Below are 72089 nucleotides of genomic sequence, written 5' to 3' on the forward strand. Positions count from 1 at the left end.
TCGTTTCCTTTAAGGTCCCGATGCTCAATTCATACTCCCTTATGACTTGTTGCAGGTGCTGCCTCCGAGCCATCGCACCGTTTGCCCACTTGGTTCGCAATTTTGCCGTGCTGGCCCTGGCTTTTTCCAACTCTTTCTGGCATTTCGCAACCTGATCCTTTAACCCTGCTATCAATCTTTTATCTGCCCGGCTTCTCAGCTGGCTATTAGCCTCTTTTTTCATTCTCCGGATCTGAGCTTTGAGGACCTCGCCTTCTCTGATTAACCTGTTCTTTTCTCCCTCGTGGGCGGCAGACTGTAATTGGCACTCAAACCTCATATCCTGAACTTGTTGCTTCAGTTTGCCTGCTTTGACAAGATATTCCTGCTCTTTGGCCAACCAGCCCCACTGTTCTTGTGAAGATTTGGCAAATTCTTGCAGGTGAGGTCTTTTGGTCGGTCTTCCAGATGATGTCTCCCCTTTGTACCAGGCCTGATACCCGGGCGAAACTTCCCCTTTTGCCCGATTCATTACACAAGTATTTGCTTCTAAGTATTGACATTGGCTCCAAATTTGACGAACCCTTGCTTCAGGAAACTGGCCGTCGGGACTGATCTCGATTACCTGGATGCTCAGATCCTCATCTTTCGGCACTATCTGATACCTCCCAAGTTGCCTTAAAACCCGATGCGGTGCGTATGGTTGAATGCTCTTAAGTCCCATTAAGAGAAAATGGGGCCTAGCTGCTGGCATGTATATGACTTCGTCGATCGATAACCATCCTAGCGCCCATTGTATTTGACTGGCGTTGAGGGTATGGAAATATGAGGTCCATGCTGTGACTCCTTCTGGTAGGTAGGTTTCATTAACTCTGGTATAGAACTCCTCTATGCAGGTCTTTCCTGCGGATCCATGGCTCAGAAACGGGGCTCGGTGACATAGGTGTTCGGTCATCCACATTTGCAACAACAAATTGCAACCCTCGAAAAAGCTTCCTCCGGCTTTGCAAGAAGTGAGTGCCCGGAATATATCAGATACTATCATGGGCGCCAACGTACTATCACTCTGTGTGAGCAACGTACTGACGACCCCTGCTATCTTTATGTCAATATTCCCATCTTTTCTTGGGAATACTAGTAGTCCTAAGAAAGTTATCATGAAAGCAATTCGTCTATGTTCTTCCCACTTCTGGCGATTACCTTTGCTGCACAACTGGTTTTCTGGCTTGTCGAATCCTCCTATGTGACCATATCTTTGATATATGAAACTCATGCTGCAAAAACCTTTTGCCAAGTCAGGGTTATGAATTGTTCTGACTATCTTTAAGGAGTCCAGGAACCGGTGTATTGCTACAGCTCTTGGAGCAATCAGATATTTGTGCCTCAAAGGAGTCTCAGCGCTGCCGATATACCCTGCTATTTCTTCTAAAGTTGGGGTAAGTTCAAAATCTGAGAAACGGAAGACATTGTGCGCAGGATCCCAGTGGGGGACTAGTGCCCTTATGATATCTCCTCGTGGCCTGATATCCAACAAACTCGTGAGGCCTTTCAGATACTTCTTGATTTCGTCATGCCCTTCTTTGCCCAAATCATTCCACCAGAGCCGCAATTGGAGGGGAATTTTATTCATGATTGAAAAGGGTTCATTCGGAATCGTGCTCATTCTGCACATTTATTAATAAGATTTTAACAACGACACTTATCCTGATAAAACAAAAATATATGCGATTTTTTGTGAATTTTCGTATATATATATAAAAACTTTCTAAAGAAGTCAATAACGGAAAATATTTTAGATTTTTGTTTCGAACACTGGGAGCCTGAAAGGACTTTTCTAGACCTTTAGCAAGACAAATACTTTTGCCACAAATAAAGATATATATACATTTTGAAGTAAAGCAAAACTTTTGAACTTTTCATATATATATATATATATATACATATATTTGCAACAAATAATAAAAGTAAAGACAACACAAGACTCTTTTTATTATTATTTTCATAAAATAACCATTTTAAAAATAAGATCTCTTTTTTTTTTTTTTAATTTTTATGACAAGACAAATTCTATATTTCTATTGATATTTTATTTTTTTGAAAAACAGAACAACGACTTTTTTTCAAAATTTTGGCAGAGTTTTGACAGTATTTGTTTTTTCTTTTTTTTCAACAATAAACAATCAATTCCTAACCGTTATTTCCTCTTTTTTTCACAATATTCCAAACACCGGTCAGCATGCGGGCATGAGACAAATAAATGTACGGAAAACAATAGGATGCATCAGAATGGTCTTTTCATATCAGGTTGCTAGTCCTAGACGGACCCAACCCCTGTGTTGAGTCCCCTAAGTCATATGCAACATGATGCAAATAAGCGTTCCTACTAGGGATCCGGCATGAAGTCACGTTATTCTATGTTCAAAACCTGGGTCGGTGTTCTAGACAGTGTACCCGAGCGGACAACTCGAGCTGAGGAAGGAGCTCCTTTCCGGGAACCAAAAGGCCAGCCGGCTTAGAAACTTTCCGAGCCTCTTTTTATTTAGGGTATGACACTAACAGAATAGGGAGTCTCAACCAGTGAGCACATCCCCGGAGGTAAGAAGAGAAAGGTTTCGGCACAGTTTATATACAGTTCAAATAATATCAAAGCGGTAAAAGCAGCATTTAGCACATTAGGCTCAGAACATGTAATAATCAGATAATAAATAAAGCCAAATAATAACAATTATTCTAAGCTCGAATTCTTAACCCTGAACCAGTGGTTCTGGGTATAAAATCCCCAGCAGAGTCGCCAGAGCTGTCACACCTCCTTTTTCCGCACCCGATGGGGTGCAAGGGAGTTTTTTCCAATTAAAGGACAATCGAAACGGGATTGGTTTAATTATTTCAGAGTCGCCACTTGGGAGATTTAGGGTGTCCCAAGTCACCAATTTTAATCCCGAATCGAGGAAAAGAATGACTCTATATTATGGTCTGCGTACCAGAAATCCGGATAAGGAATTCTGTTAACCCGGGAGAAGGTGTTAGGCATTCCCGAGTTCCGTGGTTCTAGCACGGTCGCTCAACTGTTATATTCGGCTTGATTATCTGATCTTATACAAGTGTGAACTTATGTGCAAAATTTAACTTTTAACCGCTTTTATCATTTACTGTTTTTATCAAGAATTGCAACGTTGTGAAAATGTATCTCGAACCGCGTTACAATCAATGTACCCGCGGTCGTCGACACACTTTGACTCCGTTGAGATTTGGATTTGGGTCACATCAATGTGCACCCGAGTTTAAGGAAATTAAATTGTTAAAGGCGCGCCTAAAGCGACTAGCGTATTTATTTTGGGTAAGACCGTGGAATTTTACTAAATGGTCCATCCCGAAGTCTAAATAATTTTTAAAGCAAATATTTACTGAGGGCCCCGCAATTTGTATTTTATTTGGCGAGGCTCATCTCATTCTTATTATTTTTTTTCAAAAAATGAATTTGCAACGTCATGGACACGCATCTCGAACCACGTCACAATCAATGTACCCGTGATTAGAAACACATTTCGAATCCGTCGAGATTTGGATTTGGGTCACATAAATGTGCACCCGAGTTTAGGAAGGTAAGGTTTATTAAAGCGTGTCCTAAAGAGACTAACGTGTTGTTATTTTAGGAGGGTTGTGAGATTTGCTAAACAACCCGTCCTGGAAACTAAATGCTTCAATAATTTACATTAAACAAGGGCCCCGCATCTGCGTGTTTTGTTTATTTTCATCGAGGCTCATCTCGTTCTTATTTTAAAAGGATATCCTATAGCAACTACGTTTCTTGTCGTGTTCGTCTCTATCAATTGAAAACGGTGGATAGTCCTAATTAATTACATGCTTGCAAGTTGTTTGTAATGGAATTCGGAAATGCTTAACAACAAGTCGGGACCGAAGCTGCGTGCACAGTCGGCCAAACAAATAATCCTGGGCCCAAATCCAGCCCACGCGCGGTTGGCCAGACCTGGGCCACTGCTCGCTCGATGCGGGCCTGCCTGATCTGTCCTCGACCTGGGCTCGACCCTTGTGAGGTTGAGGCCGTGAACTTGTGCCGTTTATTTTAAGGCAATGGTTTGCCAATTATAGGGGGACAATTTATCAAAAGGACACAAAATTAACTAACATGGATAGTTCTATGTATTTAAAGCCATGCTAACCTTATAAAACCTAAGATACAACCTACTGCATTGGGGACCCTTTTATCTATCAGCCTACATATACAAACTAACATTCAATCACCATATATTGATATCTACTGGGCACACAGGCTACCTTCAGTATCTAAACAAGAATGTAAACTATTATACATTAAATGAGGTTCAATATAACAGTCTATGTACGAAATAAACAACTTCAGCTCTTCTCTTTTATATTCATGCTTAAACTCTCAAGTTACATTGGCACTGTTAATCGCGTACCTGGTATAGCAAAGCAGAAGAAGAAGGAGAATTGTCAGCTGAGGGGTATGCGGCAAATACAACAACAGCAGATAAACAGCAATAACACAGCAACAATCCAACAACCACAAATGTTTTCCACAGCCCACAAACAACCAGCAATATTTCCCAGAACAAAGAAAACCAGCAAATAGTCGAGCACCAAATGAGCAATCCCAGGAAAGAGTGATGAAACAACAGCAATACCAGAGTATTCAATGCAGCAACACCAACAGTTCAACAATCACAAGCAGCTCAGTCAATGCAAACCACAGAACTTGGCCGAGACAGCTTGACCAATATGAACTCTTATACAACTTTTCAGACAGTGTTTGGTTACAGTGTTTACTGGAAATTAACTTATGTTTTCAGTCTTTTTCTTTAAACTCACAAGACCTCTCCTCAGACTAAAAATTTTCCAGCCTTTTGTTTTTCTCTTTCTGAAGACTAAAAGTCCAGCCTAAGACTCAAAACTCCAGCCCCGTTTAAGTTCTCAAATGGCTTATTTATAAGCCAAAAACCAGTGCAGTTAAGCTGCCTTTTTTGCTGCAACTTGCAGCCTGCCCATACTCTTTAAAGCCCATGCCTAAACATCTTTTGGTGTCAGCCCCCTTTATTCCCCACGCCTGGTTTTTGTTTAATCCAGAATTATGGGCTCATTTGTTTATTCATTTTAAGCCCCATACCCTTGTGTCTTGTTCCCCATTGGCATTAATTTAATCCCAAATTAGTACCCTACTTGTCAGCTCATTTAAACTAATCATTTTTGTTCTTTGCAAACCCCAGACTACCCCTGGTTACCACTGTCTTGACCCTTTGCCGCATCAGGGCATTTTTGAACTGATGAAAGTTTCAAATTCAGGACTGCCTAGACTGAACCTTTCAGTCATTTTTCAATGCAAACAAACTATTTCAAACAATGTTGGGGCCTTCAATCAGTGGCAAAGTATCAATTAGTCATGCGACATTATTAGCTCGTTTGATTCATTAGTTATAGAAACTAATCAACGACATTTATCGAGTCGACTATACTAATTATAGCAGGTAATAATCAGTCGCTCACACAAACAATATGTTCAGGGACCTAAAGGGCTTCGGACAACTTGGTCAGTCACTAGGAACCTATATAAGTTTATTCATGCGACGACTATACTAATCGGACATGCTTATCATAGGATACATTTAAATCATACACAGAAACCAATCGACCAAATAAAAGGTCTTTACAGAGATGAAGAAATCCGAATGAAAAAATAACAAACAAACACAACGAAACATGCTGACCACTTAATCAAAACTAACACAAAAGAAAGGAAAACTTACCGAAAATGCTTAAATCAAACAGACCCAAATCTGATTCAACTTCGAACTTTTGAGGCCGAACAAACTTTAATCAGGGTGTTCTCACATGAGAACACCTTGATTAAGGTCTATTAGACCTCAAACCCATGTCCAAACCGGCCGGGTTCCCCAGGTGCATGTGTTTCAAGTTCTGGATTTCCTAGATCTGGATTTTTAGGAGTTGTGGGTAGATTCGGACCAAACCAAGCTTGGTTTGGTCACGAGGAAGGTCAGGAGAGTGTCTAGTATGAAGATGGGGTGGTTTGGCATAGGTCCAGGTTCGACTCAAATCTTCAAATGAAGATTCGAGTCGAAGGAAAGTGATTCGAGTCTAGGGAGTAACAGATCCATGTTCAGGAGAGTGAGGGGGGCTTAGGGTGTTCAGGAGGTGGCCACCGGCGTCCATGCCGCCGGCTTTAATGGCGAGGGAGACGGGGGCGGCTAGGGTTTCTAATGGGAGGTCCGGCTTTGAGCTTGGGGACGAAGGGGTGGGGTGTTGGTATAGGGGGCGTGGGTGTAAGAGAAGGTTTATATATGGTCTATGGGATTGGATCTGAGCCGTTAGATCAGATGATCTCAACGGCTTGGATCTGATGCTGAGAAATGAGACGGGGTCGTTTGGCAGTTAAACGGGGTCGTTTGGTTTAAGTGAGGGGTTGGGTCAGGCTGGTTATTTGGGTCGGGTTTGAACATGGGTCGCTGAAAGAGGTCCTGAACCGTTGGATCGGCTGGGACGGACGGCTCAGATTGATTTGCCTGAAACGACGTCGTTTTAGGAGGTGCCTGGGCAGGCCTGGTCTGGACCGGGTCAGATCGTTGGTTTGGGCTTGTTTTTGTCTTATTTTTTGGCCCAAATTGATTTCAACTTTCTTTTGTTTTCCAATTTAAAGAAAAATAAAAAATAAAAATAACTAATAAAACAAAATGAAATTAAAACAAATAACAATATGGCATTTCAACATAATTATCATACCAAGTAAGTTAAATCACAACCTAAAACGGACGATGCACATATATTTATATTTTTGAATTTTCTTTTAACGCCACATATATTTTTTGTATTTTTGTTTGATAATGACTAGATGCAAAATGGACAGACTCACAAACGACTAACAAAACATGTCACGGAAAGACCGAAAAATTGTACAGCGAAGCCTTTTGCCACTATTTTTATTTTCTTTTGGAGCGATTGTCCGTGAAGCAAAAATCACGTGCTTACAGCTGCTACCATTCCAGTATTAAAATGGCCCCATACGAGGCACTATACGGGAGGAGATGTAGATCACCAGTTGGATGGTTCGAAGTCGGTGAAACAGAATTATATGGGCCAGATTTGATTCACCAAGCTATTGAGAAGGTGAAAGTGATACAGGAGCGATTGAGGACGGCACAAAGCAGGCAAAAATCTTATTCTGATGTCCGACGTCGTGATCTAGAGTTTGAGGTTGGTGATTGGGTTTTCCTGAGGATCTCACCAATGAAGGGTATTATGCATTTTGGGAAGAAAGGTAAGCTGAGTCCAAGGTATATCGGGCCGTATAAAATTCTTCGACGGATTGGACAGGTTGCTTATGAGTTAGAATTGCCATCCGAATTGGAATTTGTCCACCCGGTATTCCATGTATCTATGTTGAGAAAATGTATTGGAGACCCTTCTCGAGTCGTCCCTATCAAAGATGTACAAGTTACAGAGGACCTATCATATGAAGAAGTGCCAGTGGCGATATTAGATCGGCAAGTCCGCAAGCTGAGAACAAAAGATGTAGCTTCCGTCAAAGTATTGTGGAGGAACAAAAATATGGAAGAAATGACATGGGAAGCAGAAGAGGAGATGAAGTCTAAATACCCTTACTTATTCCAGAATGAAGATAACAAGGATGCTGGTGGAAGACAGGATACATTGGAAGGTGAAACGGCTCTATGAGGTAAGCAATAATTTGAGAATACTCCTCCTTAATACAAAATGGTGATATGTAGATAATGTAAATACGCATAATGCTTTGTGTAGCCTTGTGAAGCCATATGTTGGGCTTAATTACTTGCAAGTTTTGCTAGTGACCATTTTATAGGGGAAAATTGATCGGAAATTTCCATTGGAATCCACGATGATTTAAACTCCCCATAAACCCTTACATTCGAGGACGAATGTTCCTAAGGGGGGAGGGTGTTACAACCCATATCCACATGTGTTAGTTCATGCCATATATTAGTTAACATAAATCCAAGAAGGAATTATCTTTGAGATGATAAGAAGTCAATCCTATTGGTCTTAAGTGATACAAGAGTGTATAAGGGTGATTAACCAGTATTAGAAGTTAAACGAATCAAGGATGTTGTAACTCGTATTTTCAGGTAATCTAGCGGTTCTTAATACACTCAAAGAGGTCATTTATTAAGGTATTTTAATCATATAATATCCGTATCATAAGTCTTGAAGTCAAACGAGTTATGAAACAAAAGTCGACAAAAGTTGTCGCAACTTAGGTTCATAATTTTACTTAAACATTAGGTCAAATGTTTCTAATATTTTCTCATAATTTACAAGTAATTACGGGGTGATCTACCAACAAAATTAAATATCTATGATTCTAGTTTCCAACGCATTAAACCGTTCATCGATACGATCTCGGAGTAGAGAGATATTCACGTTTTCGCGAGACTGCGCCAAGCACCTCTCTATGGGGCCCACTAAGGCGGTTTAAGATATTTGGACCTATATAGGATGCCTCCAACCCGTTTTAAGTCATTTCTTCTCACTATTTTCAGACCTTAGAACCCTAGGAACATCCTCTCAAGGTTCTCTCAAGATTCAAGACCCAAAAAAGGGCAAACAACACAAATCAAGTGTCGGGAATTCCGTGGCGCTAGTAAGTCTCTTGTTCTTCTTGTTGTTGCTCATTTTTGTGTCGTTCCAGCTCGTGTGGGAGGTTGTTTTAAAGGGTTTATGTTCTGTAAATACTCCCTCATGTTCTTAATATCAATCCTAGGTGATTTCAAGCCTTCTAAAGTGATTCTAGTGCCGAAAAACACTAATTGATCGCTAGTTTCGCTCTTTTGTTGTTGTGGCAGCATTGGAGGGATATTTCATGGAAATTTAAGGTCAAATTGGAGTTGTTCTTTCTGTATAAAGGTAAGGAACCTCTTACTCTATATGTATTTAAGATTATCCAAGTTGCGGCTAAGCCATTGAAGCTAGAACTTGTGAGATATATATCGAAAGGCTTGGTAGTAATGTTATTGTTTTGTGGACTGTTTTGCGTTGTTGTTGGGCTGCGTATTTTACTACTATCTTGTGGAGTTTTGGAGGAGGAAGGGTGTGGAGAAACACCATATATATGTAGGGTTATGGGCTGATAGTTATTCGTAACATTTCCAGGTTGTTTGACACGACTACGGTGGTCGTCGTATGTATGGAGTGATTAGGCTGTGTGTGGACTATTTTGGGAGGCTCAATATGTTTATTATTGATGTTGTTTGGGCTGTTTGGTGACTGTTTTGAATGGTGTGAGGTCATATATATAGGGGAGGTGCTGTCCGTTTCATCGTAAAATAGGTTGTGGTCGATACATAATAGTTATGACGCTTAAATGATAACGATAGTATCGTTTCTCTTATTGTAGACTAAGGAGTTTTGACAATTGCATAGCTTGAGATTGGGGAAGTATATACAAGGTATGTGAGGCTATCCCTTTCCTTCTTTTGCACGACTCCGATTGTACATAATGTAATGAACGAGCTTCCAAGATACTCTACTCTTAGAAGCTAGCAGTACTTACATTGTTTTCCCTCTTATGGAACGATTGATGTTAATGTTGCTTCTCTTATTCTTATGTTATCAATGTTGTTGGTACTTCCTAATTCTTATAAGGTTCATAGTGAAGAGTTAGTCCTAATAACGTGTACAGAGGATACCGACCTTACATCACTCCGAAAGGTTTAGAATGTGATTCCATGAGTCGAGCATGCATTATATATATGTATCTATTTTACTCTACTGATCCACGCTATAGTTGGCCGGGTACGACACCTATTGTGCAACCACTGATCAGTTGGGTTTTACCGAGCTCCACGTGGTCGGGTACGATTTTACCGAGCCTATTATAGCCGGGTACGATATGATGATGACGATGCCCACAGAGGCGAATGCTTTAAAGGTTTATGTATTTATACATATGTATCATGCATTTCATGTAAGTAGCCCTCAGAGGTACTAAGATATTACAGGTTGTATATTCTCTATCCTTGCTTACATTACTGATCGTATTTATGGTTCCTTGCCTTACATACTCAGTACTTTATTCGTACTGACGTCCTTTTATTTGTGGACGCTGCATGTCGTGCTGCAGGTCCTGATAGATAGGCAGGTGCAGCTCCCCCACCACAGTAGACTGTCCAGTTCAGCGGTGATTGGCGAGATCCCTTCTCCGGACTTGCCTTGGTCTTGGTATGCAATTTTTGTTATAGACATTATGGGTATGTCGGGGCCCTGTTCCGGCTATGTTGCAACACTTATGTTCTTTTAGAGGCTCATAGACAGGTGTCGGCTCATGTATAGTTTGGTATGCCTTGTCGGCTAGTTTTTGTTGTATAGTCTTTCATAGTAGCGTGGTAGCTCATACCTTATATGTAGTTTCTTGATTTTCTGGTCATCCCCTGCTATGTATGTTCATGCCGTCATATTTTATTGCTGGTTTTCCATGATCTAGGTCTACCATTTATATTGATCTCATCAGCCCTAAAAGATAATAATGAAGGTTAGATGAAATGTACGTTGGTGCTCGGCAAATGTGGTCGGGTTCTAGTCATGGCCCTTCAGTTTGGGTCGTGACAAAAACACTTGGAGTCATTTCACTTATTGGGAAACAAAATAATCGCCACACAGCTTCTGGAGGTGAAACCCATCTAGCAGATTGATATTTTTTTATTTCATCTATGTCTGTATCTGTATCACTACCATGTATATGAAATGTAATTTTATCGTATCTCTTGCAAATATATTTCACTACCTTGATATCAGAACAAACTTCAACATTCATATGACAATTATACTTGCATAGCAAAAATGGATTATATGGAACTACCCAAGTTATCGAGAAACTCACTTCTTACTTCTACAGCTTCTCTGGTTCTTCTCCTTCTGTATATTGGATATGAATTCTTCCCTTTTGATGATTGTTCAGCAAAATCTTTTGGATACTTGAATTTGCAGTTATTATTTTTCATGCAAATATTTGAAGGATTTAACTTTCCACAAGGACCATGCATCATATGTTTAATAACAAGTGAATATAGATCGTGATCTTTTTTTAGAATCAGGCAATTCTGCACAAACAAATTTATCATAAGATTCAGGAGTCAATAATTTGTGTTCATCAACAAGCATAATAAGGAAATGAGCATGTGGAAGACCACATTTTTGGAAATCAATAGTATACATGAACCCAACAACTCTTCCAAAGATTTGTCTTTTTAAAATATCCGTCTTTAATTCTTCTACCTTTGCTCTGAAAACTCTACTAACTAAATCAAGTCTGTTCTGTACCTCATTAGCTAGTGACAAATGTTCTTTTATTTCTGGCCAAGAAGGATTACAAGTCAGTGTTATAAAGAAATCAGGTTTTCCAAAATACTGTACCAATGCAATAGCATCCATGTATCGTCGGCGCATGTCCCTTGGTCCCCCTATAAATGTAACAGGGAGGAACGTTTTCTTTCCAATTTTAAAGGCTTCCCTTTCACCACATCTTAAGATATCAAGGAGTCCTTGCAAGACTTCAATTCTAAATAAATCTGGATTAAATGAGGAGAAGTCTAATCTTTGTGTTTCAAGTTTTATATATACATCTACTATAAATTGTTGGAATATTCTTCCACAATGTATCACTTCATTTGTTTCATTATCTCTTATTTGAAATTTGTAATAGTAATAATCTCGACAAGACACTGTATCTCTTTTTCATTTTCCTTTTTAGTGATTCGTCTTCCATATCAAGAAATCTATCAACTGAACACATGTTTGATATACTGGGCAACTGTTCATGTTCACAGTAAGCTCTACGTTTTGTCACATTATTTGTTTGAATAATATTTTTGATTCCACAATGCCATCCATTTTCACCGAAGGGAAATAATAGCGGATATTGTAACGGATCATAACATCCATAATAATAATATACTAATCAAACTCTATTGCTATGGGTATAAATTCGAATATGTGGTGCAGAAATGTTTGTAGGATTTTCTTCAAGCCATAATGCTGCAATCTCTGATGAGCTGGGTAAGTTATATGTCTGTCAATCTAAGGTTTAGTGACATTTAAGAGCAATATAAAAATAAGATAGTTGGGGAACATTTAAGAGAGATTTTAGGAAAATAGTGTATGGATTTACTTTCAATATGTCCATCAACTTTTTCACTATTGATTCATTAATTCTTGTCGAACAAGCCATCCTATTAGCTAGTTCATTATCATGATCATAGAAGTACAATTGTAAATTCCTGGGTTTTTTATTAGAAGGAATTAAATCATCTATAAAATGATACATTTGTCCTTGGACTCTAAATGTGTAGATACCGCAATTTCTTCTCGCTAGCTCTTTATCATACTTTACACCAAGTGAAATATATGCAAACATGTTGTTGTATGTTCTAATATAAGTTCAAAAGTTTTCAGATTCTTCAGTATTTCCAAAGTATAACTCTGATAATTCAGGTGGCATTTTATGAGATGTCAACCTTATTGAACCATTGTTATAGCAAAATCTTGGAGGTTCATATTCAAACCTCTTTGCACGACAGTATTGGCAATACGAAACGTTTTTTAGAGCAACATAGTCACTTCGTTGCTCTTTAGCAGCCAGACACACCTTTCTGGCCCGACTATGAGATGAATATATAAGAAGTATCATTAAAAAAATGGAAACACGAAGGCATAAGTATGGTGGACATTATTATAATATAAAGTGTATGCAAACCTTTGATTGGAACAACGTTCAAGGAAACATGAGGTAGGTTAGATGTACCCGATGGCAACCCTTATATACAAATAGTCACAAATTACAGTAATGTACAAACAATATGTTATTCTAAAAAAACGTACAATCTAAAGGCAGGTTTACCTATTTCACGAATGATCGGGGGATCCAATATATGCTTTCCTTTTTCTAGATTATCCATCACTGTAGTCGTGCAAGTTTGAAGACTGGCAGCTAGTAAATAGAATAGCCAAGACGTTTAAAAGCGTACAGTGAAGCCATAATAGATGCAAAATAGAGTGTAAAACATTATGTAGTATTTTTGTATTTTCGTTTATAGGCACATATAAGATAAGATATCATACTCAATATCCTAGCAAAATTAAGAATCATCCTTGTCCTAATAATATATAGTGTACAAACATGAGTACAACAACTTGAACTGGCATAAATGATGGATTCCAAAGAACCAAACAAGTGCTCATAAATATACAGCTTATTTTTTACTTGTAACGACCCGACCGGTCGTTTTGAACTTTTGCACTTTGATCACCAGTTCCCGGGCATGACTTGCCCCGTGTAATGTATTATGACTGATGTAGATCGTTGGTTTGGTTTTCAGGAAAAATCGGAATGAATTTGAAGGAACAATATCAGTTGAAAGCTTTGAATTTGAAAGGTTTGACTAAGAGTTGACTTATTTGTATATGAGCTCGGATCGGAAATTTTATGATTTGGATAGCTGCGTTGGGTGATTTATGACTTAGAAGTGCGATCGGAATGCATTTTGGAAGTCCGTGGAAGGATTTGGCTTGAATTGACAAAGTTAATATTTTGGCGAATTCTGGTTGATAGGTGAGATTTTGATCCAAGGGTCGGAATGAAATTCCGAGAGTTGTTGTATCTTCGTTATGTCATTTGTGATGTGTGTGCAAAATTTCAGGTCATTTGGACGTCATTTGGTCGACTTTTTGATCGAATTTAATTTCGGAAGTTTTGGAATTCTTAGGCTTGAATCCAAGGGTGATTTGATGTTTTGATATTGTTTTGAGCGTTCCGAAGGTTGGAACAAGTTTGAATTATGTTATGGGGTGTGTTGACATATTTGGTCGGGGTCCCATGAGTCTTAGATAAGTTTTGGAAGAGTTTTTGGAGGATTTTGCCGTTTTGAGCATAAACATGTAATGATCCAAAGATCCATTTTTAGTTCTAGAGATCGAAAATTGATTTCGTGACTTCCGTAATTTTGATAATGAATTATAGGACTGATCTGGAAAGTTTGGTCTAATTTCATCAAGTCACGATTGGGTTTTTGACACGAAACATGAGTTAATTATTTAACGAGCGAAATGGGTATTGAACTGAGCAAATGAGCTCCGAATTGAGTTTCCACTGAAGGGATATGTTCGTATTATTATTTGTGACTCATAGGAACAAGAATCATTAAATTTCGAATTCGTACGATGGAGTTAGAGCCTTTTTAGTGAAAAGAAAAGTTGCTGCAATTTTCTGGGCAGTTTCTGCATTTTTCGCACGTGTGAACAGTGACCGCACCTGCATGAACAGTACCATGTATAGTACCCCGTGAACAGTAACATGTACAGACCCCGTGTAAAGTACCCCGTGAACAGTACCCCATGAACAGTATCCCGTGAACAGTCGTGAACAGTACCGGACAGAATGTTAAGTTCTGGAAAATGGGACGAATCCCATTTTCCATTTTTACCAAATTGGAGCTCGGGGAGAGGCGATTTTCGGGAGATTTTCAGAGAAAACAATGGGGTAAGTGTTCTTAACTTAATTTTGGCTAGATTACCCGAATCTATTACTAGTTTTGGCATTTAATTGGTGATTTTAGTTGGAAAAATCTTGAAAACCCTCTTGGTTTAATTTGAAGATTTGAGGGTCGAGTTGATGTCGGATTTTAGTAAAATTGGTATGGTTGGACTCGTGGTTGGATGAGGTTTCATATTCCGTAATTTTTGTCGGGTTTCGAGATGTGGACCCCACGAGCTAATTTTGAGTGCAATTTCGGATTTTTAATGGAAAATGTAGAATTTCATATGGAATTAATTCCTATAATTTTTATTAACTGAATCGAATTATTGTGGCTAGATTTGATAGACAAAGGCATCGCGAGCTAGAGGATTAGCCGGTTCGAGGTAAGTAATGATTGTAAATACTGTCCTGAGGGTTTGAAACCCCGGATTATACGTCGTTGTGTTACTTTGAGGTGACTTGCACGCTGGATGACGAGTGTGAGGTAGAGCACCGCTAGGGATTGTGACCTAGTCCATCCCGAATGAATATTTTAATGCGTATTTGATAGTTAATTGTTTGATATTATTATATTTTTGGGTTGTATGCCATGTTTGGGGCCTTGTGCCGACTTGTTGAGACCCTTAGAGGCATTTTTACTATTTTTTCCTCACTCTATTTGTTTGAAAGCATATTCTCAATCATGTTTTACCTGTTTATTGCTCAAATTTGGCTTTATCACTATATTCTTAACATGTGGAAATTGTTTTGGGTTGAGTTCCCTGTTTTACTGAGATAGACCGAGGGTCTGATTGTGAGATTGATGACTGAGATAGACTGAGAGTCTGATGGTGAGGTTAATGACTGAGAGAGGCCGAAGGCCTAGTTGTGAGGATTATATATCTATGGATCGGGGTGCACGCCGCAGCAATGTGTGTGTATATATATATATATATATATATATATATATATATATATATATATATATATATGGATCGGGTTGCACGCCGCAGCGATGCTTATATGGATCGGGCTACGCGCCGCAGCAATATAGCGCTTGGGCTGTAGGAGCCCCTCCGGAGTCTGCACACCCCCAGTGACCGCAGTCGACTATTTATATGGATCGGGCTTTGCGCCACAGCGATGCATGGATAGGGTTGCACACCGCAGCGGTTACTTTGATTTTAGTTATTGTGAGAGATATACGTATCGAGCTGCACGCCGCAACAGTTACTATATGGTACCAATTGAGCGTGAATGGTGAGTGCGAGTACTGATTGGTAAGAGTTGAGTCACGAGTGACAGAGAGGCTATCTCGAGAGGCGATAGATATATACATGCATATGAGTGGTGTTTTGCCTGAGAGGCCTGTTTATGGACTTATTGATTTCACTCCTCTTAAAATGAGTTTCTATCGAATATGTTGATTTATTGACTGTTTTCACTCATCTTTATATTGAGCCTCTATCGAAAAGTTGCACAAATATTTTAAAACAACTTTTATTTAAACTGGGGTTTATGAGATGTTCAGAAATTAATCACTGATTTGACATTGGTTATTTCCACTGAGATTTTCAAGTTATGAAGTATTCGTGATTACTGTTTGCCCGAGGGGCTATTTTACGAACCATGCTTTGCCCGAGGGGCCGATTATGACTTTAATCTCTATTATTATTTTAAATGGTATTGAACCCCTACTGAAACTGTTGGAAGGTATTTCAAAGATGATTTTTACTAAAAGTTGGATTTTAAAAGAGAAGATTGACTCGTATTATGATTTGAAAGCATGTTGTGTTTATTGAACCCAGCGTAAATGTGGATTCATTGTTTCCTACTGCTCAGCCTTTATTTACTCTTATTACTTACTGGGTTGGAGTACTCACATTACTCCCTGCACCTCGTGTGCAGATTCAGGTATATCGGAACCCGGTAACGGGTGTTGATAGCTCAGCCGCGGAGTCATCAGAGTTAGCAAGGTGGCTGCATGACGTTCGCATCACCGCTTCCTTCCCCTCATTATTGTTACTGTATTTAGTACATTTTTAGACTTTTGTTGTATTCAGACCTTGATAGTTGTTCATGACTAGTGACACCTCGATGTCGGGCTGGTATTTTATTCAGCACTGTTATTCCAGGATTTTATTATGAAACATTGTTTAATTTAAAGACGTAAAAATGACTCTTAATGCTTAAAGGGTTAAGGTGAGTGTTGTGTCGGTTGGCCTTGTCTTCACGAAAGGCGCCATCACGACCGGGCCGGTTTGGGGTCGTGACATTACTGTACAACCTCATATAGTTGAATGTCCTCTACTCTTCCTTTTCGTTTTAAGTGTGCTGAAACATCAAATAAAGTGGAACATCTGTGAGGGTTTATTGTACTTAAGTGTTAATTCTACCATACTGAGCCTTATTCCACCAAGAACTTTGTTATAATAGAATTTCCTATGATCCCTACCTGTAGAACTAAATAATCAAAATTTTAACTCCGTCTGTATTTTAGTTATACTACAATACAGCCAGTCCCAAGCCCCGATAAAGGAGAAAGGTTTATTAATCCACAATCAAAATTCTGTGATTAAGTATTCATCCATTTGAAATTATCCTTTTCCTTTAAAGTTCTACAAATTTCATAGGCTATCTATCCGTTTTTTGGTTTGTTTGATTCATTTTGGAGCTTGAGACGACCTGATACATGTAATCCTTCAATACTTGAACAAACAAACTTTTAGTGTTCTTAGTTCTGTAATGTTGTCCACACTATGTTATTAATTTTATTCTAGTGGTGCTAGTGCTGTATGGTGGGCCGGGATGGGACCGGGACCGGACCAGGCCAGCGGTCCTAACGGGGAAAACGGGTCTGGCGGGCCGGTCTTGGCGGGCCGGTCCTTAATGGTGCAAAAAGCCTGGGGCGGGCCGGGTATGATAAAATAGCCCACGAGCCTGGGACCGCTAAGCCCGGGACCGGATGGCGGGCCTGGGCCGGTCTTACCGGGCCTAACGGCTACTTTTTTTTAAAAAAAAATTGTTTTAAAAAATAGCAACGGTCAAAAATTTAAAAAGTAGCCGTTGGGCTGCAATTTTGACCGTTTGGAACTTTCAAAAATAGCCATTTGGCCCCCAAACTTTATTTTAACCCCAAACTTTATATAATTACACTTTTTTTCAATTCTCAACTATAAATACCCCCTCATTCTTTCCTTTTTACTCACCAATTCATCAATCTCTCTCAAGCTCTCTACTATAATTGCTTATTTTATTGTTGAAATTTCGTGAAAAATTGTGAAGTTGGTGAATTGAAGAATTCAAGTCTTCAACGATTTTCAATTTTCAAGAATTCGGCAATTTGGTAAACTCGTTTCAACTCTTAAGTTTTAAGAATATATTTTTGTGTGTTTTAGTTTGCATAATTGTAATTAATATGACATCTTTGATAAAAATGTTTGGTGGTAAGGGAAAAGCTAAAACTGGTGAAAGTAGTGGCCAACCTACTACCCTTCCCCCGGCTCCCCGACCCAGACCTGGTAGATGTCCTGATGCTCCTATTATTCTTGATAGTGATAACCCTTGTTTTCAATTTTCCGATAGTCAATTTTGCCATAGTGTTGCACCAGGTGAAAATTTAGATGATGAAACTATGAATGCTCTTTATCCTAATGAAACTATCTTTGAAAATGAGGATGAAGATGAAACCCAACCGGATTTAGATGATACACCTACTAGTCCTTTTAATAACCCAACTGATGTACCGCCCGACCCACCTGTAGAAACCCCTAGTTTTAATAGACAACCTCCTAAACGCCTAGAAACATCATTAGTTTGGAATTTTTTTACTCAAGTAAGAGAACAAAATAAGGCTAAGTGTAAAACATGTGGGAAATTATTGGCGCATAAATATACTGGAGACCGTAGCGGCACGGGTAGTTTGACTAGGCACATAAAAACACACCCTAGAGATAAAGTTAGATATTTACAAATGAAAGCGCAGCTAGAGGGAACACATGTAGATTCTGATGTTAACCCTAGTACAGGTTCAAATCTAGTTCAACCAGGAATTAACACTGTGACCGGAGGTATTTTATATTACGATCCAAATAGAGATCGTGAAGAATTAGCAAAGATGGTTACCGTTATGTGCTTACCCTATTCTTTTCCTTCTAATCCTAATTGGGTGCATTATATTAGAAGAGTTTTTAATCCTACTTATAAAGGTTGGCCTCGCGCAACAGTTAAGAGCGATATTTATAAATATAAACATGAATATGAACAATATTTGCGGTATTTATTTACTCATATAACTAATCGGATTTCTATTACTACTGATATTGGTAGAAGTGGTAATGATTGTGATTATCTAACTGTTACAAGTCATTGGATAGATGAGGAGTGGACAATGCAAAAACGCATTATTGCGTATAGAATAATTAATTCATGTCACACAGGTAAGTTTATAGCTAACACTGTTGCAGATATTTGTAGATATTTTTGCTTTAGAGATAAAATAATGGCAATTTCTATGGATAATGCTTCTAGTAACACTAGTGCTATAGGCATACTTACAACAACACTAAATCCTGCATTTAGGAATATATTCCATGTTAGATGTATTTGTCATATTTATCATTTAATTGTCGGTGATGGTATGCGAATTTTAAATTTAGAAATTGAAAAGGTTAGAATGGCTCTTAATTGGCTTTTTTATTCAAACCGTAGAAGTAGACTAAGAGAATATTTTAAAAAATGTGATGAATATGACCTTAGAGAAAGAAAGGTTCCTAAAGCTTGCCCGACTAGATGGAATTGTATGTACGAAAGTTTAGTAGTTGCATATGAATATAGAAACCCAATTAATGCAACGTTTAATGCTCAGGTGGTGAGGATGATGATGAAATGCTTACTACTCAAGATTGGACGAATGTTAAAATTCTTATAGATTTTTTAGAACATTTTCAAATTGCTACAAATGCATTTTCTGGGCAATATTATCCTACTATTTCAAACTGTTTAGTTTATATATAATTTAGGTCTACCTCATCCCATTTTATCACCTTCATCCATATCTATAATACTAATAAATCTCATCATCCAAACATCCCATGTCCAGAGAACACACAAAGGCACCCTCTAAGAGTCACAATACTACACCCCAACAAATCACGTTTACCAAGCTCATTAGGCGTTGATACCTCCGAGAATTTCTCTCACTTAAATAAAAAGCAACAATTATACAATAAACACTAAAAAGCAACAATTATACATGAACGATCAGAAACAACTATACATGAACAATCAGAAGCTTCAATTATACTTACCATAGAAGTTTTTGTTCTATTTTGGTAGTCTTCAAGGGGTATACTAGTTATCTTTTGGTTTTCCTGTCGTCGTATGTCAAGACAATTTAGCTCTCTTGAGACCTTTTACATACAATGGGTATGTTAGTTTCAGTGCTTAGAACACTTGTTGCTATAAAGGAGAATATCAATACAATACAACAACAACACAGTATAATCCCACTTAGTGGGGTCTGGGGAGGGTAGTGTGTACGCAGACCTTACCCCTACCCTAGGGTAGAGAGACTGTTTCCAAATAGACCCCGGCATCCTTCCCTCCAAGAACTTCCCACCTTACTCTTGGGGAGACTCGAACTCACAACCTCTCGGTTGGAAGTGAGGGTTGCTTACCATCAGAGCAACCCCTCTTGTCTATTTGGATATCAGAATATCAATACAATACACTATTTTTTGTTCATTCGTCTCAGGCTTGTCGCTTAGTTTCACCAATTAATCGCAGTAACAGGCTGTAATGTCTATTATCTATGAACAAACAATATTTTCAAATAAAATTTAAAAAAATGTTGCCAAAATGTATGGCCAAATGGGGCCTAAATTTTGATTTTTGATTTATTTTTACTTTATTCAAACACTACATAGCTCTAATTTTTAAGGGTGAACAGTGGCTTTTTGTTCCTGAATCGTCTCTGCCCACATTTTTTGCTCTTCACTTTTCTTTTTTCAGGTTTTGCAAAAATTACAAGAAGTTTTTACCCAGCAAATCTTTTCTTTTAACTTGTTTATGTGTTTGGAGAACATTTTGGTTCGAAATGGAAAGAATATTTGAAGTTGAAATTATAATCTTAGTGGGCGTTTGGACATGAGAATTGTAAAATTCCAAAAAAAAGTGATTATTTTTTAAAAACAGCTTTTTGTAGTTTTTTAAATTTTTGAAAAATTTCAAAATTCAATCTTCAAGTGAAAATTGAAAATTTTATGCCAAACACTGGTTTTAAAAAAAATAACTTTTTTTCTGAAAAGTGAAAAAATTCTTATGTCCAAACGGGCTAATAGTGCACTTGAACTTTGTAAAATTACACGGGATGCCTTATTTGGTCTATACTCATTTTTTAAATTTTTTTTAACTTGTACCCAATTTTTAAACAACTTCAGCCCATTTCTCCTCATTCTTCTCCTCCTTCGTTTTCTTCTTCTGTTAACAACCGAAAGGCCTTGGAAAGTTTGATGGTGGTTTTGCAATTTTCGAGGGCGTTTCCGGTGTTGTAATTTTCATAGTCATCTTTGCTTATTACATCCACGCTGCGGCTTGCACCATAGTTGAACTCTGATCATCACCATGCAATTTCAAATTAATAGTTTGGTTTAGTCTAAAGAAAGACTTAATAACAATAATAATTAAGAACTCAAACCCTTAAGCTCTAAAGCTAGAGCTGAATTTCGCCAGTTATGAAACAAAAATTTCAGCTCTAGAGCTGAAGTTTGTCAGTTACAAATAAAAACTTCACCAGTTACAAATAAAAACTTCTACAGCTCTAGAGCTGAAGTTCGTCAGTTACAAAACAAAAACTTCAGCTCTAGAGCTGAAGTTCGCCAGTTACAAACAAAAACTTCAGTCTCGTCTACTAGAATGTTGAAGTTTTGTGTGATTGCCTTTGCTACTTCAGCCCCGTATGCTGAAGTTAAGCGAAAAAGTGGGTACGCTTGTAATTTTTTTGCAAAGCGGACACAAGTTAAAACGTGACCCAAAAAGCGGATATAAATGCAAATTTATTTGAAAATTGAAATTGTACTTAACATGAATTTTACTCCAAAAAGTTACCTTTTTAACTAGATATTATTATTATTATTTCATTGAAATAAGTTTTTTAGTATTTGTTAATTTTGAATTTAAGCTAATTTTTGAAACTTAAAAAAAATCATTTGAGGAGTATTTCAAGTGAAATCATAGTTTCGCTCATAAATTTTATTTTTTCTTCCAAGAAAAATTTATTTATGTCTACAAATTATAAGTGAATAATAACGTGGTTAGCTAACACGTGTCTAAAATTTAATAATAGGAAAAGATCAAATTTATTCTTGAATTTTAAGAAATGATCTGGATATGCTCTTTTTACCCATCCCAAACATTCCGCCTATTTTAATCTTTTTAACTGACGAACGACGATAATCAAGACAGACGGCAACAATTGGACAATACTCTCCTTCAAGGTAAATCAATTTTTTAATATTAGAATACGACAAAATCAAAGCATACCATCAATAAATAATTTTAGGCCAACGTAAATACCAGCTATCGGATAAAAAAATTAGAAAATGGATAACGGACAATAGCGTCTAAAGGATTGGGATTTGATAGCTAAGAGGAACATTCTGTCAGAATATCTGAGTGGAGAAAGGAGACGAGGATACAACAGCAACCACCATATCTCAGTCTCGAATAATATTGGGTTTGGAGATACGAATATTCACTTTTTTCTATAAGCTCAATTCACCAAAATAAAATAAGAATAATATTAAAAATAAATTAAAAATATATAAATAATAGTAATAATAATAATAATAATAATAATAATAATAATAATAATAATAATAAAGTAATAATATTAAAAGTTATCTAACAAATTTAAAGTATTTTCTTAACTAGTAAGTATCACTTATATGAAGTTTTTTTCTCCCCATTGTGCCTTATCTTTAGCTAAATGTATATTAATTCCAAGGTTTTATAGGTCTTTCGAGATAAATTCCTTCCATACGATTTTAGGTCTATCTCGTCCCCTTTAACACCTTCATTCATCATAGTTTCACACCTACTGACTGGTACATTAGTAGGACGATGCAAGCATGACCAAATTATCTCAAGCGACCTTCTCCCATTTTATCCTTAATACGTGTTACTTGCATCTTCTAACGATTGTGGTAATTTTTAGTTTTATCTAATCTAGCATGACCACATATTCATATCTTAGCATCCGCATATCTACACCACTCATCTTGTGGATATGTTGGATTTTAACAGCGCAACTTATATTTCACTACCATATAAACATTGCCGGTCTTATAGTTGTTCTATAGAGCTTATCTTTCATTTTTCTAGGCATCCTTCTATCACATTATAATACCTTGGTAGCATTTCTCCATTTCAACTACCCAGTATTGATTATATGGTAACATCATCATTTATCATTTCATTCTCTTAAAACGACGAACCTAAATATCTAAATTGTTTATATTTTGGTACCGCAATCCCATCTAGTCTCACATTAACATTGTTCTTCTCATGCTGACTAAAATTGCAGTATATATTCAATCTTAATTCTATTTATTTGTGATGACCCAAAATGTCATCTTCTATTTTAGAATCCGATTCCGTATTCTGAGGCATTAAAAACCTCCTTTTATCTCTTCTCGATTTGCGTGTGTAGTCCGGGAGCGATTTCGGAAAGCCTTTATTTGGAAAAAATTTATGAAATAATAATTTTCGGCTTAAAAAGTGATTTTTGTTGACTTCAGTTTTTGGGTAAACGGACCCGGAGCAGTGATTTGAAGGTTCCGATAGGTCCGTAGTAAAATATGGGACCCGGGCCTACGCTCGGAATTGAATTCCGAGGTCCCAAGCCCGAGAAATAAATTTTTGATGAAAATTGTAAGACTGAAAATCTAAGGAATTAAAGTAATTGATTAATGTTTGATCTCGTTGGTATTGTGTTTGTATTTTGGTTTCGGAGTCCAGTATAGGTTTAATATAATATTTAAATTATGTTTGTGAAATTTGTTGAAAAACGGAGTTTATTTGACGTGATTTGGACCGTGGGTTGAGAAAATAGAAGTTTTGAAACTATCTTGAAAATTTCATGCAAATTGGTACTAAATTCATAGTTCTAGGTGTTATTTTGGCGATTTGATCACGCGAGTAAGTTCATATGATGTTTTAAGACTTGTATGCATGTTTGGTTTGGAGCCCCTAGGGCTCGGGTGAGTTTTGGATAGGCTACAGAGTGATTTGGACTTAAGGAATTTATGGTGGTATGCTTCAGGTCTGCAGGCTATCGTTTTTGAATAGTTGCAGGTATCACATTTGCGATCAGGGGTTCGCAAATGCGGACATTACTTGGCAAATACGAAAAATGGCCTGACCTACTAACATCGCAAATGCGAACAAATGTTCGCAAATGCGGCTTGTTCACAAATAAGGAGTAATAAGGGTGGACATGTGGGATCGGATTGCACGCCGTAACAGGAGGAATATGGTGATATATTGAGGAGTAATAAGGGTAGATTGGTGGGATCGGATTGCACGTCGCAACAAGGAGTAATAAGGGTGAATGTTCATATTGTTACTGAGTATATGATGGGATTAGGATGCGCGCTGCATCATTTTTTATTTATATATATTCATCTTTTGTTGTGATTTTACTATGTAGTATCGTAATTCTCTCTTAAGGATTGGTTATAGCTGAGTACTGGCAAGACATTTGGGTTCCGTATTTACATTGTTGCAAGTTACTGTTCCAATTCATTCTGTACTTCCTTTTTGCTTTATTATATATTGTTGCAGGTTATATTGTACATGCCCCGCCATAGCCTCGTCACTACTTCATCGAGGTTAGGCTCGGCACTTACCAGTACATGGGGTCAGTTGTACTGATACTACACTCTGCACTTTCTGTGCAGATTTTGAAGCTGGTTGTGGCTGATCGAGAGGTCGGTTGCAGGCAATCATCTAAGAGACCCAAGGTAGTCCTGCAGACGTCTGCAGTCCCTGGCGCCCCCTCCCATGTTTTTCTTATTTCTATTTATTTCCTTTCGAGAAAGATGTATTTTCTTCTTTCAAACCCATATTTGTAGTTATTCATAGAATGTTCGTGGGTTGTGACACCAGTTTCTGGGTGGTAATAGTTTTCGATATTTGTTAATAGCGTATGGTTAACTAATAAATTATGTGCTTCCGCATTCATTTAAATTTAATTTAGTTTTATTTATTGTAAGCTATAAAAATGCAAAGGAAAAAGGTAAATAGAACTCTAACGTTGACTTGCCTAGCGAGTGCGATATTAGGCGCCATCACGGTCCCGAGGATGGGAAATTCGGATTGTGACAAGTTGGTATCAGAGCACTAGGTTGCCTAGGTCTCACAATTCCTGATCAAGCTAGGTAGAGTCTGAGGGATCGATACAGAGACGTCTGTGCTTATCCCCAGAGACTACAGAGTAAGGAATAAATTCACTTCTATTCTTCTTTGTCGTGCGATTTGATCTTTTAGTTCTAATTGAACTTGCTACTCTGTTCCTTTGCAGATGGCGAGAACACGTACCGCTTCATCAGCTGATTAGCAGCCCGGTCCCCTAGTGGAAACTCTTACGAGGGGTAGAGGACGAGGCCGAGGCCGTGCTAGAGGCCGAGGCAGTGGCAGGGCTCAACCTAGAGCTTGAGCAACAGCACCAGTAGAGGAGCCTCAGGTGGAGTTTGATGATGAGGCTCTGGCCCAGACCATTCCGGTGGGGCTAGCTCAGGTACTAGAGGGGTCATCGCTACCCCGGTACTTCAGGATGCTTTGATTCATCTAGTGGGCCTTATGGAGAGTATTACTCAGGCCAGTACATTCCCTGTAGCACCAGCCGTCTCTCAGGCTGGGGGAGGAGCACAGACTCCCGCTACTCGTACTCCGAAGCAGATGGCTCCCTAGTTTCAGACTCCAGCAGCTCAGCCAGTTGAGGTAGTTCCGCCGGGTGTTGCAGCACAGACCGGTGATGGATCAGCTTTGTCTTCTAATGCTTTGTGGAGGTTGGATAGGTTTACCAAGCTTTTCACCACTACCTATGAAGGTACATCTTCAGAGGATCCCCAGGACTATCTGGACAGTTGTCACGAGGTATTATAGAACATGGGGATAGTGGAGACTAATAAGGTCGATTTTACTACTTTTCATCTGTTAGGTTCCGCCAAGAAATGGTAGAGGGATTATTGTTTGGCTAGACCAGCTGGGTCACCAACTCTCACTTGGTACTAGTTCTCTCAGCTATTTTGGAGAATTATCTTCCTATTACATAGAGAGAGGACTATCGGAGGCAGTTCGAGCGCCTTCAGTAGGGTTCTATGACCGTCACTCAATACAAGACTAGATTTTTTGATTTGGCCCGTCATGCTCTTCTTATACTTCTCACCGAGAGAGAGAAGGTGATGAGGTTTATTGAGGGACTTGCTCAGTCTATCAGATTGCAGATGGCTAAGGAGAAAGGGAGTGAGATTTCTTTCCAGGATGCAGTCAATGTGGTCAGACGAGTTGAGATGGTTTTAGCTCAGGGGTCTGACAAGAGGCCTCGTCACTCCGGTGGATTCAGTGGGGCCTCATCTGGAGGTCAGGGTACTTTTGGTAGGGGCCATCATCCAGGCCGTTTCATTCAGCACTTCAGGCATCCCATGGAGCTTCAGGGGGTCGTGGTTCTTATGTACCTCCTTTAGGGCAGCCAACTTATAGTGCACCGCCAGCTCCTATTAGAGCACCTCCTCTTTAGAGTTTTTATCGCGGTCAGCTGGCTTGCCAGAGTCAGTATCAGTTTCCTCAGTCATAGTATTTGGACGGATGCTTTGAGTGTGGTGAGTATGGGCATATCCGGGTGACCTGTCTGAGATTAATGGGTGTTCAGTCACAACAGTAGAGTTCTCGTGCCATGATTCTGGCATTGCCTGCCCAGCCAGCTAGAGGTAGGAATCAGGGAGCCAGAGGTAGGGGTCAAGCCGCTAGAGGTGGAGGTTAGGCCATTAGAGGTGGATGCCAGGTCGCTAGAGGTGGAGGCCAGCCAGCGGGAGGTCATCCTAGGGATATGGTTCAAGGTGGTGGGGCCCAGCCCCGATACTATGCTTTCCCAGCTAGGCTTGAGGCTGAATCCTCCGATGCGGTTATCACAGGTACTGTTTCGGTTTGCAGTAGAGATGCTTCAGTTCTATTTGATCCAGGGTCTACATACTCCTATGTGTCATCTTATTTTGCTTCATATTTGGTTGTGTCTCGTGATGTTTTGAGTGCTCCCGTGTATGTGTCCACACTATTAGGGGATTCTATTATTGTAGATCGTGTCTATCGCTCATGTGTAGTTATTATTGGGGGTCTTGAGACCAGCGTAGATCCCCTACTTCTCAATATAGTTCATTTTGATGTCATGGGGATAGATTGGCTGTCACCTTATCATGCTATATGGACTGTCACGCCAAGACCGTGACCTTGGCATTGTCGGGGTTGCCTCGATTGGAGTGGAGAGGGACTCCTAGTCATTCTACCAGCATGGTTATTTCTTATATGAAGGCTCGGTGTATGGTCGAGAAGGGGTATTTGGCTTATTTTGCTTACGTTCGTAATTCTAGTGCGGAGGTTTCTTCCATGGATTCTGTACCAGTTGTTCGGGAGTTCCCAGAGGTATTTCCTACATACTTGCCGGGGATGCCACCCAATAGAGATATTGGCTTTTGCATTGATTTGGCTCTAGGCACTCAGCCTATGTCTATTCCGCCGTATAGCATGGCCCTGCCATAGTTGAATGAATTGAAGGAGCAGTTGCAAGATTTGCTGGATAAGGGCTTCATTAGTCCTAGTGTCTCTCCTTGGGGTGTGCCAGTGTTGTTTGTAAAGAAAAAAGATGGATTGATGAGGATGTGCTACTATTGGCAGTTGAACAAAGTCACCATCAAGAACAAGTACCCATTGCCGAGGATTGACGACTTTTTGATCAGCTTTAGGGTGACAATGTGTTTTTAAAGATTGATTTGAAATCTAGCTACCATTAGTTGAGGATTAGGGTGTCGCGCCCCCTTTTTTCCCTCCGAGAAGAGAAGTACGGGTTCCGGCGTTCATAGGGGGGTAATAACTCGTTTCCTTTTGGGATTTGGGTATTCGAAGAGTCGCCACCTAACGGATTATGGTGCGTTAGGGCACCTAAAGCGATTAACTCTTAGATTAGTTTGCATTACCAGAGATTTAGGGTAAGGGCTCGAAATAACCTTGAGGGGAAGGTGTTAGGCAGCCCTCTCGGTCTACAATGGTGGGTCCCAACTGAACTTATACTCATGAATTAGTCCTTTTAACAAATAAATAGTTTAAATACATACTTGCAAATAAAGGCATGTTTTTGGACATTGTATGACTCAAGTAATGAGATTAAAGGAAAAGAGTTGAACAAGTTGCATATATAGAGAAAAGTAAAGTTTAAACATCGGAAATTGGGAAAGAGGGATCCTAGGTTGGTTAGCCTACAGGATCACCCCATACAATGCCCGGTAAACACTCCTCAACGAGGGGCTACACGTGACATTAGCGCGTAGTCATCATATCCTTACTACCCAATTCCCTCCCCTTGGTCATAGCCTAAAGCGTTCTAATAACCTTGATAGATGTCCTATGCGTACACTACCTGTCCCTTCCTTGTGACCCTGGAGGTATTTAGGGCCTCTACTTTTGGACAATTCTAGGCCATCCTAAGTTATTTTAAAGGAGAAAAGTCTAAGTGTCAACCAAAATAATTAGGACTGCACATAAATAAGGAACAAGTAATGGCTCACATTTTTACCTCCACACGCATAACAAATAAATGCATGTCTCAAACAATTGTTTCAAGTATTTAATAAAACTTAGAACATGATGTCTAGGTGAGCAGGAAGTATACATCATGAATTAGGACCAAGTCGCAAAGACCTATTAGCTTGCCTACTGATTTTAGACCTGTTAAATTTGGTCAGTCTAAAATAACAAAGCGCAGTTTTATAGTTGTAGAATTTTTATCGCCCTATAGGCTAGCCTAAGCATATAACAGTGACGTCCTAAAAGCATGATATCTATATTGGTTAGGAATGCAGTAAAACAGTGAACAATTTTTAAACGGGTGACTTGTGATCATAGACATATTTTCTAGCGGTACTAATTTAAAGCAGTGTTTGAAAATTTATTACAGAAACGGACAGATTAATTAATTATACCAATTCAGGATGAACTAACATGAATTAAACTGATTTATTTAACTAAACTGGTTTTAAGTTCTATAGGCATGATTTCTACTAGAGCTGATTTTAATTCCTATAGGCATGGTATCTAATTATTAAAATCTGACTTTTGAATTTCTATAGTCATGGTATCTAATTATTAAAAGCCATTTAGATCCTATTGGCATGATTTCTAATATTGTGGAAGTAAAGCAAACATGGCAGACACATTTGAATTAACACAACTCTATAGGCATGATATCTACCCATATATATATATATCTACTCACCCTTTTCCAATAATCACCCCAATATTGTTTACAATAATTATTACAGACCAATGAATTAAATAAAAATACATAAATAAACATGAGTTAATCTATAGGGAGCCTGCAGTAGGCCAAAATGACTTCGCACACCTCCAATAGCCTCAAATGCCAAAGTTCCATAAACAATTTCTTGTCTACATGTGTCAGAGTTCTCAAGGATCCCCGGCAGTGCTCACACCTATACCTTTTCTCAAATAATAACTGACTTAGGTGCAATGTGGAAAGGCCAGCTCTGACATGCCATAGTTCAGAGAGATCTCAAGGATCTTAAGGCAGTACACATGTCAGAAGGGCAGAACCTAGTATTCTAAGAATAAGTGGAGGTGCATAATAGTTGAAAGAGTTTAATAGAAAGGTCTTAAGACTAAAAAGAACTTTTGAAAAACCATTAGTGCTGAAACAGTTTGAGGAAAAGTGTAAAGAAAACAATTAGCAATCAGAACCAAGTCATAGAACAAGTTTCAGGAACAACTTTCACACGAAGGGGATATGGGTTGGGAACATAGAGGCATCTCTTAATGGAGCATACAAACGACAGGAAATAGGGAGTTTTGAGGGGGATTCTGCATATACAGCAAAGATCATAGCAGAAACATGCGTCACACAGCTAGAATTACTTTAAAGGGATTGACTGACTTAGTAGGAATGAAACAGAACAAGCAAGGATTTAAATAAGCATGGTGGGCAAGTACTAACAATGGAGACATGCTAATTATATTGAAGCAGAGTTTAGGAAGGACAGTAGTTAGGCCAAACATGTGCAGTCATGCTAAATAAGGTAGCAAACAAGCAAGTAAAGTGGGAACATACTAATCATAGATTTGAATGGGCAATATTAAACATGCTTGGATAAGCAGTAGATAGAAACATGAACAGACTTAAGCCATACGAACTAAAGCAGTAAGTAGACACATAGGTTTAATTCTTAAAAATTAATCAGAAGCATACCTAGTTAAGGAATGAAAAGTACAAGATGTAAGAAAGGTAGTGTGCAACTTCTAGCCTTGGCTTGCAACCGGCTAGAATGGCAAAGATCACAAGTAGCAAAGAGAGCAGAAAGAGAGACTTTTAGAGTGTAAAAGAGTAGTGGTTTTTGAACTATTGTTCATTGTCCAGAACTCAAAATAAGAGGGGGTTTATATAGTAATCAGAAGCTTAACAAATAAGGTAAGAGATCAATTAAGTAGCAAATCAGGGAAGTTTGTGGAATCAATCACATATGTAAATTAGCAAGTCTTTCCCTTAATCAAGGGATAATCAAATCAACGGTAAAGTATGCTAGGTATTTAAGGAAAAAAAATCAAGTAAGGCTTGGGTATAGAGCAGGTAATTAGGGGTAAATGAACAGAAGTTTCAGTTAAGGAAACAATCAGTAAGAACCAGCAAAATACAGACAAGGCAAGGAAAAATTAATTAAGGCAAGTAATTCAATCAAATCGGGTAGAGAGGTAAGAATTGAAAGTTTAAGGGAAAGTGTTCAAATCAACCAGAAAATAAGGAATTCAGAATAATCAAATGTTCAATCAAAGAGAAAGTCATGAAAGAGTCAGCAAGTTTAGCATATAAAATAAGGCAAGACATGAATAGTCAGGAATCAACACATAACTTTAACAAAACAAAAAGTAAAACGACACTGATTTAATGAGAAAGATACAAGTCTTGACATGAATAGTTAGGGTGAACACAAGAATATAGAATCGGTGAAAAGGTTGAACTAAGAAATTCAGTAGAAGCATATTAGGACAAGAAAATCACGAGAAATCACAAGAACCCATAGCAATAACACAATCAGATGTACCAGTACTCAGAAACCAAACGAAGAACCCCCAAAATTAGGGCTTTCAGTACAAGTGAGCTAAGGTTGTAGCAGAATTATAAAATCAGTCAAAACATATGAGAAGCAGAATATTAAGTACAAAAAGTCATCAAACATTTTGTAAAAGAAATTCCGGAAACCCTAGTTTAGAAAAAGATGTGAATCACTTGAAAATCATACGATTATTGTAAAGAACCTCAAGGTTGTTGTAAAACTCACATGAAACAAACCCAAATCATCTTAGATCTGTACAGGTCTAAGAGATTTTAGAAAAGAAATTAGGGTTTCGGAGAGAACAACACAGAGGTGAAGAAACATGCTAAAAAACCCATAGATCGTAGTCAATATAGGACGATCTTACTCGGAATCACACTGGAACAGCCTGAACCAGGCGAGAAAGGAACCATAGATGCAAGCCAACTAGCCTTGGTCCCTTAAGGACCCTGGAGATGGCAACACTAACGTGAGGGAGACCATTGGAGTCTAGGGAGGTGGTGAGAGATTATCGTAGATAGCCATGGACGAGGGTCAGTGAGGTTTGATTAGGCTTCGGTTTGAGAGCATTTGAGAGCAGAGAGGATTTTCAGAGCGGCGGGTAGTGTAGAATGATAAGGTTTGGGGGGCGGGGGTGATCTTTTGGGTTTATTTTATGAAGGGTTATTTGTGGCCGTTGATCTTTATGATCAACGGCCGAGATTAAAGGGTATTGGGGCTAGATCGGGTCCTCAGGATTTGGGCTGGGTAATTTAATTGGGTATTGGGCTGGTAATTGGGTTAAATTGGGGCCGAAATTGAAAATAAAATAGGCTAGATTTTAAATTGCCACTTTTAATAGTTATATAATTTATAAGAACAATAAATAATTTATAAAAAATAATTTCGTATACTAAAATGATTTAAATAGTTATTTAATATTTTAAAAATATAAAAGACCATTTTATGCATTAATAATGCAATTATGCATTAGTAGGGCTATTATTGCAAAGATATGCAATTTAGCCTAAAAAATATAAATATAATTACAATAATGCACAAAAATGTTTAAACACTATTTTGGCATAAATAAAGAATTTAGATGACTAAATAACCACAAAATAATTTGAAAGATAATTATTAGAAATTTTATAAATAAAAAGAGAAGAAATAAATCAATTTGGAGCTTTTAAAAATTATAGAAAAAATTATAAAAATTCTTATGCATTCTTATAACTGCATATGTGCTATTTTGAAAGTATATATATGTATTAAAAATATATGAGGAAAAATTGGGTATCAACAGGTGCCCCTCTTTACCCGGGAAGGATGAAAGAGTTTTCGGTTAGAGAAATGATGACCAATTTTGACCGGACGAGATGTTTTGAAAGACAGAGGCTGGACTCTGGTCTTGAGTTGCCTACATATCCCTGGTTTTACAGGAATCAGGCCATGTGTAGTTCTGGATTCATTGGAATATACCGATGAAGTCATTGCAAGAACGAACATGGGATGCATGAGCGGCTGTGGTGAACGATCAGGGTTTGAGATAGTTGAAGGAATTGGAGCGAGGTCGCTCATGCTATAATAGAGGTTGCTTGCTGGTCACCTGCAGATGAAAAGATGCTACCGACATGTATTTGTGCGAAAAATTAAACATGATGCAAATTTCCTTTGGACCATGAAGGTTGTCTTTGGACGGTTTAAAGATGACGTCCTTGGACCATGACATCCTGGGCCATGAATTGTTTGGTGAGGGATTCACAAACCATGAATGATGTTCTTGGGCCATGAAGATGATTCCTCCGAACTATGACGCCTTTGAATAATAATATGCAAAGTTGAGGGATCCTAAGGCCATGGCATGGTGTCTTCCGGCTATGAGGATGATGCCTGTTAGACTATGACGCCTTTGGATAGATTGGCGATATTTTCGCCCATAAGATGTAATAATATGATATTAACAAGACAAGGCTTAGTCTTATGAAATGAAGGGCAGAGCTTAGCCCGATAGAAAAACAAATAGATAGTACTAGAAAAGAGCAATATTTATGTAAGGAGGGACAATGCTTAGTCCCGTGCAAATGTGGAGGCAGGGATTAACCTCATGCAGATACGGAGGCAGGGATTAGCCTCATGTAGATATGGAGGCAGGGATTAACCTCATGAAAATATGGAGGCAGGGATTAGCCTCATGCAGATAGGGAGACAGAGATTAGCCTCATGCAGATATGGAGGCAGGGATTAGCCTCATGCAGATAGGGAGGCGGGGATTAGCCTCATGCAAATATGGAGGCAGGGATTAGTCTCATGCAGATAGGGAGGCAGGGATTAGCCTCATGCAAATATGGGGAGGCAAGGATTAGCCTCATGCAAATATGGAGGCAGGGATTAGCCTCATGCAAATATGGAGGCAGGGATTAGCCTCATGCAAGATGAGGAGGCAAGGATTAGCCTCATGCAAATGTGGAGGCATGGATTAGCCTTATGTAGAGAGCAAGTAGCAAATAAGAGTAGTATATGTCTTAGCTGGAGATATATTCGATGTCTGATGTCCTGATTGATAGCGAATTTGCTTTGTGTATACATATCTGTGAATGCTATCGTCACGTCAAACGTGCCTGCATTCAAAGAAAAATTGTAAGTTTTGTGAGGGGAGGTTGGTTCGTGCTTCTGTCTGTTGGCCTTGCTTTGCTCCGTTCTGGAGGCCTTTTCGAATTCCCCTATGTAACATTTGACTGTTACGGAAATAAAGGTTTTTTCCGAAAAATATGCAATTATTGATAAAAATAGAGTTATTTTAGAAACATATTGATATATCAAGTAATTTTAGACGAACTAGTGACTGTAACACATTTTAGAGACACTGCAGCTTTCTTATGTAAGAATTTTGAGGGTCCTCCTCAAAATTATGCCCCAGTTTGGTAGATGATCTTTTGACCGTTTGGGGGTAATGAGCCTTGTTGAACCTTCTTCAGAATTTTGAGAATCTTTCTCAAAATTCTGCCCCAGTTTCTTAACCGATTTCTAACCATTTGGTATATGTTGGCACTGGCTGGACTTGCTCCGGAATTTTGAGGGCCCTCCTCAAAATTCTGCCCCAGTTTTTGATTTTGGGGAAAAATCGAAATTTTATTATGATATGACCGAACCTATAAGGCTGCCTACGTATCCCCTCTTAAACGGGAATCATGTCAAGCGTAGTTCAATTACATCAGATAAGAAAGGTAAATAATCTAAGCATAGTATCTCTTGACTGCGTCTGAATTGATTGGTTTTGTCCAGATTTCACCATCCATTTCTGCAAGTATGAGTGCTCCTCCTGTTAGTACCTTGTGAACCATGTAAGGACCTTGCCAGTTTGGAGAGAATTTTCCTTTGGCTTCATCTTGATGCGGGAAGAGTTTCTTTAACACCAACTATCTTGGCGCAAATTGCCTTGGTTTGACCCTTTTGTTGAAATCTCTGGACATTCTATTATGATAAAGCTGACCATGACATACTGCGTTCATCCTCTTTCCATCGATAAGAGCTAATTGTTCATAGCGGCTTCTTATCTATTCTGCATTGCTGAGTTCGGCTTCCTGTATGATTCTTAAAGAAGGAATCTCTACCTCGGTTGGAATGACAGCTTCGGTACCGTAGACCAACATGTAGGGAGTTTCCCCGGTTGATGTGCGAACTGTAGTGTGGTATCCCAATAAATCAAAAGGTAGCTTCTCATGCCATTGTTTGTGGTTCTTTACCATCTTCCTTAATATCTTCTTGATGTTTTTGTTGGCAGCTTCTACGGCTCCGTTCATCTGAGGTCTGTAGGCTGTGGAATTCTTGTGCTTGATTTTGAAAGTTTCACACATAGCTTTCATCAAATCACTGTTGAGATTGGCGGTATTATCAGTAACAATGGACTCAGGAACTCCGAATCGGCAAATAATACGATCCTTGACAAAGTCTGCGATGACTTTCTTGGTTATAGCTTTGTAGGATGCAACCTCTACCCATTTTGTGAAGTAATCAATGGCTACTAGAATAAACTTGTGTCCGTTCGAAGCAGTAGGCTCAATCGGACCAATGACATCCATTACCCATGCGGAGAATCGCCAAGGTGAGCTTGTTGCATTGAGCTTATTTGGTGGCACTTTTATCATATCGACATGCACCTAGCATTGAAAGCATTTGCGGACATACTGGATGCAATCTGTCTCCATGGTCATCCAAAAGTAACCAGCCTTAAGTATCTTCTTAGACAAGATAAAACCATTCATGTGCGGGCCACAAGTCCCGGCATGTACGTCCTCAAGCAGTTAGAAGCTTCTTTTGCATTGACACATCTTAGCAATCCCAAATCGGGAGTTCTTCTGTACAAATTTCCTCTACTGTGGAAGAAGTGATTGGATAATCTCTGGAGTGTGCATTTCTGAGTGTGGTTAGCATGCTCCGGATATTCTCCCTTTGACAAATACTCCTTGATGTCATGGAACCAAGGCTTTCCATATGTTTCTTCTTCAACATGAGCACAATATGTCGGCTGATTATGGATCTTCACCGGAATGGGATCAATATAATTCTTATTTGGATGTTGTATCATAGATGACAAGGTGGCCAATGCATCAGCAAGCTTATTCTAAATTCTAGGCACATGTCGGACTTTTATCTTCGTGAACCTCTTTCTCAATTCCTGCATATGGTGCAGATATGGCAATATCTTGTAATTCTTGGTGGCCCATTCTCCTTGTACCTGGTGCACAAGCAGATCTGAATTACCGATTACCAACAACTTCTGAATGTCGATTGCCATGTTGAGCCCTAGTATGCAGGCTTCATACTCCGCCATGTTGTTGGTGCAGGGAAATCTGAGTTTAGCAGATACCGGATATTGTTGACCCGTTTCTGATACCAAAACTGCTCCAATTCCTACTCTTTTGAAATTTGCAGCTCCATCAAAGAATATTCTCCAACCGTCGTATCCTTCGGTAATGTCTTCTCCTACGAACGACACTTCTTCATCAGGAAAATATGTTTTCAAGGGTTCGTATGCTCCTCCCACCAGATTTTTAGCAAGATGATTTGCCAATGCTTGTCCTTTGACTGCCTTTTGAGTTATGTAGACGATATCGAACTCACTTAATAGTATCTGCCATTTGGCCAACTTTCCAGTCAGTATGGGTTTCTGGAATATGTACTTCAGAGGGTCCATCCTAGATATGAGGTATCTAGTGTAGGCACAGAAGTAATGCCTCAATTTGTGAGCTATCCAGGTCAAAGCACAACAAGTGCATTCCAGTAGAGAGTACCGTGATTCGTAAGGTGTGAACTTCTTACTCAGGTAGTATATGACCTGCTCCTTTCCTCCTGTCTCATCATGTTGTCCCAGAACACATCCGAAGGCTCCATCCAACACAGATAGATAGAGTATCAAAGGCCGTCCTGGTTCTGGTAGGACCAGAAATGGTGGTGTGGATAAGTACTCCTTGATCTTGTCAAAAGCTTTCTGACAATCCTCAGTCCAGCTTGTCTCGGCATATTTCCTCAGCATCTTGAATATGGGCTCACATATGATTGTGGATTGTGCTATGAAGCAACTAATGTAGTTGAGGCATCCTAGGAAGCTCATCACGTCCTTTTTGCTCCTAGGTAGCGGTAGTTCCTGAATAGCCTTGACTTTGGACGGATCCAGCTCGATCCCCTGGCGACTGACAATGAATCCCGGTAGCTTTCCTACGGGAAACCCGAATGCACATTTTGCGGGGTTCAGTTTCAAGTTGTACCTCCTTAACCTGTCAAAGAACTTTCTCAAGTCCGCTATGTGGTCTGCGACTCTCTTGGATTTGATAATTACGTCGTCCACATACACCTCTATTTCCTTGTGTATCATATCATGGAAAATAGTTGTCATGGCTCTCATGTAAGTAGCCCTAGCATTCTTTAGACCAAATGGTATCATCTTGTAGCAATATCCCCCCAAGGTGTGATAAAAGCTATTTTCTCCACGTCTTCTTCATCCATCCAAATCTGGTGATAACCCGCGAAGCAATCTACAAAGGATTGGAGTTCATGCTTGCAGTTGTCGATCAAGATGTGTATATTTGGCAGTGGAAAGTCATCCTTGGAACTTGCTCTGTTTAAATCCCGATAGTCAACACATACTCTGACTTTCCCATCCTTCTTCAGAACCGACACGATGTTAGCTAACCAAGTTGGGTACTCAACCACCCTAAGAACTTTGGCTTTGATTTGCTTGGTAACTTTCTCCTTGATTTTCAGGCTCATATCTAGTTTGAACTTTCGGAGTTTCTGCTTTACTAGCAGACACATGGGATTAGTAGGCAGCTTGTGAGCCGCTATAGATGTGCTCAAGCTGGTCATGTCATCATATGACCATGCAAAAATGTCCTCATATTCCTTTAGAAACTGGATGTATTCTTCCTTCTCTATTGGTGACAAGTGAGTGCTGATGCGAGTCTCCTTGATGGTCTCGGTGTCCCCCAAATTTACTGCTTCGATTTCGTCCAGATTGGACTTAGGTTTATTCTCAAAGTTTTCAACCTCCCTGACAATTTCCTCGGGTATCTCATATTCCTCGTCTGAATCACTTTCCTCATGTTGCGTTGCGTCATTATATGTCACAGTCACCGGTTCATCAGGAAAATTAATAATAACGCTGTAGAAAGAAAAAATGTAGGAAATAGTAATGAATAATAAAGAGAAAATGCATTTGATTAAAATCAAACAACATCCAAACAAGTGCGGCTCGATGAATCGAGCATTTATTTTGAAACAAGTAAGTCTTAAAACAAAATTACTGAAAATCTTAAATGCCTAGAATGCCTACAAAAGTAAAATCTACCAAGCTACCCAGGGACTCGACGGGCTTGGGATGATGTGGCGGTCCAGTTCCTGAGAATAGCTCCCTTCTTTACGGTCTAAATAGTGAGGCCTTCTTCTTCCTCCTCCTCAATTATGGCACTGCAATCCATGTCTTCGTACTCCAAGAACAAATTCCTCAACCCAGCTAATGTTTCTTCTTCTATGGTGCCCCATATTGTGTCAGCTTGGTGAAAAGCTTGATCTAAACGTGGCACGGGTTGCCGAGAGGGTAATACGGTCTGCGCCATGGAGGCGACCAGTCATTGTATTCTTGCCATGTGTACTGATATCCGAGCCCAAAAGTAGTACTATAACCCTTTAGCCGTATCGGTTTGGTGATACCCTAGAGATTCTTACCCAGCCCTTTGCCGGGCTCATACCCAGACCATGCTAATATGCTTTCTATTTTACTACTCCACCATTTGTCTTTCTCGATGGCATTGACACGTTTAATGTGATGATAGGTTTCCCCTCGTAGCCTTCTTAAATGTCCAATGGCTGGGATGGTTTGACTAGTGTAAATGAGGTTACTCCCATCTCTGTGAATGATCACCTCCTGACGATTCCATTCAAACTTCACGGCCAGGCACGGCTCCAGTGGCATGGATCCATTGTCGGTCTAGCAGAAGATTATATGAGGCTGGTATGTTGAGCACCTGAAACTCGACGTCGAACCAAGTTGGCCCCATCTGCAAGCAAAGGTTGATTTCCCCGATTGTGGCCCTTTGGGACCCATCGAAAGCTTTCATGTTCATGCTTCCTACCTGTATCATGTAAACCTTTGTCCAACCTTTTAAGAGTGTCCAACGGACAAATATTGAGGCTTGAACCTCCATCAACCAAGACCCTGGCAATGAATTTGTCTTCAAATTGCACTATAATATGCAATGCTCGATTGTGATTCAACCCCTCATACGGTAGCTCATCTTCATGGAAGATGATCTTATGACTTTCCAGTACTTGCCCTACCATATTGGCTATTTCTCTGCCAATGATGTTATTGGGTACATAAGCCTCGCTCAGCACTTTCATTAAAGCGTTCTTATGCACCTCTGAATTTTGCAATACTGACAAGATGAATATCTGAGCTGGGGTTTTGTTCAAATGGTCAATGACAGAGTACTCCTTTGCTTGTACTTTCCTCGACAGGTCATCTATCCCTGTCTCAATAACATGTTGCCTGGTAGTGGCATCCTTACTTGGTCCTCCCAAGTGTTTAGGTGTATAGACTCTTCCAGTCCTAGTTGTTCCTTGTGCAGCATCAGATTCCTCTGCTTTTGCCTTCCCTTTTCACCGAGCTTCGGCAAGTAATCCTAGGGTATTGCTTTTGAGTTGAATGGAGGTGTGGTTGATACTATCACCGTGAAAGGTGTGACCACTTCTACTTCAAATGGAGCGGGGGTGGCTGCAGGTGGAGCTACCTCTACCTCAAATGGAACCGGTGTCGTTACCTCAACCTCGATTGGTGACTGAGTCTGTACCACAATAGGAGTAAGTGTGACTGCAACTTTAAAGTCATCGCCTTATCGAATAATCCCAATCGACCCCTCAGGGTCCCATTCTTCGTTCGTCTCTATCACATGTAACCCACTACCTCCATGATCAGGGAGGGTGTTGTTGCGGATATTGTGTGCAACTTCTTTTGCCTGTATGACCTTGTTGTCAATTAGCATCTGGATCTTATCCTTGAATGTTCGACACTCATCAATGGTGTGCCCCTTAATACCAGAGTGGTATGCATAAGTTTTGTTCGGATTGACCCATTAGGATGGATTCTCTAATGCCACAACAGGAATATGGGTGACATAACCAGCGGCTTTCAACCTTTCCTATAGCTGGTTGATGGGTTCCTCAATGACGGTGTATAGTCTTGGTGGCTTGCGATCGAAATTGGGTCTTGGTCTTGGAAAGTTTTGGCGAGTTGGAGGTGATTGGAAATGGGATGGTTGGGAGTTATAGGTGTGATGGACAGTGGCTGGTTAGGAATATCTAGGAGATGAGGGTTGATATGTGGGCGGTGGTGCTTGGTATGTAGGTGGGGTTGTTTGATATGTGGCTGGAGGTTTTTGATATGTGGGTGGAGGTGTTTGATATGTAAGTGGAGATTTTGGGCCCTGAGCCACCATTACTGCCCCAACATCTCTCTTCTTTGACATGCCACCTGATTGTAATGCCTTATTTGTGGCATGTAGTGCCTCAAAATTCATTACCATCCCGCTCTTTATTCCTTCTTCGATTCTTTCTCCAAGTTTGATGATACTAGAGAATTTATGATTTTCGATAACCATCAACCTTTCATAATATTGTGGATCCTATGCTCTGACAAAGAACTTGTTCATCTGTTTCTCATCCAAAAATGGCATGACCTTGGTCATTTCTGACCTCCAACGAGTAGCATACTCGTGGAAAGTCTCGGTAGGTTTCTTCTTAAGATTTTGAATCTAGAAAACATCCGGTGCGTTCTCTGTATTGAACCTGAACCAGTCCATGAAATCTGACGCCATACTCACCCAAATGGACCATTTCTTTGGATCTTGGATGATGTACCAGGACAAAGTATCCACAGGAAGACTCCTCATAAAGAGTTTTATTCGGATCTTTTCGTCTTTCCCAACCCCAACAAGCTTGTCATAATAGGTTCTCAAATGAACCCTGGGATCACCTGTACCGTCGAACGTCTCGAACTTGGGAGGTTTGTACCCCTCTGATAGTTCTACGTCTGGTTGTATGCATAGATCTTCATAGTTCAAACCTTCTATTCCTTTGTTGCCTTTAACACTCTGAACTCGGCTCATCAACTTCTTGAGTTCTTCAGCCATGTTTTTAATTAGCAGGTCCTTCTCGGAAGATTCTGGTGTATAAGAGATTAGTTGGACAGAGTGAAGTATAGTTTTCACATATATAGGTTACTTTGATGGATGCCAGGGCCTTGGGTGTAATAATGGTCACTGGTGGAGTTTTGAGGATTGAGAATGGGTTGTGGTGTGTTTTGGGGAGTATGGTAAGTGGTGGTTGGTGGGTACTAAATTGGTTGGTGGTGATGCTGTGGCGAAGTTGGTATTGGTAATGGATTGAGATTTTGGGGTGAAGTTGCGTATTGATTTGGCGCGGGAGGATTTTAGGGATGTTGGTTTTGTGTGTTTTGGGAAGGTGCTGGGTTCTTTGTGTTCTGTTGGTTGATGTCGGGGACATTCAGGGTGAGTGACAAGTTTGCTAAGTTACGAACCTACTCAAGTTCTCCTTGCAATTCCAATATCTTTTGTTCCAATCTTAAGACTAGGTCATTCGGTGCCGGAGTACTTCGTCCATCTGAAATTTTCGCGTTCTCAACATTCTCATTTCGGATACCACTTAAGTCGTCCATTTTTGCTTTTCCTCTGCCTTTTGTATTGCTTGGAGGAGGAGGAGGTGGAGGGCCTCTAGATCTGGTATGATACGCTGATGATGCCAGTATGTCTGAACCAACCTAAGAGTATGGGAATAATCAAAATAAGGAAAAACAAAAAGGTAACAAGTTAGTAAGGATTCTGAAATGTTTGCAGTATTTAAACACATATTACGGGAATATAAATTCGTGTCCTAATTTGGAAGCCTCGTTGTGCCCGAGGTAGGCCTAGCGACAAGTAGATTTGGAGAACTTTAGATGCCAATAAATGCTTCATTTCATAACATGAAAAATAGATGAATACCAAATGACACTAAGATAATAGAAAAAAATAAGTCACTACTGGCACTTGGCCTTATTACATTTTAGGAAAGCAAATAAATCTAGCCTATTTGGTCCCAGAAGGACCTTCCCCAGATTCGATCTTCCTAACTCCATCATACAGGTCCCCCAGTTCGCGCAGACCCAGCAGCAAGTTGGCTCTGGCCAGATGTCCTCCTTCAGCTCCTTCGGCGTTCTGGCAATCCTCGTTCCTCTTTATGACTTTAACTTCCAACTCCACTATTCCTCGCTCCAGATATTCCAACTTCCTGTTGGAAGTGACTGCCATTTCTTTCCATTCTTCAATCAACCTCGCATTCCTCTCATGTATTTCTCGGTGCTCATTCTCAGAGTTGTGGACCCTCTTCTGCAACCTATTGTATTTGAGTTGAGCTTCAGCTTCTTTGTCTATGATTCTATTCCCTCGGCCGGCTCCTGGCATCACCATTCTTTTTAGATTGTCTTCTAACCACGTCGGGTAGAGAGGTTCACACCCTGCATGATACCTGTCGGGCTCGATGGTGTTCTTTTCAACAATGATCTTGCAGTGACACATGTGCTGAGGTTGGCACTTGTAAGGGACGTCGTCGTCTTGAAAGTCTGCTCTAAAATGACTCATCTTGGCAACCCTTGGTACAACCTGTTTCCTGCTTGCTTGCCTTATAACTCAGATATGGACATAAGGGTATATCCCTCTCAACCCAATCAACAGCAGGTGTGGGACATCCCCGGATCTGATGATGAATTCGTCTGTTGGGAACCATTCAAACATCCATTGCACTTACTCCTCGGTCAGATTATCGAAGAACTCCACCCACTCTTTGGCATTTTTCGGCTGAGCCCACCTGTCCGGAATATAGGTCATCTGCTTGGGGTGATGGAAGGCAATATGGTCATTCCAAGCCCTTCGCAGAAATTCTTGGCAATACTGGCTCTTTTGAAGATGTTCTAATAATCACAACCCCAGCAACAGGTTACAACCCCCGAAATGCTAGACCCCTCTTTGATAGTGCTCCAGAGCCCTGTAGATGTCGACTATGATCATGGGGACTATAGTGTATGTCTGTCCATTGATCCCTTCCATCAAAGTCTTGGCGACCATGGCCAACCTAGTGTGGATTCTTTCCCTTTTCATTGGGAATACTATCAGGCCTAAGGAACATACAATGAACATGAACACTCTGCGGTGGATGTGGCCCATATAAGTGAGAGAGAGCTCATCATGGTAGGTACGGTAGGACTTTCTATGGCCATACCTCTCATACAGATATTCGAAGGGTATGTAAGATTCCTTCAGGCATACTAGGTCAGCATTTTTCTTCAGCCCCATCATCTTTAAAAACCCTCCCTTTACCAGTTCGGTTTTCCAGCACCAATAACCCAGGGCTATCCCAAGTTAATCCCGCAAGCCCTCCAATTTCTTCCAGAAGTGGTGTCATTTCTATGTCACCGAAACAGAACACATCCCTTTCACTTCCCAAAATAAAACGGCAGCCTCGAATATCCTTTTATTTGGCTCAATGTCTAGTAGAGAAGGCAACTTACCCAGGTACTTTCTTACATATTTCTTGTCGCTTGAGGAAAGGTCCTCACACCAATCTAGCTGCAATGGTGGGATGTTGCTAACCATACCCAATCTGGGGACCCAATCTGGGGACCTTGTGCCTCATTTTCTGCAAAACAAAAAGGTTAGGCCCTTCTCCCCCACCAGACTCGACTATTTATACATTCATGATTAGCATATTGGCATTTAGTTCTCCAAATTAATGCATAGAATATGGTTGTGCCGTTGGGATTATGGAAACCCCGGTGGACTTTTGGATAAGGCTCATCTTAAAGGATTATTATATGGACAATATATTAATCCTACTAGGTTTGACCATGATGCATGCATAATTTCAATCAGAGTAAGGTTACTGGGGGTCTAGACTGGTATCCTCAAGTGGATAACTTGAGGGGGAAAGGCACGAAACTGTCGACTGCACCGCTGATCGACTAGTTTTACCGCAAATAAACCTTTTCGAATTTAAGGGTAATAAATAGGAAGAGCATAACCACTCATCAAGCGTTGCTATAGGATTTAATATGCACGAGTGGAATATGATGTGGATCATTATTTATGCAACAATAAATAGACAAGTCAGTTTCAGGAATAAAAGAATCATAAATGCCTAAAAAAATAGACAGTTAAATCCAAATAAGGGGGAAGGGTACGGGATAAGGCATGCTTGGACTAATTCACAAAAGATAAGTTTGTTATGGTAAGAGCCTAAAAATATCCCCAGCAGAGTCACCATGCTGTCGCGCCCCTTTTTTCCCTCCGAAGAGAGAAGTCCGGGTTCCAACGTTCATGGGGGGTAATAACTCGTTTCCTTTTGGGATTTGGGTATTCGAAGAGTTGTCACCTAACGGATTATGGTGTTGGGGTACCTAGAATGATTAACTCTTAGACTAGTTTGCATTACCATAGATTTAGGGTAAGGGCTCGAAAAAACCTTGAGGGAAAGGTGTTAGGCACCCCTCTCGGTCCACAACGGTGGGTCCTAACCGAACTTATACTCATGAATTAGTCCTTTTAACAAATAAATAGTTTAAACACATACTTGCAAATAAAAGCATGTTTTTGGACATTGTATGACTCAAGTAATGAGACGAAAGGAAAAGACTTGAACAAGTTGCATATATAGAGAAAATTAAAGTTTAAATATTGGGAATTGGGAAAGAGGGGTCCTAGGTTGGTTAGCCTGCAGGATCCCTCCACACAATACCCGGTAAACACTCCTCAACGAGGGGCTACATGTGACATTAGCGCGTAGTCATCATATCCTTACTACCCAATTCGCTCCCCTTGATCATAGCCTAAAACGTTCTAATAACCTTGATAGATGTCCTATGCGTACACTACCCGTCCCTTCCTTGTGGTCCTAGAGGTATTTATGACCTCTACTTTTGGACAATTCTAGGCCATCCTAAGGTATTTTAAAAGAGAAAAGTCTAAGCGTCAACCAAAACAATTAGGGCTGCACATAAATAAGGAACAAGTAATGGCTCACATTTTTACCTCCACAAGCAGAACAAATAAAGACACGTTTCAAACAATTGTTTCAAGTATTTAATAAAACTTAGAACATGATGTCTAGGTGAGCATGAAGTATACAACATGAATTAGGACCAAACGGCAAAGACCTATTAGCTTGCCTACTGATTTTAGACCTGTTAAATCTGGGCAGTCTCAAATAACAAAGCGCAGTTTTATAGTTGCAGAATTTTTATCGTCCTATAGGTTTGCCTAAGCGCATAACAGTGACGTCCTAAAAGCATGATATCTATATTGGTTAGGATTTTTAAATGGGTGACTTGTGATCCTATAGACATATTTTCTAGCTGTACTAATTTAAAGCAGTATTTGAAAACTTATTAAAGAAACAGACAAATTAATTAATTAAACCAATTCAGGATGAACAAACATGAATTAAACTGATTTATTTAACTTAACTGGTTTTAAGTTCTATAGGCATGATTTCTACTAGAGATTTTTAATTCCTATAGGCATGGTATCTAATTATTAAAAGCTGACTTTTGAATTCCTATAGGTATGGTATCTAATTTTAAAATCCATTTAGATCTTATAGGCATGGTTTCTAATATTGTGAAAGTAAAGCAAACATGGCAGACACATTTGAATTAACACAACCCTATAGGCATGATATCTACTCAATTTAATATATATATATATATATATATATATATATATATATATATAACTACTCACCCTTTTCCAATAATTACCCCAATGTTGTTTGCAATAATTATTACAGACTAATGAATTAAATAAAAATACATAAATAAACAGGAGTTAATATATAGGGAGCCTGCAGTAGGCCCAAATGACTTCCCAAGCCTCCAATAGCCTCAAATGCCAAAGTTCCATTGACAATTTCGTGTCTAGGTATGTCAGAGTTCTCTATGGATCTCAAGGATCCTGGGCAGTGCTCACACTTAGACCTTTTCATATAATAACTGACTTAGGCAGAGTTCAGAGAGATCTCAAGGATCTCAAGGCAGTACACATGTCAGAGGGGCAGAACCTAGTATTCTAAGAATAAGTGAAGGTACATAACAGTTGAAACAATTTAATAGAAAGGTCTTAAGACTGAAAAAAACTTTTGAAAAACCATTAGTGCTGAAACAGTTCGAGGAAAAGTGTAAAGTAAACAATTAGCAATCAGAACCAAGTCATAGAACAAGTTTCAGGAACAACTTTCACATAAAGGGGATATAGGTTGGGAACATAGAGGGCATCTCTTAATGTAGCATATAAACGACAGGACATAGGGAGTTTTTAGGGGGATTTTGCATATGCAGCAAAGATCAAAGCAAAAACATACATAACATAGCTAGAATTACATTAAAGGGATTAACTTACTTAGTAGGAATGAAACAGAACAAACAAGGATTTAAATGAGCATGCTGGGCAAGTACTAACAATGGAGGCATGCTAATTATATTGAAGCAGAGTTTAGGAAGGACAATAGTTAGGCCAAACATGCGCAGACATGCTAAACAAGACATGAAATAAGCAAGTAAATTGGGAACATACTAATCATAGGTTTGAATGGGCAATATTAAACAAGCTTGGATAAGTAGTAGACAGAAACATGAATAGACTTAAGCCATACGAACTAAAGCAGTAAGTAAACACATAGGTTTGATTCTTAAAAATTAATCAGAAGCATACCTAGTTAAGGAATAAAAAGCACAAGATGTAAGAAAGGTAGTGTGCAACTTCCAGCCTTGGCTTGCAACCGGCTAGAATGGCAAAGATGACAAGTAGCGAAGAGAGCAGAAAGAGAGCCTTTTAGAGTGTAAAAGAGTAGTGGTTTTTGAACTATTGTTCATTGTCCAAAACTTAAAATAAGAGGTGGTTTATATAGTAATCAGAAGCTTAACAAATAAGGTAAGACATCAATTAAGTAGCAAATCAGGGAAGTTTGTGGAATCAATCACATATGTAAATCAGCAAGTCCTTCCCTTAATCAAAGGATAATCAAATCAACGGTAAAGTATGCTAGGTATTTAAGGAAAAGAATCAAGTAAGGCTTGGGTATAGAGTAGGTAATTAGTGGTAAATGAATAGAAGTTTCAGTTAAGGAAACAGTCAGTAAGAATCAACAAAATACAAACAAAGCAAGGGAAAATTAACTAAGGCAAGTAATTCAATCAAATCGGGTAGAGAGGTAAGAATCGAAAGTTTAAGGGAAAGTATTAAATCAAACCCAGAAAATAAGGAATTCAGAATATCAAAGGTTCAATCAAAGAGAAAGTCATGAAAGAGTCAGCAAGTTTAGCATATAAAATAAGGCAAGACATGAATATTTAGGAATTGACACATAACTTTAACAAAACAGAAAGTTAAACGACACTAATTCAATGAGAAAGATACAGATCTTGACATGAATAGTCAGGGTGAACACAAGCATATAGAATCAGTGAAAGGGTTAAACTAAGAAATTCAGTAGAAGCATATTAGGACAAGAAAATCATGAGAAATCATAAGAACCCAAAGCAAGAACACAATCAGATATACCAGTACTCAGAAACCAAACGAAGAACCCCAAAAAATAGGGGCTTTCAGTACAATCGAGCTAAGGTTGTAGCAGACTTATAAAATCAGTCAAAACATATGAGAAACTGAAGAAAGTCATCAAACATTTTGTAAAAGAAATTCCGGAAACCCTAGTTTAGAAAAAGATGAGAATTACTTGAAAATTATACAATTCTTGTAAAGAACTTCAAGGTTGTTGTAAAACTCACATAAAACAAACCCAAATTATCTTAGATCTGTACAGATCTAAGAGGTTTTAGAAAAGAAATTAGGGTTTCGGAGAGAACAACACAGAGGTGAAGAAACATGCTAAGAAACCCATAGATCGTAGTCAATATAGGACGATCTTACTCGGAATCACATTGGAACAGCCTGAAACAGGCGAGAAAGGAACCATAGATTCAAGCCAACTAGCCCTGGTCCCTTGAGTACCTTGTAGATGACAAGACTAACGGGAGGGAGACCATTAGAGTCCTGGGGGAGTGAGAGATCATCGTAGACAGCCATGGACGAGGGTCAGTGAGGTTTGATTAGGGTTAGGTTTGAGAGCGTTTGAGAGCAGAGAGGGGTTTCAGGGCAGCGAGTAGTGTAGAATGATAGAGTTTGGGGGAAGGGGGAGCGGTCATTTGTGTTTATTTTAAGAAGGTTTTTTTGTGGCCGTTGATCTTTATGATCAACAACCGAGATTAAAGGGTATTGGGGCCGGATCGAGTTCTCAGTGTTTCAGGGCGGTGGGTAGTGTTTACAATTTATAAATAATTTCTAAAAAATACTTTCATATACTAAAATAATTTAAAATAGTTGTTTAACATTTTAAAAATATAAAAGACTATTTTATGCATCAATAATGCAATTATGCATTAGTAGGGCTATTATTGCAAAGATGTGCAATTTAGCCTAAAAAATATAAATATAATTACAAAAATGCACTAAAAATGTTTAAACACTATTTTGGCATAAATAAAGAATTTAGATGACTAAATTACCACAAAAATAATTTAAAAGATAATTATTAAAAAATTTATAAATAAAAAGAGAAGAAATAAATCAATTTGGTGCTTTTAAAAATTATACAAAAATTATAAAATTGCTCATGCATGCTTATAACTGCATATGTGCTATTTTGAAAGTATATATACGTATTAAAAATATATGAGAAAAAATTGGTATCAACATAGGGCATCCGATGTCCCTAAGATAGCTTTTCGGACTCGGTATGGACATTATAAGTTCCTAGTGATGTCATTTGGGTTGACAAATGCCCCAGCAACATTTATGGATTTGATGAACTGGGTGTTCAAGCCCTATCTGGATTCCTTCGTGATTGTTTTCATTGATGATATTTTGATCTACTCCCGCAGCCGAGAGGTGCATGAGCAACATCTTCGAGTCGTTCTTCAGACTCTGAGAGACAACCAGTTATATGCTAAGTTTTTGAAATGTGAGTTTTGGTTGGGTTCAGTTGCTTTCTTGGGTCACGTTGTATCAGCAGAGGGTATTAAGGTGGATCCTAAGAAGATTGAGGCAGTCAAGGACTGGCCTAGACCCACATCAGCTATAGAGATCCGGAGTTTCTTGGGATTGGCGGGTTATTATCGTTAGTTTGTGGAGGGGTTCTAGTCTATAGCATCCCCGATGACCAGGTTGACCCAGAAGGGTGCCCCGTTCAGGTGGTCGGACGAGTGTGAGGCGAGCTTTCAGAAGCTCAAGACTGCTTTGACTACGGTGCCAGTGTTGGTGTTGCCCACAGGTTCATGGCCCTATACAATATATTGTGATGCATCTCGTATCAGACTTGGTGCGGTATTGATGCAGGGTGGCAAGGTAATTGCATATGCTTCGCGGCAGTTAAATATTCACGAGAAGAATTATCCAGTTCATGACTTGGAGCTAGCATCCATTGTTCATGCGCTAAAGATTTGGAGGCATTATCTATATGGCATGTCGTGTGAGGTGTTCACAGATCATAAGAGTTTGCAGTATTTGTTCAAGCAGAAGGAGCTCAATTTGAGACAGCGAAGGTGGTTGGAGCTATTGAAAGACTATGATATCACCATCTTGTATCATCTCGAGAAGGCCAATATGGTGGCCGATGCTTTGAGTAGGAAGTCAGTCAGTATGGGCAGCCTTGCATATATTCCAGCCGGTGAAAGACCTCTTGCATTAGATGTTCAAACTTTGGCCAATCAGTTTGTGAGGTTGGATGTTTATAAGCCCAATCGTGTTTTAGCTTGCACAGTTGCACGGTCTTTCTTATTTGAGCATATCAGAGATCGACAGTATGATGACCCTCATTTGCTTATCATTAGGGACATAGTGCGGCATGGTGATGCCAAGCAGGTTACAGTCAAAGATGATGGAGTTTTGAGGATACAGGGTCGTGTTTATGTGCCTAATGTGGATGGACTTCATGAGTTGATTCTAGAGGAGGCCCATAATTCCTGGTATTCTATTCATTCGAGCGCCGCTAATATGTATCAGGACTTGCGGCAATATTATTGGTGGAGGATGATGAAGAAGGATATTGTTGCATATGTAGCTCGGTGTTTAAATTGTTAGCAAGTAAAGTATGAGTATCGGAGGCCTGGTGGTTTGCTTTAGAAGATTGAGATTCCTGAGTGGAAGTGGGAGCGTATCACTATGGATTTCATTGTTGGACTCCCACAGACCCATAGGAAGTTCGATGTAGTATGGGTTATTGTGGATAGGCTGACTAAGTTAGCGCATTTCATTCCTGTGGCAGTTTCCTATTCTTCGGTGTGGTTGACAGAGATTTATATTCGTGAGATCGTTATCGAGGTACACAGTTTATCTTGCATTTCTGGAGGGCGGGACAACGTGAGTTGGGTACGCAGGTCGAGTTAAGCACATCATTTCATCCTCAGATAGACAGACAGTCCGAGCATACTATTCTGATTTTGGAGGATATGCTTTGTGCCTGTGCTATTGACTTTGGAGGTTCTTGGGATTAGTTCTTGTTGTTAGCAGAGTTTTTCTACAACAACAGTTATTAGTCGAGCATCCAGATGGCTCCCTATGAGGCATTATATGGTAGACAGTGTTGATCGTCGGTTGTGTGGTTTGAGATGGGGGAGGCTCGGTTATTGGGTACAGATTTAGTGCAGGATGCCTTGGATAAGGTTAAGATCATTCAGGATAGACTTCGTACAGCTCAATCCAGGCAAAAGAGTTACGCCGACCATCAGGTTCGTGACGTGGCATTCATGGTTGGAGAGAGTGTGTTGCTTCGGGTGTCATCGATGAAGGGTGTGATGCGATTTGGGAAGAAGGGCAAGTTAAGCCCTAGGTTCATCGGGCCTTTTGAGATCCTTGATCGAGTGGGAGAGGGTGCTTACATACTTGTGTTGCCGCCGGGTTTATCAGCAGTACATCCAGTGTTTCATGTGTCCATGTTTCGGAAGTATCACGGTGATCCATCCCACGTGTTATATTTTAGCACTGTCCAGTTGGGCAAGGTTTGACCTACGAGGAGGAGCCGGTAGCTATCCTAGACCGGCAGGTTCGTCAATTGAGATCGAAGAGTTATCCTTTGGTTTGTGTGCAGTGGAGAGGTCAGTCTGTAAAGGCAGCTACATAGGAGTGCGAGTCCGATATATGGAGCAGATATCCCTATCTTTTCACCGACTCATGTACTTTTTATTTCCATTCGAGGACGAACAATTGTTTTAGAGGTAGAGAATGTGATGATCTAAAAGGTCATCTTCTGTTTTAGAATTCGATTTCGTATTCTGAGGCCTTAAAAACCTCCTTTTATCTCTCCTCGAATTGCGTGCATAGTCCGGACGCAATTTCAGAAAGCCTTTATTTGGAAAAAATTTATGAAATAATAATTTTTGGCCTAAAAAGTAATTTTTGTTGACTTCGGTCCATGTTTTGGGTAAACGGACCCGGACCCATAATTTGAAGGTCCCGATAGGTCCATAGTAAAATATGGGACCTGGGCGTATGCTCATAATCGAATTCCGAGGTCCCAAGCCCGATAAATATATTTTTGAAGAAAATTGTAAGACTGAAAATCTAAGGAATTAAAGAAATTCATTAATGTTTGATCTCGTTGGTATCGGGCCCGTATTTTGGTTCCAGAGCCCGGTACATGTTTAATATAATATTTAAATCATGTATGTGAAATTTGATGAAAAACGGAGTTTATTTGACGTGATTTGGACCTTGGGTTGAGAAATAGAAGTTTTGAAACTATCTTGAAAATTTCATGCAAATTGGTACTAAATTCACAGTTCTAGGTGTTATTTTGGCGATTTGATCGCGCGAGTAAGTTCGTATGATGTTTTAAGACTTGTATACATATTTGGTTTGAAGCTTCGAGGGCTCGGGTGAGTTTTGGATTGACTACAGAGTGATTTGGACTTAAGGAATTTATGCCGGTATGCTTTAGGTCTGCAGATGCGAGCATCGCATTTGCGAAGATGTTTCGCATTTGCGATCAGAAGGGCTGGGAGGGGACCATCGCAATTGCGAAGCTCAGGATCGCAATTGCGATGTGAACATGCGCATTTGCGAACATTTGTTCGCATTTGCGATGTTAGCAGGTCAGTCCATTTTTTGCATTTGCGAGTTCGCATTTGTGAACCCCTCATCGCAAATGCGATACCTGCAACTGTTCAAAAATGATTTTGGATGGGATTTTTCATTCATTCTCCCATTTTTCAAAACCTAAACCTCAAGAAGAGATTTTTCAAAGACCATTTCTTCCCCAAATCATAGGTAAATAATTTTTAACTCCTTTCTTTCAATCTATTACATCTTTTTACAAAATTTCATCCTAGAATTTACGGGTTTTTATGGTGGAATTGGGTGTTTTTGGGGTAGAATTTAGGGATTTCGCAATTTGGGGATTTAGACCTCAAATTTAGGTCGAATTTCAAAACCAATTATACATCCGCGCTCGGGGGTGAATGGGTAATCGGGTTTTGGTCAGAATTTCGGATTTTGACCAAGCGAGCCCGGGGTTAGTTTTTGACTTTTTGGGAGAAAGTTTGGGAAAACCAAAATTATGCATTGGAATTGAATTCTTTAGTGATAATTGATGTTATTAAGTTAATTATGACTAGATACAAGTGGATTGGAGGTGGAATCTAGAGGAAAAGCAATATTTGAGGCTTGAATTTGGTCGTGGAATCGAGTTAAGTGTTTGGTCTAACTTTGACTTGAGGGATTAGGGATCTCCGACTTAATTGCTATATGAAAATCCATGTGTGTGGTGTATAGGTGAGGTGACGAGTACCTATGCGCCGCCAAATTATCTGTTTAGCCTGTTCCTTTCCCCATTCCTAATATATTTATTCCATGTCTTAACTGCTACATGCCTATTTGTGCTTCCATGTCTAATTGCTTCTTGTTAAATGTTATTTTCTTCATCGAAGGTATTAATTGTTCCATAGTTTTATTGTATTACATTACGGGTTTATGTTGGTTTATTGGTGCTTCATGGTATACTTTGGTTGGTCTCGCTGTGTAGTATTAATTGATAAAGTTTGATAATTGTATAGATTTCCATGTTTTGGTTTGAGGTATAAATGTTGTGAAGGGTTTGAGCTGAATTGTGAAATACTTGTTCATATTATGTGATTGGTACTGATATGGTGGGATCGGGTTACACGCCGTAACATAAGAAATAAGGGTGAAATGTGATTGTTTGGAGGGATCACGTTGCGCGCCGCAACAAGGAGTAATAAGGGTGGACAGGTGGGATCGGGTTGCATGCCGCAACAGGAGGAATAAAGGTGATATATTGAGGAGTAATAAGGGTGGACTGGTGGGATCCAGTTGCAAGCCGAAACAAGGAGTAATAAGGGTGAATGTTCATATTGTTACTGAGTATATGGTAGGATCGGGATGCGCGCCGCATCATTTTGTTGTTTATATATATTCATCTTCTGTTGTGATTTTACATTGTAGTATCGTAATTCTCTCTTAAGGATTGGTTATATCTGAGTACAGGCAAAATATTTGGGTTCCGTATTTACTTTGTTGCAAGTTACTGTTCCAATTCGTTCTGTACTTCTTTTTTGCTTTATTATATACTGTTGCAGGTTATATTGTATATGCCCCACCGTAGCCTCGTCACTACTTCGTCGAGGTTAGGCTCGGCACTTACCAGTACATGGGGTCTGCTGTATTGATACTACACTCTGCACTTTCTGTGTAGATTTTGGAGCTGATTGTGGCTGATCGAGAGGTCGGTTGCAGGCAATCATCTAGGAGACCCAAGGTAGTCCTGTAGGCGTCCGCAGGCCCTGGCGTCCCCTCCTATGTTTTTCTTATTTCTATTTATTTCCTTTCGAGACAGATGTATTTTCTTCTTTCAAACCCATACTTGTAGTTATTCATAGAATGTTCGTGGGTTGTGACACCAATTTCTGAGTGGTAACAGTTTTCGGTATTTGTTAATAGCGTATGTTTAACTAGTAAATTATGTGCTTCCGCATTCATTTAAATTTGATTTAGTTTTATTTATTGTAAGCTATAAAAATGTAAAGGAAAAAGGTAAATAGAACTCTAACGTTAGCTTGCCTAACGAGTGCGATGTTAGGCGTCATCACAGTCTCGAGGGTGAAAAATTCGGATCGTGACATTATCTTAAAATATTTACTCTCCAAGGTGCTTCTCCATGTCTCAAGCTTTTTATTGACACCCTTGCTAATTTTGTCAATTAACACATGTCATCAACAAATAACATACACCATTTAATATATGAGAAAGCAAAGTCAATAACGACATTAATCTAGGCCATTTTTTGATCATCTCAATCTTTATTTGGCATTGTCACACCTCCTTTTTCTGAGGGATTAGGGAGTTTTTTCATTTAAGTGGCATTAGTCGAAATTGAATTATTTATTTATCCAGAGTCGCCACTTGGAATAATTTATGATGTCCCAAATCACCGATTTATTTTAAATCCCAAATCGAGGAAATTTGACTTTATTTTAAAGTCCGCAAAAATCAGAAGACATGGTAAGGAATTATGCTAACCCGGGAGAAAGTGTGAGACACTCCCTAGTTATGTGATTTTAGCACGGTCGCTCAACTATTAATAATTGGCCTAATTGTCTGATTTATTACATCTTTAAAACTCATTGTGCATTTTTAATTTTGTAGCCACTTTTAATTTATTTATGGAGTTTATTTAAATAAGTCGCGATGTCGCGCACTTATTGTTTTTTGTACACATTGCGAATTGCGTTACGTGAAACGCACCCATGATTTATGATATGTTTTTTTATTATTGTTTAAAGTTAGGGTCGAGTCACGTGGAACACACATTCAAATTGGGATTTATGTATCATGACTATGCCACTGGAGTCGCGCCCATAGTCATGATGATTTATTCAATTAACATGCCTAAAGCAAGCTACAAAGTTTGTGACTTATTTCCTAATCTAATTTGAGATTATTGTAAGGTCATTAATTTTGGAATGCAATATTGGGGAGAACATGATTTGGAAATTATTTAAAACCACACTTTTGGAAGGACTTCTTGCTAAAAGAAAGATACCCCATTTTCTGGAAATCTTGTCATTTCATCTTGGATATAGCGCCGATCTCAAAGTCAACTAATGATTAAGCTTTATGAAAATATATAACTATTTGAGATATGAATAGCTAAAAGTTCTATCAGGCACACATGGCTACTTGAATTTATGAATTAAAACCTTAAACAACTGAATCAAGAGTACTTATTCGGAGTTCACAATAACAGATACCCTTAATGCATTTCATAAGAACGGTAGGAACTTTGTACACGATCACCCAGCAATAAACCACAAATAATTTCAAGCTTCATCTTTAAACTTCAAAAGAAACAATAGGGCTATCGAAAACATGTCCAACCAGCATGAATTGTGAACATGTTACATATAGAGATTCCAATAAGTGATTCAAGCAATTACAGATATTTACGAAAATTAACAACCAGTGATACAGATTCAAATTCTGTCATCAAATATAGGCTTCAACTAACAGACTCTAAACTTAGACTTTAGCTATATCAATTCCTGCCATAGTGTTTCACTGCCAGCTCCTTGCAATTCCAAAGCCTCGCCATTGAATACCGAGATTGCAAATTAATGATACTACCAACAGACCGAGAAATTGATCGAGACCAAACTAAGCTTACACTTACTCATGCAAATCAAAACATCTAACGTATGAGAATGAGTTAGACCTTGAGTCATTTCTTATAATTTAAGCTTTCAACCTGCATCAAACATACGAATCACTGTTCGAGTTAAATTAAACACAGTTAATGGATAATTGCATCTTAACTTTCAACATTGAGCAAAATGAATGAGTTAAGATATTGTCACGACCCAAAATCTACTAATCGTGATGACACCCAACCCAACCCGCTAGGTAAGCCAACTATGCTATCCAACTCCCATAATATTTAATAAGACAATTTAAACAAGAGAATTATCTAATCTTATACACTTTCCAAAGGACTGGTAGTACAAATCATGAGCTTATAAGAATAGAATTTACAAAGCTGATATGAAGTAAATACATCTTCTGTTTGAAAAGTACATAAATAGAGTTTTAAAATTTAAGGCTACCATGAACAAGAGGCAGCTACAACAACAACCAATATCTGCACGCAATGTGCAAAAGTGTAGTATCAGTATAACCGACCCCATGTACTGAGTAAGTAACAAACCTAACCTAGGTTGAAAGCAGTGACGAGCTAGAACATAGGTCGGGTCCAACACCAATAACTAACAGCAGTTCATAATAACGTAGAGCATATAAATGAGGAAGTAACTCAGAGAAAAAATGCTAAGCTTTTTCACAGTTTTCCAAAAATAGTTTCGCTTTTCAAGAATATCAGTGAAACTCAAATCATTTACCGAAATCATCGTAAAATATGAGATAGTTTGAAAACTGTAATTTTTCTAAAAATCCTTTTCACAATAAATAAGATGTTTCATTTTCTTTCTAGATAACAAGTGTAAAATACCTCTCTATGCCACATATCAATGTGTGTAAAAATCATGAATGACGTGATACTGTACAACATGAGAAAAAATGCATCTTTATGCCTGTATGTCATGTGTGCATGCCAATGCCATGTATATGAATCATGTACTCACACTCTCAAAGTACTCAATCTCACTGTCTCACACTTTTCACTTATCATGCTCAACCACTCGGTACTGTATATGGCCCAGGGAAGATCCATCCTGGAATATATACATCACTAACCATCAGTCACTCAGTATCGAGGAAGGCCAATCCGACCCCATGGAGAAGATCCATCTCCAGGTGTATAAATGTTTCGGACAAGATACATGTCCAGGGAAGATCCATCCCTCAATATAATTAACCGCGCTCACTGGGGGTGTGTACAGACTCCGGATGGGCTCCTTCTACTCAAGCACTATCACAAGCCAGGTCCAGACATAAATCAATATAACATGTTGCGCCGTGCAGTCCGATCCCGTAAATGTCACTCATAATCAGGCTCTCGGCCTCACTCAATCATCAATCTCTCCAGTCTCACCCAAGGGCTCACAATGTCATGAAGACTAACCCGGAACAATGATATGATGTGCCAATGAATAATAACTAAGATTGAGGTATGATATAAATGCATGAATATGATTGAGTACGAAATATCAATGAAAATCAGTGGGATAATAGCAAGAAATGACCACTATGGGTCCCAAAAGTATTGGCATAAAACCTAAACACAATATATAGCATACAACTCAATTACTTTATCACATGGTGAAAACACTGATATCAACAAGATAGGGCCACTATACAGTGTCATGGAAAACAACAGAGTCACAATTCATAGGATGCACGCCCACGCGCCCGTCACCTAGCATGTGCGTCACCTCAACACCAATCACATAACATGTAATCGGGGTTTCATACCCTCAACACTAAGTTTAGAAGAGTTACTTACCTCGAACAAGCCAATTCCAATACCGAGCAAGCCAAGCGATGGTCCAAAAATGTCATATCGTACATTCCGACCTCCGAACGGCTCGAAACTAACCAAAAACAACTCAAATATATCAAACAATACTAAAGGAACCAATCCAAATTGAAAAAGGTCGAATCTTTAATCAAAAGCCCAAAATGGCCAAAAAGCCTAACCTAGGCTCGTATTTCGGAACCCGACAAAACTCATAAAATCTGACAAATCATTCAATTATGAGTCCAACCATACTAGTTTCACTCAAATTCGACTCCGAATTGATATTCAAAACTCAAAATTCACTTTATGAAATTTTAGACATAACCCCAAATTTCACTTTAAAATCATCAATCAAATGTCAAAACGAAGATGGTTTCACGAAGTATAACCAAAATCGAGTATAGAACACTTACCCCAATCCATATGGTGAAAATATCCTCCAAATATTGTCCAAATCCGAGTTCCCCAACTCAAAATATGACCAAATGAGCAAACCTTCGATATTAAGTACTTTTGCCCAGCTGTTCTGTCTCGTTTTATGTGCCAAACTATCCCAAAACTTATTTTTGATGCCTCCAATGAATTTCTTGTGAAATTTCAGTCAAGATAGGCTTTTGAATCACTCTATTTGACCTTATAATGAAGGAGATATGTTGGTTTCAATATTTGAAAATAATGCAGATTTTTTAATACGAAGTCAGTGGCAATTTCGTAATTAATTTGAAAAAATATGGCAACCCAATTCTTAGTAAATGACCAATAAATCCTCATACGATGTCCAAATTCGACGATTTTTTTTACTACGGATCCGTAATTACGATACAGATCGAATTCTTCAACCAAAACAAAAATCGAAGCTCATTTGTTCAATGTGGTACCATTTATGCTTGAAGAAACGACATCAAAACATAAGAAAAACGAGCGCAACACAACCCTATTCTATTCAAAACTCACCCGAGCCCCTTGGGATCCCGTACGAACATACCAACAAGTCCCATAATATAATACGAACTTACTCGAGGCCTCAAATCACGTATTACAATATCGAAACAATGAAACACACCTCAAATCAAACTTAATGAACTTTCGACTTCCAAACACTCGCGCCGAAACATATCAAATCAACTCGGAATGAACTCAAATTTTTCACACAAGTCCTAATACAGCATACAGAGCTACTCGTGCCCCCAAACTACTGAGCAAAGTACAAATACTCAAAACGATCGTTTGGGTCGTTACAGATATTAAGAGAGAAAGCAAATATGGACAAATCTACGGTCCAACACCCTCAATACACAAAATTTGGACATAAATATAGCAAAAATAAATCACAACTTCAATTCCATATTTAATAGTGATCTCAGATAGAGTGTTACATACTTAAAAGTAAGGAAACAAAAGGAAATGACCAAATAAAGGTCTGGAATCCAAAGTAAAGAACTTAGCTACACAGTAACAACAAATAGCAATAGAAAACAGCACACAATAGCTTCAATCTTCAACCCAGAAGTCCAGCAGTAGACCCAAAACCAACGAAACTTTAATGCAAAATTATTACCAAATGAGAAGGGAGTTCCCAATTTTCAGAAAGTTGAAGTGTAAAATCCATCTCAAAATCAGTCTTAAAAATGAAGAAAAATAGTCTGAATTTCAGAGGGTTTTGGTGTAAAATTCGTAAGTGTATCTGTGAATGAGTCTCGTAGAATATGCCTATGCTATATGGGGGAATGAGACAAGGCCTAGAAAAGAATCTGTCAGCCATCCTAAAATTTAGGAAAATGGCATCTTTTTGCAACAGAAATGGACATTTGTCCCTTCTAGATATTTTTCTTTACTCCCTAAACCTTTAAACTTCTAAAATTTTAACGTTTTACCCCAAGTTTTGACTTAATTCCTTGTTTTATTTCCTTAAGTTTTTATGACCCCTTAGCCCTCTCAAGTTTCAATTATGACAAATAAACACCAAAAACAAACATACAGATATGAACAAAACATTAACAATCAAACCATTTAACAATTAATTGATGAACTTATGCAATTAAACTAATTAACATAATTAAACTAACTGATTATGCAATGACCTAATTAACCTAAACAAATGACATTCAACATAGTACAACAATAACAACAACATCCCAGTATAATCCCACTAGTGGGGTCTGGGGAGAGTAGTGTGTACGCAGACATTACCCCTACCCTGGGGTAGAGAGGCTATTTTCAATAGACCCCCGACATCCTTCCCTCCAAGAACTCCCCACCTTGCTCTTGGGGTGGCTCGAACTCACAACCTCTTGGTTGAAAGTGGAGGGTTCTTGCCATCAGAGCAACTCACCTTGTCCGTGGTAATTGTAAGCACGTGATTTTTGCCCTATATGAGAATTACTCCCAAAAAATTCAAAAAAATAAAGTAATTTTTCTTGGTGTGCAATTTTGTGATGTTTTGTGATATTTTGAATAATTATTTGTATTTATCTGTGCATGTTTATTTGCTAAATTAATAAAAAATACAAAAATATGTCGCATTTTGCATATAGGATTTAATTCTACAATTGTTAGTAATTAAATTTGTTTTACAAAAATTAAAAATTACAAAAATAGGCATCGTTTGCATTTTTAGCATTTAATGTCCAAATATACAATTTTATGCTTAATTAATACTTAATTGTGCGTTAATTGTTATTGGGAGTTAATTTGCGCTTTTATAACTTAATTTAGTTCTTAATAATAGTTTAAGTATTTTTATAATTTAGTTTTAGAAAAAATAAAAGAAGAAAAGAGAGCGAAAATATAAAGAAAGTCGGAATTAGGCCTCTTCTTCAATTTCAAGCCACAGGCCCAAAAAATGGCCCAATCTTCCCTACGACCCAGTCCATTTCGAACTGGGTCGACCCAGTCCATAACCCAAAAGACCCAATACCCCTATCTTGCATTTCAAAGACACAAAACAAAACAAAAAAATAAAAGGAAAAAAAAACCCTAAAAATGACCTAAGTCATCCCCCCCCCCAAACCTTTGCTCTTTCTTCTCCATCTCCATCTTACACAGCCATGGCTGCCCTAAAACCTCACCTCCCATGGCTGCGCTTACCTTCTTCTTCGTCCACTCAGAACAACCAACGTCACCACCATCCACGTCGACCTCCCCGTTGCATCACCGGAAAACCCTCAATCAAAGAAGAAAAATATCAAACCCACCGCTGCCCGCTTCATCCCCGTCGTCACTGAGCTTCGCCATCAACATCCATGGCTGACCTGCACCAGCATCACGTCCAAACCACTACCAAACACCACTGTTACACCCAGTCGCTTGGCCCGTCGACCCTACTGTTCCGTCGCCTCCTTCCACTGTTACACCCAGTCGCTTCCCTGGCCAAGCTCATCGTCGACCAGCTGCTCAGGTTGATGCATCCTTCTCCTTTGATGTCCTTAAGCCGAACAAGTCGACGCCATTGTCTCTCGCTGCTGCCCTTGTTTCTGAAACACCATGGATTCCATGGATGCGGCTCGTCGCTGCTTACTCCGTCGCTAGCCAAACACACGAACAACTGCTTCAGTCTCCGAACTACTGCTGCTCGCGTTTCTGGTTTGAATTCGCTGGCCATGGCAGCATCGTCATTAGCTGCTTCTTCTCCTTCATCATCCCGTTTGCTACTGCTTCATCGTCCAGATTTTGCTACTGTCCCATTTCTTCAGTTACTTCTTAATCGCGTTCGTCATCGTTGGTTCGAGCTTTGGTCGAGGCTCGTCAAGTTCGTTGTTGGTTTAGTCGTTTGTTCGCCGTTCATCTCCGGTTAGTAGATTTTTTGAATTTTATTTTGTCCGCATTTCGTTTTGATATTTTCGAATCTAAAATCGGCAAAGGTTTGTTTTGTTTATCGTTTGAATTAATTTTTAGTTCATGTTTATGTGTTGTTTGTTAAATTAATTTTTCAGATTCCAAATGAAAGATTAATTAGTTATTTTTCATGTTTATTTCATGCTTGTATTGTTGTTTAAGTGAATATTTGTTAGTTTAATGTTTGTTAGATTCAAATTGGAATTTAATTAATTATCTCTTCAATTTGTCTCATGTTGTTATGTATTTTCCGGAAATTAGTAATGTTGTTTGAATCATTGAATCTGTCATGTTTTGTTGCTTAAAGATAGATTTAATTCATGTTCGTCTTGGTTTGAAGTTCATGTTTAAATCCAGTGATTTAATGTGAGTTTATGTTTGTTTGTGATTTGTTGATTTAATTTGAATCATGCATATTGTTGTTGGTATTGTTGTATCTTTGTTCATCCATTGATGATCTAAATTAACCAGGATTGGTTCCCGATATGGTTGATTTATTTCCATTAATTTGGAGTTTGTATTGTTCATCATGTTCATGTAAATTGTTGTTGAAGATTGTTGAAGAATTGGTCATCTTGACTATATTTTGGTTAAGTTTGATTAATTGATGTGTTATAGCTGATGGGTAGTTTGGTAAATTTGTAGTACGTTCAGGGGTAGTTTGGTAATTTCAGTAAGGTCGGAGGGGGTAGTTTAGGAATTGTACATTTTGAAATTGTTTATTTGAAGCATGGGGGACAAAATGAAATGGGGTGGGTTGTGATATGATTATTTAATATAAAGGGGGGACAAGATTTAAATTAAAGGGGAATCTTGCATTATTTTAAATAAAGCATGGGGGACAAAATATAATGGGGTGGTGTGATATGTTTATTTAATGTAATGGGGATGAGTGGAAAGATAATGGGTTGGGTAGAGAAAAAGTATTGATTTAATTGATTAAAAGATTTATGGGATGAGATTATATATATGTGAAGTCTTGAGAACAAGAAATACAGAGAGAGAAATAGGGAGAGAGATACGAAAAAAAATACACACACAGATAGAGAGAAAAATTCCGAAAAATATTTAAGCTTTCAAAATAAAAAATAAAACTAAAAAAAAATCTACTGCTTTCTTTCTTTGTTTGAAATTAGTATTAATGGTTGTTGTTTCATTTAAAGCTTAAAGCTTTTGTTTTTGGGATTACTACTCCACCGGTCTGTTACTGGGTTGTTACTGTTGCTGGGCAGTTGTTGCTATTGTACTGTTATTATTGCTGCTGATTCTCATCATCATTTTCTTTTGCTTCCAATATCAGGTACATATCTGAAAATTCATGTCATGAAAAGCTTCAACATGGCAAGTAAATGAAGTTTGATTATAAGGATGTTTTCTACTCATTTAAATTTTATTAGTTTAAGTTTCAGTTTTGTTTTAGTTGGTTAATATAGTATTAAATCAATTGGTAGATTAGTTCTCTTTCTTAATAACAAATGGCTTAGTTATTTTAGGAACGCGATCAACTCATTTCTTTTAATATATGAAATAATGTCAATGATTTTTTACAAAATATAGAGTTAGTGTTTGCAAATATTCGCATAGGCAGAATATAAGAATTGGTTTATTTATCTCAAACCCAATCTTCGTAAGCAAAATTAACCAAACAATTATAACCTCGGACTAAAAACAAGTGGTGTAAAAGAAGGATGAGATTTATAGATTGTAACTTTTTAAGTCAAAAAATGTGTAAATAGCGTTTGCTCCAAATATAACAATAAAAATTCTTCAGAAACTATTAATTTGTTTATCAAATTAATTCTTTTTCCAGTTTTATATGCGATTCGATTTTTGGATATGTTAATGTTGTATCCACGATAAAAATGGTAGTATTTTTAGTTACATGTTGTTTGTTTCTTTTTCATATCATTAATTCTTTAAAATTTGAATAGTTTTGAGGTATATAATTCATACGCGTAAAATAAGACTTGTAGCAACGCCTAATAAATTTTGAATTCTTTGTCAAGAAATTTGGTGGCATCTCAATCGGTAATTCTCCATGATTCTTACAAATATAATTTGCGGTTAACATTCAACAATTTATGGAAAATCTATACTACTATTAAGAATATTTTGCGTGATTAGGGATGCGTTCGCGTAACCTGATTATATTTCTAAAAGCAATTCGGATTATGCGTTCGCGCAACTTCGAACGAACATTTAATAAAAAGGGGGCTCTTCGGAGAATATCAATATTAATTTCATATAACTCGAGATGTGCGGTTCAATATTTAATTATACAAGAGCGACGAACGTTCTTAATTTTATTTTAAGCACAATTTCGAACTAGTCCTTTTTTTTTCTTATAATAAAAAATTTCGAAAAAAATAATAATTATTATATTATCAATATCATTGTGTATACGTACGCGTGACACGATTTTTCACGTTAAAATATATATAATATATAAAACGGATACACGTACGCGTGATTCGATTCAAAGAAGGGTCTTTAAATCTAAATAGAAGCGGTAACAATAGAATCATGCAATAAAAAATGTATTTAGCTAATCAAAATAATCAAGCCGAATATAACAGTTGAGCGACCGTGCTAGAACCACGGAACTCGGGAATGCCTAACACCTTCTCCCGGGTTAATAGAATTCCTTATCCGGATTTCTGGTGCGCAGACTGTTAAATAGACAGAGTCATATTCTCCTCGATTCAGGGATTAGAACCGGTGACTTGAGACGCCTTAAAATTCCCAGGTGGCGACTCTGAAACAAACAAACAAATCCCGTTTCGACTGTCCTTTAATTGGAGAAAACTCCCCACGCGCCCCGCGGGCGCGGTGAAAAGGAGGTGCGACAGCTCTGGCGACTCTGCCGGGGATCAAACCCAGAACCACTGGTTCAGGGTTCAAGAATTCGAGCTTAAAATAATTGTTATAGTTGGCTTTATTTATTATCTGATTTTTTTACATGATATATGCCCAATGTGCTAAATGACATTTTTACCGCTTTAATATTATTTTAATTATGAATATATACAACTGCTACGAAACCCCCTTCTTTCTGAGTCTTCTAAATTTATGGTGCACACGTGCGCGTGGCCCACCTTTCTGTTAAAGTCATACCAAATAAGACGAAGTTGGGACAAGTAACTAGGCCGGGTAGACTTTCGTGCTCCCGGTACGTTGCCCCCGCTTCGGCTCAAACTGTCCGTTTGGGTAAGCCAGGGCTAGATCAATATGCCTCAGGTTTTTTCACACTTAGAATAACTCAGCTTCATGCCGGATCCCTAGTAGGAGCGATTGTTTGCATCACGTGCATTTGACTTTGGAGACTCAACACAGGGGTTGGGTCTGTCTAGGACAGGTGTACCAAAACAAATGACCATCCTGATGCATCTTACTTGCTGCTACTTGCGCATTTATTTGATCCGGATTTGTGTTGACTGACTTTTGAATATCATGAATAATATTTTAAAATTGAAAAAAAAATAGCGGTTAGGGAATTGACTGTTTATTTTTGAAAAAAAAAACCAATGCCCAAATAACTGTCAAAACTCTGCCGAAATTTTGAGAAAATGAAAAAAAAATGTTTTATTAGTTTGTTTTATTAAAAGCAAAGGAAAAATAGAAAATGAAAATAAAAAAAAAGTCTTATTTTTAAAATGGTTTTTTTTATTTTATTTGCTTATGAAAATGCAAAAAATAAAAAAAAATAAAAAAAAAATAAAAAAAGGTCTTTCATTATTTGTCGCAAATATATATATATATATATATCCGAAAAGTTTTTTTATTTCCAAAAGATATATATATCTTTATTTGTTGCAAAGAGTATTTTTCTTGCCAAGAAAATTCAAAATAAAATTCCAAAAAATATGTCTTGCAAAAAACAATATAAATATCTTTATTTTCCATTGTTGATAAAACAAAAATAATAAAAATGTTTTCTTTTAAGAAAAAAAAAATCCGAAAATATTTTGATTCCTCTTTCAAAATTGAAAAGAAAATTCAAAATTCAAAAAATATTTTTTAGAAGCATTTCTTTTATCAAAAGTAAAATTCCAAAAATATTTTTTTTCTTTAGAAAAAAAGACAAATGGAAATTCGAAAAAAAAAACTTCCTTTTACTTTTGAAATTCTCAAAGTTCAAATCAAAAGAAAAGGAATTTTTACGAGTTTTTCTTTCAAAAAGAAATCAATCAAAAAAATATATATACTTCCTTTGAGCAGTTCTTTCACAGTTCCAATAAAAAAAATATTAGTTCATTTACTTATTCACGATGCCCGAACTACGCCGGTTTGATTCTCACCGGATGTGAGATACGTAGGCAACCCTCATCGGGTCCAACCCCCATTTTTGCTAAAATAGCCAAAAACCAATAAATAAATAAAAAACATGTCAAAATTTTAATTTTTTTTCATAAATAAGTCGGGCAGTGTCCAGCCTCCACTTTTTGCTAAAACAAAATAGCCAAAAAAAATATGTCAAATTTTAAGAGTCATAAAGAAGTCGGGTGACATTGTTTTATCAAGACATAGCCGAATGTTCCCGAATGGGACGCCAGAAGGCCGACTTTGCATAAACAACCACCTTTTGGGTCATGTTTAGGATTTTGGTCTAGTTGACTCACACAGCCTTAAAAATCTTCGTCCCCGAGGCGCTGAAGGGACGTGTTTGCAACACCAGGTTTTTATTGTAATTTGAAAAAAAAATAAAAATAAATAGTCGGCGGTCAGGTGAATACCGTTTGAATTTTGTCATAATAAGCCGAGCCAGCTTCGGCCGCGTCTTAAACCGTTCTTGCCGAAATAGCCTCAGAGTATCTTTCAGTTGTCGAAAGGCTATTTTCGTAAAAGAACGGACAAGTGTGTAAAGTGTCATAAAATAATCCTCTCCGGCCTCAAAATTTGGACGGGGCCACATTTGCAAAAATAACCGTTTGGTTGCATTTGTCAAACGGAGAAAGGAAGCTGACCGTTTGTTTTGGAGTTTGTAAAACTTTTGATTATAATATGTGGGTCGTTTGATTTTCAAGTTTGTAGGTCATTTTTAAACCTTTGAAACCCAATATGAAAATTGAAAAAAAAATGATAAGTATTGCTTATCTTTTATTGGTCTGAACTACGCAAGGTCTGATTCATGCGGGGTCATGATACGTAGGCAATCTCCATAAGATTCGACCACAACAAAAAAAAAGAAAAAAAATGGAAAAAAAATTGAAAAAAATAAAGAAAAAAAAGAAAATGAATGAAAAAAAAATCGAAAAAAAGAAAGAAAAGAAAAAAAAAGATGTTATTAATAATGGGGACCGACGGAGTCCATTCTAACCTGTTTCGCTTTGAATCACAAAGAAAGTTAAGGTGGTTGGTTTGTGGTAAGCCGTAAATACAAGACCCAGAAGCACACTTTACGGGGATCAAGCCTGATAACAGAAGCACTCAAATCCTATTAAGACTTGTTGACTGAGGTTGATGATATTGAAGTTGGCAATGGTCTCGACAATATTAATGCAAAGCTCAGTGGCTAAGATGCCAATTTTGATAAAGTGGGAGGACGCTCTGTTCCTTGGTTAGCAAGAGAGAAGCTTTTGGTGGCTTATTTTGTTGTCATTTCTGTTGTCCGGATTATCCTTAGGGTTGTAGTTCGAATATTGTCTTGTGTCAAACCTTCTTATCTTTCCAGTTTGTCATATCAGTTTGTTTAAGTTTTTTAAGGGTGTGTTAAGATTTTATTCTGGTTGTTTTATTTGTTTTTCTAACCATCTCGCCGGAAGTCTAATACAAAAGCCGGTCTTTTATTATTTCCAGTCATCTTTTTATTTAGTCCTTTTGTCATTTTCGTTCAATGCCGATTCTAGGGACATGACATGCGCACACAGTTTGGGCCTAGTCTATAAAGTTAATCATAAAACCCTGGGAAGGTGATCAAAGCATTTAAAGGAAATAAGAACGGTTTGAGATTATTTGAAGCCCGAGTCATGTGGAACTGGGGCAAGTAAAACATAAAGAAAACCGTTAAATGCAAGATTCGCCAAATTGGCATGAGGGTCGTGCATGAGAGTGAGAGTGTCGCCCAGCAGTGCTTTAGAAATGACAAATGAAAAAGCAAGTGTTTAACATAATTGTCAAGTCCAGCACCATCGGAAGAGACTATAAATCTATGTTCAATTGTGTTGTTTGCACTTGGCATGTTTTGAAGACTGGAATGACGAAGGCATTTTATTCTGCTACCTAAACACTTTATCCTTCGTTACCCCCCTTTGAGCCCTATTTATTTTCTTTCATACCCCTCGTTCGGAATCAATAGCAACGACTAGGAAATACGAGCCTGGAAGGTAAAAAAAAAATCAAAAAAAAAAAACGAAAAAAAAAGAAGAGAAAAATGATAATAACCAAAAAAAAAAAAAAAAAGAAAGTCAAATGAAAAAGAGGAATTGGGAACTACGTTTGACCTGATTCCTCAAAGAGGATACGTAGGCGCCTCACGGCTCGGTCATAGGGTGCATAGTGTGCATAATGTGCATGGTGTGCATAGTGTAAAAAAAAAATTAAAAAAAAAATATAAATAATAAATAAATTATCCCCAAGCAAGAAACTGGGGCAAGGGTTGCACTTGTTATAAACAAATATGATTTCGAAGGTTGTAATTTTGAACCCCAAATTGATTTGTTTTTGAGCCTTTAATACCCTTTATTTCTAAGCCTATCCAAAAAACCCACATTACGGTCCAAAGAAAGACCTTCTGATCAGTCTGCAAAAGATGCCAAGTCAGACAAATGAGAGTCTTACCGGCGAACATAACATTCTGTTCCACAGCAGAAAGGACTCTAATCTCCAGCAGAGAGAGTCATACCGGCAACACTCCAAATCCCCAGCTGGAAAGTGATACAAATGAGAGAGTCTTATCGGTGAAAATCTTTACGGACACCATAAGGCGACGCAAGCTGAGAGAAAAACCAAAATGAGAGAGGCTTGATAGTGAAAACCCTTCGGGCACTACAAGTCGAATAAGATTGGGAATCAGATGGGGAATCGCCAATTGAAGGTCTTGAAAGACGATTGACGGCAGAGGATGGGCCACATGTGCATGTCATGACCATTAGAGTCGGTATTTGCATTTGATAGGTTTTTATTTATAGTTTCTTTTGTTAAAGAGTCATCTTTTTCCGTTGTCTTTTATTCTGTTCCCTTTTATCTTTTCCTTTCATAGAAATTTCCCCAGTAGAGTCTGTTTGGTCAGAACCAGTGGGAAATGACTTCAAAATAGGCCATCAGCTTTCCAAGATAAGATCTGACTAATACATCCAAGTGATATAGTCAGGAAGGAACAAGCGCGAGGCCAATGTCAAGAAAGATATCCCCAGCAAAAGGGAATTGACAAAGGGATCGACGAGTGTCAAGAGGGATATCCTTGCCGAAATCAGAGGTTATTAAAACCTCAAGGCCAAGGCCCGTGGACAAAACAAGGAGAGCAATAAGCATGACTTGGAAAATTCATGCGAGACTAAAAGGTCAGGAAAATGCAAGTCTCCGAGCCATGCCACGAAAGAAGAGGGATATCCCCAGCAGAAAAGGATTATCCCCAGCAAATAATATCATCCCTTGTGGAATGCAGAGCAAGGAAGGAAAAAGGGAAAAGTCGTCCCAGTGGAGTATCACAACCAACTACCACGCTTTAAGCTAACAAATTTTGTTTTGAAACAGGTAAAAGAAATGGCATTGATGACAGAAATGCATGCCATAAGGGAGACTGTAAAACTGGGGCAGAAAATTTTCCTTTCATTTGGAAAATTTTCTGGAAGTCAGGTACCCATTTGAGGAAGAATAAAAAAATAACACCAGCTCAAGGGAAGTGGTCTTTGGAACCAGTGTTGCCCCAACATAATAAGTTTCAATGGAGGAAGTTATCCCCAACAGACAGAATAAAGGGATGACGCTTGTGCTCAGAAAAGCAAAAAGCCATTATCATCCCCAGCAGCTTCCAGAAGAATGAAGCATCTATTTGAAGGGATAAAATTCCCCAGCAGCGTTATCCTCAACAACGTTATCCCAAGAAGATAACACTTTTATCCCCAGCAGTGTTGAAAAAAACAAACAAACAAAAACAAAAACAAATTTGAAGGAGGGGAAGAAAGGAGACTCCCACAGTGGTATTATCCCCAGCAAGCAAGAACAAAGCAGCGCAAAGGAAGGAGAAAAGAAAAGAAGAAATTACGAAGGTAAGTTTCTCAAATCATTGATCTTTACTACATTTTTCTCCTAGGATAAAAAGTCCTAGTCTGATGAATTTACCTCCCCGATACAATCTTGGTCCGATGAAATTTTTCTCCCAAGATAAGATAAAATCTTAGTCGGATGAATCTTTCTCCTAAGATCACAACAAAATGGACCTAGTCTGACGATTTATCTCCTAGAGTCAAAATCTTGGTCTGATGAAATTGTTCTCCCAAGATAAAATCTTAGTCGGATGAATCTTTCTCCTAAGATCACAACAAAATGGACCTAGTCTGACGATTTATCTCCTAGAGTCAAAATCTTGGTCTGATGAAATTGTTCTCCCAAGATAAAATCTTAGTCGGATGAATCTTTCTCCTAAGATCACAACAAAATGGACCTAGTCTGACGATTTATCTCCTAGAGTCAAAATCTTGGTCTGATGAAATTGTTCTCCCAAGATAAAATCTTAGTCGGATGAATCTTTCTCCTAAGATCACAACAAAATGGACCTAGTCTGACGATTTATCTCCTAGAGTCAAAATCTTGGTCTGATGAAATTGTTCTCCCAAGATAAAATCTTAGTCGGATGAATCTTTCTCCTAAGATCACAACAAATGGACCTAGTCTGACGATTTATCTCCTAGAGTCAAAATCTTGGTCTGATGAAATTTTTCTCCCAAGATAAAATCTTAGTCAGATGAATCTTTCTCCTAAGATAAGATATCAAATCCTAGTCTGATGAATTTTCTCCTAGGATAATAATAATAAAAAAAATGAAAAAATTGGAAAAGAAGTCAGGCGTCCACCTGGAGAATGAGGATGAAAAATCTAAGAAGAAATCAGGCGCCCACCTGGAGAACAAGGGAAAACAATTGAATTATCAGAAATCAGGCGTCCACTTGGAGAACAAGGAAGGACAGTTGAAATAGCAATCAGGAATCCACCTGGAGAACAAAGAAGAAGAGTTGAAATATCAGAAGTCAGGCGTCCACCTGGAGAACAAGGAAAAGCACCAAAACTGGGGCAGAAAATTTTCTGCCATTGTAGAAAATTTTCTCGGAGGAACGAGGAAATTAATTCAAGTTTTAAGAGATAGCAAGACAACACGATTCGAAGAAAAACAGTCGGAGGTAAGACAATTCCAAGATTTTGAAAATGGGATCATCCGCCCTCGAATAGGATATTGTTGGGTTCATCCGCCCTCGAATAGGATATATTGGGTTCGTCCGCCCTCGAATAGGATATTATGGGTTCATCTGCCCTCGAATAGGATATTTTGGGTTCATCCGCCCTCGAATAGGATCTTTTGGGTTCATCCGCCCTCGAATAGGATATTGTTGGGTTCATCCGCCCTCGAATAGGATATATTGGGTTCATCCGCCCTCGAATAGGATATTTTTGGGTTCATCCGCCCTCGAATAGGATATTTGGGTTCATCCGCCCTCGAATAGGATATTTTGGGTTCATCCGCCCTCGAATAGGATATTTGGGTTCATCCGCCCTCGAATAGGATATTTCGGGTTCATCCGCCCTCGAATAGGATTTTATTTTTTAAAGTTGTTGAAATCAGGAGCCCCCTCTGAAGAACAGAATGGCGATGTATTGGTTGAAGAGAGGAATGACATTCATTTTTAAAGTTGTTGTTGAAGTTGGGAGCCCGCCCATAGAACAGAGGCATACATTTCAGTCTTTAATTTTCAAGCATTGAACTTGGGAGCCCGCCCAGATAACAGAGGCATACATTTCAAGTCTTTAATTTTCAAGTATTGAAGTTGGGAGCCCGCCCAGATAACAGAGGCATACATTTCAAGATCAAGTCAGAGAACAATAAAACAGAGGGTTACAATAGGAATCCCCAGCAGGAAACAATAAAATTCCCCGGCACCGGGAAACAGAAGGTTGCAACAAGAGGTCACAGCACAAACTCAAGTGCATGTGTCAAAAGAAGAAAAGTATCGGAAGAAATGCAAGCAGACAAGGAAGCAAGGCAACAAAAACAAATTGTACTCTAGCCTAGCTTCTTGTTTTCTTTTAAGCACGTTGTAACAAGGAGATAGGTAAGCAGTAGTAATAGCATGCAACAACATTAACAGTGCAGTCCAACGGTAGTCCCAGCTACCAAAGTTTCCCGAACTACATTGACCTGATTCCTGTTTAGCCCAGAATATGTAGGAAACCTTTGAAGCAAAGGTTCGGTCAAATCTTTTTCAAAAAAATGCTTCAACGGAGTACTCGAATGGGCAAAAATCGCTCGCTTTATCTTTGCACGAAAACCCTTCATGTCTTCGGGCAAAGAGGGGCAGCTGTAAGCACGTGATTTTTGCCCTATATGAGAATTACTCCCAAAAAATTCAAAAAAATAAAGTAATTTTTCTTGGTGTGCAATTTTGTGATGTTTTGTGATATTTTGAATAATTATTTGTATTTATCTGTGCATGTTTATTTGCTAAATTAATAAAAAATACAAAAATATGTCGCATTTTGCATATAGGATTTAATTCTACAATTGTTAGTAATTAAATTTGTTTTACAAAAATTAAAAATTACAAAAATAGGCATCGTTTGCATTTTTAGCATTTAATGTCCAAATATACAATTTTATGCTTAATTAATACTTAATTGTGCGTTAATTATTATTGGGAGTTAATTTGCGCTTTTATAACTTAATTTAGTTCTTAATAATAGTTTAAGTATTTTTATAATTTAGTTTTAGAAAAAATAAAAGAAGAAAAGAGAGCGAAAATATAAAGAAAGTCGGAATTAGGCCTCTTCTTCAATTTCAAGCCACAGGCCCAAAAAATGGCCCAATCTTCCCTACGACCCAGTCCATTTCGAACTGGGTCGACCCAGTCCATAACCCAAAAGACCCAATACCCCTATCTTGCATTTCAAAGACACAAAACAAAACAAAACAACAAAAAAAGAAAGAAAAAACCCTAAAAATGACCTAAGTCATCCGCCCCCCCCCAAACCTTTGCTCTTTCTTCTCCATCTCCATCTTACACAGCCATGGCTGCCCTAAAACC

This window comes from Nicotiana sylvestris, chromosome 1 (genome assembly GCF_000393655.2).
Source record: "Nicotiana sylvestris chromosome 1, ASM39365v2, whole genome shotgun sequence".
NCBI classification, from domain to species: domain Eukaryota; kingdom Viridiplantae; phylum Streptophyta; class Magnoliopsida; order Solanales; family Solanaceae; genus Nicotiana; species Nicotiana sylvestris.